Here is a 72,089-nt window from a genome sequence, read left to right as displayed (position 1 = left end):
CACTTGGAGGCATATGATTCTATTTGCAACACAATAGGGGGTTAAGGTTTCTCACCGGATGAGGTTAAGTTGGTGTTGTTTCAATTTTGGTAAGAAGATAAGGCAAAGAGATGGTTTTACACCTTGCCTTCCGCATCAATTTATACTTGGGCCGAGATGCAAAAAAGATTTTTGGAAGAGTTTTACACGGCCCAAAAGACTAATGATGCAAGACGAAGTTTGAGGAGCTTCCAACAACAATCGGGTTAGATGTTTCATGAAGATTTTGAGGGATTTAATGTGATGATCAAGAATTGTCCTCACCATGGGATTGCTCTTTGGGAGTTATTGAATGCTTTTCATGAGAGGTTGAATGCGGAATATGAGAGGGATTTAATGTCAATCACAAATGGTAAATTCGATACCAATTATGAATAAGATGATTGGGCATTCTTGGAGCAAATGTCGGTCACATCAAAGAGAAAGGCTCAAACTGCAAGAAGAGCAAGACCGGCAATTGGAAGACTGCAAGTTCATGCCGTAGAAGATGTGGGGGTACAAACTACTAATCAAAGCATTGATGTTTGTAGAAATTGCAATGAGTTGGGTCATGGGGCTGATGTGTGTATGGTAGGGCAAGTACAAGTTGAAGAGGTAAATGCAATTCAAGGGCAAGGAGGTGGTAATCGGAATTATAACATGAACTCAAACACTTATGTGACATTTGAGCCAAAACAAGGTACACCTCAGTACGTATTTACCGATTAAGCAAATAAACGCCTTTTGCGTAACAAACGAACGATTAACCGAACGGGTCGGGTTATGACCCAGATATCTCGGGGGGCCATCTATAAGTGATATACGATCTATACAAGCTAAAATATTAGAAATATGGTCTTAGTTTGATAACAAACAAGTTAAACGAAAACATGCTCGTTTAACTACCCGCTACAGATTTAAACACGAAAGATAGTTACAAACCAAGCATTGTATCATCCGTTAAGCCGAAAAAGACTTACCAAACACTTATTTGAAATGTTTTAAGCGATCAATGAAAATATTTTTGATATTTACAAACATATAGTATGCTTTTATAATTTTACACAAAACTAGCCGAAAAACACTTGTTTTCGCGCTGTTTAACGCACCCGATAAGTTTTTCGCGCCAAAAACCGAACCCGAACTAAATTTGGACCAGGATTTTCGTGTTTGGGCTTGAGAAATCAGAAACTTGGGCAAAATGGGCCCAAGGTGGGCCCATATATATCCCGATCGCAACAGCAAACCCCCCCTTTTTATTCTTTCACATTTAAACTAGATACAAGATATTTTCAACATTTTTTCTTGAAAATTCTGGACATAAACTCTGTTCCAGCCAAAAACCTTCAAACCCTAAGGTAAGGGGCTTAAATAAGTAGCTTTTATGCTTGTTTAAACTTGTTTAATACCATAAAAACATGTCTTGGTTACTAAAAATCATTCCTAACCGTGTAAAAATCCTAAAAGTGGTCCATAAACATGTTTTGATCATAAACACGGTAAGGAACCTGTTTTGATAGTTTTTTTGGCCATAAACACGGATTAAAGGGTTGAAACGACGTTTTTACGGTTCAAAAGTTCGTTTTTGTGCACTAGCCGAAACCCTAAGTTAAGGGCTGTTATGTTGATGAAATATTGCTTGGTTTGTAATATAGGACTTGTACCTAGCTTTCTTAGAAGCACAAGAACCTGAAAACTTGATTAAAAGGTCGGAAACGAGCCAAACCCGCTAAGGTAATGCCGAAACACTCTCTTACGGGCTATTTAGGTTAAAATTGTGATGTGCATATTGTTAGGACTTGAAATTTTTCAGGGACATCAGGGACTATGTCAATAAGTCCCTGTTCAGATTTGGTAATTTTTCGACCATCCGATAATATTTGGCGAATTTATTACCGAATTGGGACGTTTATTTGAGAAAAATAGCTAAAATATAGTTCAAAAATTATGAAATTTTCTGAGAACTCAGATTTGATGTATTTTGATCACATATGAATTTTGGGATCATTTAGAGAAGTTTAAAGGTGTTTTTTTTTATTTGCGTTCGTGTGAGTTTTTACAGCCGAATTTGGGCCGAAAAGAATATTGCACGAGCTTTTTACCTTTTGGAATTGATACAGGTTGTTTTGGGACATGATTTGAGTATTCAGGAATTTTTGTGGAATTTTTGGAAATTGTTTGGGGTAAACGGACGATTTTCAGGCGAAATATAGCTGATAAAATGAATTTTTATAAATTAATAAATCAGTAAATAGATTCCAGAAATATTTTTATAAAAATCTACATATTTTAATTGATAAGTGGTTAAATTTTCATAATTTAATGATTAACGGTTAATTAATTATACTAATTTGAATATTAAACAAATTCAGTTTTTATAACAACCGGCAAGTTCGCGACTAGTGAACCTGCGGGAAAATCAAAACACCAAGAGTGATCAAAAATCATATGTTTGGACTAATTAAGTGAAAATGAACTTTTCTATGAGAAACCTGGACAATCCGGGTGGATTGTGCGCGTTTCTTCTCAAATCAAACTGAATAAGCGGAATCGGGCCCTGTGGCTAATCCGGGACCCCAGTATGTGATCTTTCTTTATAACTTAATCATTTTATTAATCAATACATTTACCCAAGCTTATTTTCCCATAACTGTTTTCTGAACGCGTAAACGAACAACTTGGCCCAGCTGGGAAAACGGGAATCTGAGCCAAGTTCAATTCTAAGTATTAGACATTGAACAACATCACAACCTAAGCCTATTGCCACTTTCTGGGCGTTCCAGCTACACCCAGATTAGTTATACAGCCCAGTTTAGTATTGAGATTATAATAATATTAAAATATTAATATTATTATAATATTGATTATAGGAACTACTGATAGCGGACCGAACAAACCACGAGCTGATACAGTACTGATTATCTACTAAACCGTGAGTTTCATGACCCCACTTTTAAACTGTTTTACGAACTTTTGGGGTGAAAAGCATGTTTGCTTATATCTATGTACTTATCTGAAACATGTGATGATGTGAATTATCTAAGTGCTAACACACGAAAGTCCCCACGATAACAGTGATTAACTTCGAGCCGGTGGCTTGTGAATAGTACTATTGGTTTGACAAACCCAAACGGAGCCGGCACTGTTTGCCGAGACACCAAAACCGTTTGCACATGACCATAATTTTTACGAACCAGCTATGTAGTGTTAGACATAGCTACCGGGGCATGTTGTGGGCGGAAAGGGGCCACAGTGGTTGATTGAGCGTGGGAAATGGAGGCACGCAGCACGAACAGTCCAGGCTTCACTGTAGCTTAGCATAATTACATCACATACATCATTTACATACATACATACTTATTTCATGATTACAAGTGTTGACTTGTGAATACCCATTACTGTTTTCTTGAAACTCGTGAAACTCACCAACTCTAGTAGTTGACCCGTTTTAAACTGCTTTTCAGGTGTACCTAAATCGGAATATTGGGTGATCTTTCACTTGCCTGAAGTGTGTGGTTGATGCTATGTGAATAGAAGCAAAACGTTAGTAGTAAGAATGTATAGATAACGAACTAGTTTTGTTTGTATCACCTAGACTGTAAAACAATGATAGAACAAAGAAATGTAATATATTGTAAATTAGTTTGTAATGTTTCTTTATAAACAATGTGTTGATATCAGAGGTGTCTGTTACATTCCCGTTTTACGCTTCCGCATTGTGCTAGGCGGGGTGTGACAGAAGTTGGTATCAGAGCCATTGGTTATAAAGGATTAGGTTATCCCTTAGGGTACCTAAAATATAACCGTAGGCTCGATTAACTCTGGGAAAATAATTAAATAATAAATTAATATTATATACTGATGGATGTCGGGATGAACTTGTAGGGCAAGTGAGTTATTGTGGTCCGGAACATAATAACAGACTTGCTTGTACGAGGGAATTCTGGGAGAAATCGCGGAACGTGTGGTTAGGTAAAAGTGGCAACATATGTGTATAAAAGGTAATGGGAAAGTATATATATATATGTAACACTCATATGTGTTTAAGTGGAACAAGGTGTATGAATACGTGTACGTACGATACTGTTGATGACGGTACTTTTGACTATGAATATTATATTCATTTATATTCAGTATTGATTTAAATAATAATAATAATTAAAATTTTAATAAAACTAATATTATATTATAATATAATTAATATTAAATTTGGTTTAATTAACTAATCTCCTCGACAATAGTTAGCGATAGCAATAGATATTATTCTTATAACTAACCTTTGTGCAGAGTCATGTCAAGGAATAACGACTACGTACCGGAAGAAGAACCGGTAATCTCTGTAGAGGAGGATCCAGAGGAGGAATCCGAGGAGGACCCAGAAGAGGAACCGGAGGAGGAAGAGGAAGAGGTGGAAGAAGAAGTTATCTGTAGAGAGCTACCCAGGAATGTGCCTGATCTATCTGGTTACAGATGCGATAGTTATCCACCCAGGTCACCACATAGGGATCAAGACGAAGTTAACAGTCAGTATCGTTCACCTGCTAGAGTAGCCAGATTACCCACTCCACCTATACACCTGTCGCCGATGACTTCAGCTACTGCGCGAGTCCGACAGACTGCTCGTATTCGGGTAACCCCGATTGACCCTACCTCGATTCCATTTAGATCTACCCACGACCGGGGAGGACCTTCACGCCCTAGGTTAGATACTTCATCTTCCCGTTCATTGAGTATACCTACCCCTCGCCCTGAACTCCCAAACGCAGGAAACAACTCTTGGATGGCTGTCCTGACTGACCGTGTGATAGACCACTCGATAGCCATAGCTAACATTAACCAGGAGAGGAGGGACATGACTCAGTACTTATCGACGTTACACCAGATAGTACTGAACTTGCAGCAGTCAGATGCCTACCACCACTGTTGTTTGGATAGGGTGACAGTTCGGCTGTGGAACTGTTACTGGGTGATTACGGTGCTGTTATTTATATGTTTGTGGCTAGCCTATCGTCTGTATGGATAGATGCGGAATATTACAATTATGTGTACATGATCTTTTGATACTCCATGTATGTATATAGCAGTATGTTATGTTAAGGTGGAGCACAATTTTGTACATTATTACAAGCACTGACCCTTATAGGGTTAAGTCTAACAGTCACTTAGTGACAGATTTTGATATATACATGCAAGCACTGGCCTTTATCAGGCTAAGTCTATGTACTTTTTGATATCAATGTACAGAACAATTTGTGAAATGTTAGTATGTTATCTGGTTTACCTGTACAACATTTATTGTGATTACTATTACATAGTGCCATGGACTGGAATTAGTACTAATTGGCTTATATTTGTTTATCTTTATAGAATGGCCCCAAAGAAAGCAAACCCTATGACTGAGGCAGAAATAGCCGAGATGATTGCTCGGCAAATGCAGGCAGTAATCCCACTTATCGTAACACAAGTAACTGCCGGTGTAAACGCAAATATGAAAACAAACCAACAACAAAACAATAATGCTCCCCCAACCAACAATGAAACAGTTACAAATAACAATCCCCCATCTAATACAAATACCCCTACCAATGCAAATAATCCCCCACCGAACCCAAGCAATAACAATAACAACCCTAATCCCCCTCGAAGGGAATATTCGATCAAAAACTTTATGGCCTGTAAACCGATTGATTTCAAGGGAACTGAAGGGCCAAACGGGCTGATTAAATGGATCGAAAAGACTGAATCTGTCCTCAACGGGCTGATTAATCCGGGACCCCAGTATGTGATCTTTCTTTATAACTTAATCATTTTATTAACCAATACATTTACCCAAGCTTATTTTCCCATAACTGTTTTCTGAACGCGTAAACGAACAACTTGGCCCAGCTGGGAAAACGGGAATCTGAGCCAAGTTCAATTCTAAGTATTAGACATTGAACAACATCACAACCTAAGCCTATTGCCACTTTCTGGGCGTTCCAGCTACACCCAGATTAGTTATACAGCCCAGTTTAGTATTGAGATTATAATAATATTAAAATATTAATATTATTATAATATTGATTATAGGAACTACTGATAGCGGACCGAACAAACCACGAGCTGATACAGTATTGATTATCTACTAAACCGTGAGTTTCATGACCCCACTTTTAAACTGTTTTACGAACTTTTAGGGTGAAAAGCATGTTTGCTTATATCTATGTACTTATCTGAAACATGTGATGATGTGAATTATCTAAGTGCTAACACACGAAAGTCCCCACGATAACAGTGATTAACTTCGAGCCGGTGGCTTGTGAATAGTACTATTGGTTTGACAAACCCAAACGGAGCCGGCACTGTTTGCCGAGACACCAAAACCGTTTGCACATGACCATAATTTTTACGAACCAGCTATGTAGTGTTAGACATAGCTACCGGGGCATGTTGTGGGCGGAAAGGGGCCACAGTGGTTGATTGAGCGTGGGAAATGGAGGCACGCAGCACGAACAGTCCAGGCTTCACTGTAGCTTAGCATAATTACATCACATACATCATTTACATACATACATACTTATTTCATGATTACAAGTGTTGACTTGTGAATACCCATTACTGTTTTCTTGAAACTCGTGAAACTCACCAACTCTAGTAGTTGACCCGTTTTAAACTGCTTTTCAGGTGTACCTAAATCGGAATATTGGGTGATCTTTCACTTGCCTGAAGTGTGTGGTTGATGCTATGTGAATAGAAGCAAAACGTTAGTAGTAAGAATGTATAGATAACGAACTAGTTTTGTTTGTATCACCTAGACTGTAAAACAATGATAGAACAAAGAAATGTAATATATTGTAAATTAGTTTGTAATGTTTCTTTATAAACAATGTGTTGATATCAGAGGTGTCTGTTACATTCCCGTTTTACGCTTCCGCATTGTGCTAGGCGGGGTGTGACAACTTACCACCCCGGGTTGAGAAATCATCCAAATTTCCGTTATGGAAATCAAGTAACTCAAGTCAATCCTAATTTCCAAAGAATTTCTCAAACCCACTTTCTTCCTCGACAACAATACTTCAATCAAGGAAATGCTCAAAGTGGGAATAACCAAGGAAATCAAGGAAGTCAAAGTCACTTTCAAGGAACGGGTGGTAATCAAAGTGGGTCTTCGGGTCAAGGTTCATCAAGTGGGAATGAAGTGATGGACATGTTAAAGTTGATGCAACAAGACATGTAAAAAAGGAATCAACTTGATAAAGCCCTAATGCAAAAAGATGAAGTCCGTGACAAGGCCATCCAATCATTTACCACACAAATGGGTCAAGTTGCAACCGAGGTGGCAGAATTGAAGAAAAATAAAGGTCAATTTCCAAGTGACACCAAGGTAAATCCTTCTAATAACTCATCTCGTAATGTTCCTATTAATCATGTTAGTGTGTTGAGAAGTGGTAAAGAGTATAATGCTAATTTTTCACCGGGTTTGGTTGATGGGGAGGTGGAGGATATTACGGGTAAGAAAAGTGATGATGAAGAAGTTGAAACCAATAAACCCACTACACATGTCACTTTTGAGACACCGTTACAAGTTTCGGGCCAAGCCTCAAATTTAAATGATAAAAACAAGGAAGTGGAATCAAATGTAGTTCCATTTCCTTCGGCTTTGCTTGACCCGCAAAGAAAAATGTAATTTTAAAACGGGGTCCTCAAAAGGAGGAAATGTGGGAAGTGTTTAAAAAGGTTAAAGCGAATTTACCTTTACTTGAAGCAATAAAACAAGTACCCGCACATGCAAAATTTTTGAAAGAGTTTTGCACTCAAAAGAGGCAACAAAAAGTGCCTAAACGGGTGGATTTAACCGAGCGAGTAAGTGCGGTTTTAAAAGGAGACCTCCCTCCTAAGCTTCAAGATCTGGGAACACCCTTAATTAATATTCAAGTGGGTGATTTTCAAATGTCTAGGGCGTTATTGGATCTTGGGGTCGGAGTGAGCATTCTCCCGGGGGGTTATATGACCAATACGACTTTGGTCCTTTGAAACGTGTGGAGACCACGGTTGTATTGGCCGATTTATGTCATAAACTTCCCCTTGGAATCATACGGGATGTAATTGTTAAGGTAGATGATTTTTATTATCCAGTGTATTTTTTTGGTTTTGGATTATTCATCAGGTGACTCAAGTGAACAACAAAATGTTATCTTGGGTCGACCCTTTTTGAACACTGCTCATGCAATCATTGATTGCAGATTTGGTACTGCTGACATGGCGTTTGGCAATCGAAAAATGCGTTTAAATGTTTTTACTAACGTTGCTAATTCTTTGAGTGGTGAACAATGTTTTTTGGCAGATCTGGTGGATCATTGTAATCCTCATGAATACGATGAGGAATGTATGGAAGCATGTATTTGTGATGATTCTGAACAGGTACACGTGTGTGCTTTGCGGATGGAGGAACAAAAACAAGATGCTTTGGCTTTGCAAGAGGGTAGACCACCATGGACACATCAATGGGAAAGTTTGCCAAAGGAAATCAACTCGGATACAAAACCATCTTTGGAGTGTCCACCTGTAAGGCCCCGAACCACGGGAACCCCACATTTGGTAATCACACAAAACACTTATAAAATATTCAAACTAAAAAAAAAATCAATCGTTCCATTAAGCAACCAATTTAAGAGTAAAATTTAGCGGAAAACGTAAATAATAAAATAAGTTCCCAAAACCCGGGAATTTTGTCCAAAACCAGCTTAATTATCTTTAATAAATTTTTTTAAAAGGAAATGTTTAATAATAAAGTCTTCAAATCCCGTATGCCCTTCACCGTCAAAGTAGCTTCGTACACATCCAAGCGATAAGGCATCCTCTTCCTAACCTGAAAGTCACACTAACTTGCACACAAAGTCAGCTTAAGCTGAGTGAGTTCAAGTTTTAAATAAGTAACAAAAGTCTAATCATTCCAACGGTTTTAAAACTGTAAACGGAATTACATCAGTTAGGTCATCACATTTAATAAATAATCATCCTTACGTATGAACATCTCTATACGTACATTCTTATATATAAAAATATATATATATAACATTCAATAATAACATTCAGGGTCGAGCAAACGTACAACCCAAACACGTAACATTCAACGCATTTAAACACAAAGTAGGCATACGCAACATTCAGTAGTCGAGATGACTACAACATTTGCCAAATATTGGCCATTCTATAATATATATATATATACATACACACATTCTTTAACATTCCAAGGCCTACCAATACTAGCAAGCCTATGTAAAATCGTTTAAAACATTTCATCAAGCAAAATCGCTTAGGTGTGCATGCTAGCCCAAAAATTAAAAAGAGTTAAACGGGGCATCAAGAACACACCGGACACAAGACGCGGATTCACCACGAGCTAGAGAATCCCTAAGAAACCCCAAAACTCAAACACCTGTCGGTTTACATTCAATCAATACTAATGACATCAATATGACTTGTTTATCCTACGAGACGTTCTAATATGGTTCGAGTTACCTAAACCCTCGACCTCATCAAACTTACTCACAACAGCCCCCGAGGTCTCACATTCACCAAATCGACCCTTAGGTACTCCCGGGAATAAAGAATTCCCAAATTACCCCCAGAAGCACTAGCTGATACCGATACACGTCTTTAAGAGTCGTTTAGGCTATTAACATTCAACTCAGCCCTGTGTGGACCCAACATGATAAAATCACAACCAACAAGTCCACACGACGCTACATGAGTCAAATGGGTCGGTAACTCGCACGTACGACGCACCAACTACTCAATAAACGAAATTGCGCGTTGTACCGACCTGTTGGAGTAACCGGCAACCAATTCAGCCCCATAACTTATAAAAGAGAATTTTGAACAGCCCGTACATCAAACCGAGTGTCCCCGAGCTGAATTGGTAGTTTATCATTTCAACCCTCGCGTTAAACACGCCAAACAACAATTCTAGTCAACCGAACCTAACAATCAAACTACAACTAGTGATCAACTTAACGAACACCTTGAACACACTATTTAAGTATGATATACGGGACATACCTAGGAAGATTGGGGTGCAAAAACTCACTTCAAACAGTCCCGACAAGAACACAATTGAACATTCACCGGTTAAGCCTAAAACGAACTTATCGATCAATAACGAGTAAAACGTGTAGATTTTAGTATGCGAAGATGCATTTAATTACATAGGATAACCTTTGAAATAAATTATTAAATTTTTACCAGACTTTAATATATGTCTTAGGATTACACAAATATTTTTATTATATTTTTCTATTGGACACAAAAATTATAAAAATTACTCCAACACAGCAAGGTATGTGCAGTTATTTCAGTGCGCAACAAAATGGTTTTATTTTTATATAATTCATTACCTAACCAAATTAAACGATTCCAATTGTGTTTGATTCTTAACTCAAAATATTAAGTTCCAGAAGTGGAACCAACTAATTTGGACTTGTTAAAAAAGAGTTATGATGTCGGGAAGACAGACCAGAATCCATCATCTCGCATCAGCTTTGACACTCGATCTTATAAATTCATAAAAACCATTCAAATCTCGTCCAAAAATTACATATTATACCTTTCTGGAAACTAGAATCAAATTAGAACATCATGAAAATAATAATAGATAATAAACAATGGATTATCATCTTGTTACAGACCCTACAATAAACGTATACGAATCTGTCAGCAAACTGTTATTATCAAAACTCAACCTTAACGACCAATAAGCGCGTTAATATGATCAATTAAGGTGTAAAAGACATGGGGAATCATAAAACCGACCTTGAATTGAAGTTTTATGGCTTAAACCTGGCTGGAAAGAAGAAAAATCGAAGGGGATGAGGCTACCAATGCTCCGAATGGCTGAGTAGAGAGGCTAGGGTTTAGGTTTTATTTTTGTTTTATATAAATAAACATGTTACACTCTATCCCTTCTAATTTAAGAGATATGGCAACTTGGAAGGAAATATTAGATAACTTAACATACCGGGAAGATGATAGGGTCAACGAAATATGCCGGATAACTCCAGCGAAGTATACATACTTTACATGATTTAAATCCTTAAACCGGAAATTAACGTGCGTTACACCACCAAAGGTGGAATTGAAGGAGCTTCCAAGCCACTTGAAGTATGTTTTCTTAGGGAAGAATGAAACCCTCCCAGTTTTCATTGCTTCAAATTTGGAGGAAGCTTAAGAACGGGCGTTAGTGAAGGTGTTGGAAGCACATAAAGCGGCCATTGGCTGGACGCTTGTAGATTTAAAAGTTATTAGTCCTTCTATTGTTATGCATAAAATAATTACAGATGATGAGGCTAAACCAACAAGGGAGACTCAAAGGAGATTGAACCCGAATTTGCGGGAAGTGATGAAAAAGGAGGTGATCAAGTGGTTGGATGCAGGGATCATTTATCCCATTTCAGACAGCTCATGGGTGACCCCAGCACAGGTAGTGCCCAAGAAATCCGGTATCCATGTAATAAAAGATGATAATGGTGAACAAATCTCCACCCGACCGGTAACCGGATGGCGAGTGTGCATCGATTATAGGAAATTAAATACCGCCACCTCAAAAGACCATTTTCCATTACCATTCATTGATCAAATAATTGAAAAACTTTCGGGTCAAAAATATTATTGTTTCTTGGATAGGTATTCGGGGTATAATAAGATTGCAATCCATCCTGATGACCAACACAAAACAACTTTTACCAGTCCATATGGCACCTTTGCTTTTAGACGGATGCTATTTGGATTGTGTAATGCCCCGGCCACTTTTCAAAGATGTATGATGAGCATATTTTTAAACATGGTCGGGGAGTCACTTGAAGTTTTTATAGATGACTTTTCCATTTTTGGTTTAACTTTTGAGTCTTGTCTTAACGATTTAGAAAAAGTTTAAAAACGATATGTTGAGACAAACTTGGTGTTAAGTTGGGAGAAAAGTCATTTCATGGTACAAGAAGGTATTGTGTTAGGTCATGTGGTTTCAAGTAGGGGGATGGAAGTTGATCAAGCAAAGATTAGAGTAATTTCATCTTTGCCACCCCTGAAAAATGTCAAAGGGGTGAGATCGTTTTTGGGACATGCTTTATTCTATAGGAGATTCATTAAAGGGGTTAGTGCAATTTCAAAACCTTTATGTAATCTCTTATTGAAGGATGTCCCCTTTGAGTTTACTAATGAATGTTTGCAAGCATTTGACAGTTTGAAGGAGAAGTTAGTGCAAGCACCAATTCTACAATCACCGGATTGGTCAAAGCCGTTTGAGATTATGTGTGATGCTAGTGATAGCACGGTTGGAGCGGTTTTGGGTCAAAGAGTGGATAAGAAACCGGTGGTGATTAATTATGCAAGTAAAACTTTATCCGAAGCACAATTGAACCACACCATCACCGAAAAGGAGTTGCTTGCGGTGGTGTATGCCTTAGATAAGTTTTGTTCGTATATTTTGGGAAGTAAAGTTGTGGTGTACTCAGATCATAGTGTGGTTCAATATTTGATGGAAAAGAAAGATGCAAAACCGCGTTTGATTCGATGGGTGTTATTGTTACAAGAATTTGACCTTGAAATCCCTGACAAGAAGGGTTGTGAGAATGTAGTGGCGGATCATTTGTCTCGGATTACCCTTGATGGTGTTGATGATCCGATAGAGATAAACGAGAAATTTCTGGATGAACAGTTGATTGTTGTTTCAACCGCACCGTGGTATGCTCATTATGTCAATTATTTGGCCATGGGGGCGATTCTGGAATTTTGGTCAAACAAAAGGAGGCAACAATTCATTGCCCAAGTCAAGCAATACATTTGGGATGAACTGGACCTTTTCAAAGTTGGAGTAGATCAAGTTCTTAGAAGATGCGTACCTGAAAATGAAGTACAAGAGATTTTGAAACACGCCCATTCGTCTGCATGTGGGGGCCATTTTAGTGGTTCTAAAATGGGGTATAAGGTACTTATGTGTGGGTTTTATTGGCCAACGATTTTTAAGGATGCAAATGAATATGCTCAACATTGTTTAAATTGCCAAAGAACGGGGGGTATATCAAAAAGGAATGAAATGCCTTTACAACCCATTTTAGTTGTTGACACTTTTGATGTGTGGGGCATAGATTTTATGGGCCTGTTTCCAAACTCATGCGGGTATCTTTACATTCTTTTTGCGGTTGATTATGTGTCAAAGTGGGTCAAAGCGGTTGCAACAAGAACTAATGATCATTCCGTGGTGTGTAAGTTTGTTCAATCCAACATCTTCTCAAGATTTGGGATTCCTAGAGTTATCATAAGTGATGGTGGATCGCATTTCAAGAACTTTGCATTTGGCAAATTGTTGAAACGTTATGGTGTTAATCACCGAATTGCAACGCCTTACCATCCTCAAACAAGCGGCCAAGTTGAAGTTTCTAATCGACAAATTAAAGAAATTTTGATGAAGACGGTTCGGGTCGATAGAAAAGATTGGTCGATTAAGTTAGATGATGCATTGTGGGCTTATCGCACGGCTTACAAGACACAGGTTGGTACCACTCCTTATCGGTTGGTGTATGGGAAGGGTTGTCATTTGTCAATGGAAGTAGCTCACCGGGCTTTATGGGCAATTAAAAATGTCAATATGGATTACAATGAAGCTGGTGAGTTGAGGAAGTTGAAATTGAACGAGTTGGAAGAAATCCGGGATGAGGCGTATGAATGTGCTTCGAATTACAAAGAGAAATTAAAGAGTGTGGATGATGCTAAGATACGGAAACGAACATTTGAGGTTGAGCAAAAAGGGTGGCTTTATAATTCAAGACTCAAATTGTTTCCCGGAAAGCTTAAAAGCAAATGGATGGGCCCGTCTGTCATCACAAGAGTTGGGAGGTTTGGTGATGTGGAGATTGAAGACCCGCAAGGTCAAAGTAAACTAGTTGTGAATGGACATCGCCTTAAACCATACTTGGAAGGAAAGGATTTGAACATGCTTGACAATGACAAGGTGAGTTTCCTTCTAAGCTCACCGGATGGCTCAACTTCGTAAAGGAAAGGTCCAAGTTTGTTGTATATTGTAACATAGCTTTTGTTCAAGTTTTGTTTTTAAAATTACCTTTCCCGTTTGGAGTGTGTCTGATTCAAGTATGGGGAAATTCTTATGAATTTTTTCACCGCGTTAAGGACAACTCGGGTTTTTCATTGGGGGTAGGGTAATTTTTAATTTTTAATTTTTAGTTTTGTTTTGTAAATACTTTGTTTGGGTTCCTTTCGTTCCTTTCATCAAAAAAAAAAAAACGGTACACCGTGGACCACGGTGTTGACCATGGCCCACGGTCAACTCAACGTGGGCTACGGTATTGTGTTTTACCATGGTACGGTTTGGTCTGTTTTCCTGGTTCAAATCCACTGTGGCCCATGGTCTGGCGTGGTTGGTTCAGTTGACTCTGGTCAACCGTGGACCACGGTTCACACCGTGGCCCACGGTGCGGCTCCTTCTGCAGTAGGTCGACGGGTTTCAGGTAACAAAAGGTTTTTATTTTTTTTATTTACAACATATCTCAGCCATAAATTTCACCAACCATCTTCTCCTTCTTCATAAACTTCTTCTTTAACCCTAATTCATATCATCTCTTTCAATTAATCACCAAAACCTAAGAGTGTTAATCCTATTTTGAGTGATTTTCTGTGAAGATTAACAAAACAAACCCTAGTTTCTTTCATTCCTAAGTTTTAATCTGATTGTGAGGAAGTGGGATTCCGAAAATTTCAAGGAATTTGGGGATTCTTGCTTGTTTGTGAAAAAGAACTTGTTTATCACCATAAACGTCAATCAAGGTATGTTCTTTGTCAATTCTTTGAATACATTGTAACAATTGTTAAGGTAGAAGTGGTTTGAGTATACCCACTTGCTTGTTTAGTTATAATGGTTGTGCATTGTAGTTGTGGATAATAGATAAATGCTTGAAAAGTATGAATTCATATTAGAAATTCGAAAAATTAAGCATTTAGTGGAATTTTGAGATATTGGTTAATTGAATAATGAGTTGATTATCCACAACCATGGTAACAAGCAAGTGTGGGGAGGAACATATTGAATTGACTTGGTTTGTTTTTGGTGGTTTATGTGTGTAGATGGGAAGAACTTCAGATAAAGGAAAGGGAAAAGCTACAGCAGCTAGTGGTCGGGCTGCTCAAGCCAAGAGACAACGGTTGTGAGAGAAACAAGAACAAGTACAGGTGCAAATTTCGAAACCCGATTGGAGAGGTGGGGTATTATCGAGTTATGCTGCGGAATGGCAACCGGAGTTGTTCAGAGATAAGCTGAGCAGTTTGAGAGAAAGGATGGAAGCATTTATGCGTGAGAAGGAAGTGACTGACTCGGGTTTTGAAGAGTTTGGCGTGTTTAAAAGATTTGAAGCATTAGGGTGGGAAGCTGCCCTTCAGTGTTATGATGAAGAGAGCAACACGTTATATGATAGGGTGATCGAGGAATGGGTATCTACCTTGAGGTGCCCACCATTTAAGAAGGGTTCGGATATGAAGTTAATTGGTACCGTGGGAGGAATTCAAGTGGTGATGTCCTTTGAGACACTTAATCAAATTGCCTTGTTCGACAGCAAGCCATCCAATTCGTATGTCTATCCATCGGTCAAAGATTTGTTTGACAATCCCGACAAACATCCGCAATGGTTTAATATGTTATCATCTATTTTGAAAGGAGGTAGAGGTACGGGTTCAAATTTTAGAAAGCTCAGTTGTTGATGACAATATGTTTATCCAACGTGGTGCCCCGTCGGAGTGAAATTTCAGTGGTAAGAAACAGTGATATACCTATTTTGGCCGCATTGATGTGTGGCAAGCCGTTAATTTCCTTCCGCTACTTAGCCATGCTTAACATAAGGATAAGTCGAGAAAGCAACAAGAGGAAGTTAATACCTCACTGCCGAATAATCACGGCGATATTGAAGCTTCATGGCGCCATTCCAGCAGGCGCAGTTGGGATGAAGAAGACATTTAAGGAACATAAGTTGGATGAGTTGGGTCCGGGATGGACATATACAAAGGATGAGAGATACCACTACTTAAGGAATGAGAAGGTGAGATGGAAGGTATTGAGAGAAGATGTTATTCTTGAGGCAGTTGAGGCGTTGGAGGAAGAGATTGAGGAACCAAGTGCCACAAAGGAGATGGAGACTAGTGGTGGTGGTAGTAGTTCCCAACATGGGGGTTGGGATTACTCGACTGGATATGCTTCATATGACAACAATTGGGCCCACGTGGGATCACTTAATGATGTGGTGGAAAGGCATAGGCCTTCCACTTATGGCAATTGGTCGGAAGAGTCTCGGGGCTTTATTTGACCACCAAACTTTTATGAGTGCATACCATGAACGAGCTGAAAAGGAGAGGCATGACCGGTTAGAGATGTGGAACCGTGCCCAAGCCTATGGGCGAGAACACGAAATGAACATGTGTTATTTGGATGACAGAAATAGAAGAATGCATGATCAGTGGCATGCTGGTGAACCAGTTGTTCCAAATCCACCAAGTGTGGATTACACATCTCTCCCATCATATGACGGTTCAGTGCGTTATCCCAAGCCACCATTGCATCACTCCATTTGGGTGGACCCAATGAAGTTAATGGCGCCACCACCATCATCGTCTGGGGAAGGTAGTAGCGGAGGCAGTGGAGCATTCAATTTTGTTGAATTTTCGGACTTTATGACCTCCATTTTCGGGCCGCCACAACCACGCTACTATTGATGAGGACTTCGTCATGTCAGGTGCATGTGTTTTGTATATTGTTTATTTTGTGTTTTGGTTTTAGTATTTGGGTGGAAGGGAGGAGGATGAAACATTTGACTTAGTGTTACGGGTCGGAAAAAGGTGGTAATTTGTTTGTTTTTACTTCCTCAAAACCATACATTGGGGACAATGTATCCAAGTGTGGGGATGGGAAATTTTTCATTAAAAATTTAAAAATTTAAAAAAAAGGAAAATTGAAAGAAAAACACCGGAAAGTGGTAAGATAGCAGGGGTAAAGTTTTGGTCCCTTTTAATGGTCATAATTCCCTCAAAGTTAAGTTTGCTTAGTTGTTTTAAAAAAATGAGGTTGAGAAATATTTTAGTCAAAGTTAGCATGCTTTCGGTATAATAACCCGCATAACATATCCATATTCACTTAAGCATTGGGAAAATGGAAAGCGGTGATGGATTGGTTATTCTCCGTTAGAACTTGTGTTATTAATGCATTTCGAGACCTTAGCTTGGCATAAGTGCAAAAGTGATAGAGGCAATTAGGTTTAAGCCTTTTCTGGATGAGTGCGAGTGTGGGTTTTGGGGGTTGGGCCTCATACATTACACATATGGACTTATTCTTCTTATTTAATTAACCCTGATGTATGTTGTGAGACGATCCGGCTTGGTAGGTTTTTCTTCGTAATTGTATTTGTTTTTATATCAATCAATAGAGAGTAGTAGATTTCATATTTATGTGCAAGTTTAAGTTTGAAAAAAAAATGATGAAATATATATATATATATATATATATATATATATATATATATATATATATATATATAAGAGAGAGAAAAAGAAGAAAAAGAATGGGATTCAATATCCAAAGTAATGTGTATCGAGTTTGTGATACAAGTTGGTAGTGTATATAGTAGTTTATTTTATTGATATTTAGTTTTGATGTAACAAGCCGGATCGGATCACGTGAGTCACTTTCAATATTCCCATTCCATACCTTTACACCTGGCCCCATTACAACCTGTTTAAGACCTCTTGATTTGCATTTGTGTTAAAGCATGAATAGGTGGATATTTGACGGTGGCACAAGCGTATGCAAAGAGAATTGAGTATTATTGGAAAATATGGAATGATCACCGATAAGAGGGTTAATGAGTGACGGTGTGTTATGTCTGAATAAAAACCGAAAGCATGTTAAGGTTGACTAAAATTCTATGTTTTAAATATAATACTATGTGATACTAATGCAAACCTCTAATAATGAGGGAATAGGGTATGATTGGGGACCTTGACTGAGCCGAGCTTGTGGTTTGTTTGGTGGTTGTGTTTTGAAAGCAATTGTGGTTTCAAGTGTTGCTTGAGGGCAAACAACGTTTAAGTGTGGGAATGTGACGGGTGGATTGTAGAGCCACCCTTAAGTGTAGTAATTTTAGTTAAATCATGTGCGTTTATGTTTAATTTCAAGGATTTGGATTACTACACTATGTCGTGTGATTGTAGGTATAAGGAGGTAAGGGACAAAACAACAAGATCATAGGCGAAAACGGTGAAGAAAATGGAGCTGGAACGAGAGAGTTATGAAGAAAACAATAAATAGGAACCAGCTCCACCGTGGCCCACGGTGCAAACCGTAGACCACGGTTCAACTGACACAAACATTCCAGAACTCACCGTACCGTAGAAGAAAAAGTGAACCGTAGGGTGGACTGTGGCCCACAGTCTGGGCGTAACTGTCGTTTTGTTTTGGCTTTATTTGGCCGTTTTGGCTATTTTTTCATCTATCTTTCAATCATAAACAATTGGGGATGATTTTGGGGAGTCTAGAACATTATCTTTAGTGTTGGTAAACATTATTTGATGCTTTTGATTCGTTTGATGAAGACATTAGATGCTATAATGATCAACAAAGCCATGAGTGGCTAATTTCCTTGGTGTTTCTCTTGGATGTAAGGTTAATTACAATGCACTTATTGTAAATTGTTCTTGACATTGGATTGATTGTCTAATTGTTTATGTTAGTATAGTCATGATGTTTATGTGATTGTTTGTAAATTGTCCATATCGTTTAAACCTAATTGCAATCTATATGTTCTTGGTGTCGTTGACAATTGAGATTTAGTGGAAGGAATTAAGGTTACACATATTGATTGATTACCAAGTAACAACCTCGCGTTCTAGGAATCCGTGTACTTAGTTTTTGATTAATCACAAACAATTATATCTACACAAAACCAAGATAGTATGGTTTATCCATTGAATGTTAACATAAGTGTTGAGTGATAACCCAAACCCCGAGATAAATGCTCATTTAATCAATTGTTTATAACTTTCGTTTAGTTTATTAGTTTATAAAATTAAATCAAAACCAACTTGAGAATTACTTTTGTCATTTATTTTTATATATTAGTTAATTGTTGAGCTACTTTATTAACACATATTCCACAAACTTCTCGTGTTCGATACCCACTTACTGCTATCTAGTTAGTTGTATTTGGTTTATTTTTGGGTAAGTCTTCGACCTCACGTCAATATCCTACTACTGCTGATGCTCTTACCATTTCACTCATTTCCCTCGTTCTCTTTTCGTAAATGTGTCTTTTGGTTGATTATTCTACCTTTTTTTAGCGTATGTCAACCTATGAAAACAGAAAATACTTGGTAACTAACTCACCTACAAAAATTTGAAAAAGGTTATTGTTTTAGGTATTTCTTTCAACTTGAGCTTTAAAAAGAGAGATAAGGTGTTCGCGTATGATAGTTAATTTTTATTAACGTAAATACAAAACCCTAAATATTTGTTAACTAGGTGTAAACCTCCCGCCTTGCGGTAGTAACGCAACGCTGTAAATTCAATCAACCTATCTTCTCCATATTGAATCAACATCTGATAGATTATCTAATCCCAAAACCCGCGTGAATTCAGTCGGTAACAGTGACTTAGAAATGGCAACGACACTAAATCGAAAAATTAAATCCATGAACGTCCAACATAGCATTGATACACATACAACTTATATATTATAATCAAAGAGAGACAAACAGGATTGGTATCGGTTGAATTCGTTATGGTATTGGCACAAAACCAAAAAAATAAATTAGTAAACACTCTGAAAACTCATAAAACTAGGACGTTGCGCCCGCGACACGTTGCGAATCGAACAGTACCGGTTACATTCATTATGGTACCATAACTAAAATTCGCTAATGCCCAAACAAATTAACATTTTAAAATGGGAAACAAAAAAAAAACAAACAAATATGTAGCGAAATTCGACAATTTAAAAAATATAACAAAACAAAAACCACATGGCGCGATTATAAATCGGCGTGCATTCGGTCTGTATCAGGTTACGACATCGTAAATTATCAAATACAAATTCGTCAATGTCCAAACGCAATACGCTAGCTTATTTTAAAAAGGTAGCGAAGACAACCGTGTATAATTATCATGGCTCGACGTGAGTGCGACCGGCGTTGACTATGTTGGCACCTAATAAAAAATACACCTTTAATAAGAAATTAAAGTGTAAAAAAAAGAAATAATTATTTTCATAGAAAGTTAAATGTAAAAAAGGAAAAAAAGAAAGACCAGCTACATAAAAAAAGGAAATAATAATTATTTTCATAGAAAGTAATGTGTAAACAAAGAAACAACAAGGTACATAAACAAACAACAAAACGAAATAATTATTTCCATAGCCTAGAATCAAACTCGGGTACACACCGCATTCAATTCAAACGATAAACACACCAACAAAGCAACCGTTCAGCCACAGACAACTTTATTCTTTTTGTTTCACAATTATCTACTAAATATTAAAAACCAAAAAAAAAAAGAAAAAATCAAAAACCAATTTTGTGACACCAAGGTTCTCTTTTACTATGTATTGATGATATGTTTGTCTAAGTTAAGCTCATAAGTCATAATATGTATCTTAATTAACTATGTATTGATGATATGTTTTTCAAGTTAAGCTCATAAGTCATAATATGTATCTTAATTAATTGCCATTGATAAAGAATCAGTACATTACAAAAAAGGTTCTTTATAAAAAAATCTTGGTAGTAGATTAATTAGTACATTTGATTCGTAGAAGTAAAATTCTTTTTTGCGGTTGGCATTCTGCTAGCCCATGTGGGTGCATTCATATGCAATGCCTTAATGCCCCATATGACCTTTAAATAAACAAATTTTATCAACATATATACTACAGTACAATATTAACATTCAGATGATGAAGGACACTTAGAATATATATAGAATTAATATTAGTTTTTAAAGGATATCATACATTAATGCATGTTAGTTGATTAATATTCCCTACTAGCTGCATGTTACCATCCGCCAATTTGACATTCGACCTGTACGTACCGCTATGCATACGGACTACTTCTTATAAATTATTACCACTAATAATGCAAACCCTCATTTTGCGCTAGCATACCTGTATCTTATACTTCGTTGGTGCCTATAAGTAACCAAATCTAGAAGCCTTCATGACACCAACTAAATTAACTGTTTGTTTAATCATACGAAAGTACATAATATGTTCATTAAACTTATCACATCGGTTGTTCCAGTACTCTTCTTTTTTCTACAGTTACAATATGCATCCGCAAAGGTTGCAACATACAACGTCCTTTCTTACGGAGCAAAAGCTAATGGCCGCTTAGAATCGAAAAATGCATTCCTAAAAGCATGGAATCTGGCCTGTGCTTCCACTAATCCGGCCATCATTTACGTGCCCACTGGCAGGTATTTGATTGCGTCTGCGGTCACATTTGCCGGTATTTGAAGAAGCGTGGATCGACCTACTGGTAGACGATCAACTTTCCTCGGGTATGAATGTGCTATATCACCGATGGTTTCCCGGAGTATGAATTCTTCCACCTACAAAACGAGCAACACCATGAACTTACCCCTCAGAAAGGGACAGAGGGGTCCTCTTTGGGGTAACCCTCCGGTGTGAGAATAAGATATTGTAGAAGAAGATAATAATCTGAAAGTGAGTAAGGACTTAGAGTGTATTTTCTTGCTTACCTCCCCTTGTGGAGGTGGTGTGGTATTTATAGTGTTAGGGTTTCCAATGATTGGGCTCAGATCCAATTAGAGCCTTTTTGGCCTCCTCCTATTGCTTCACGCCACGTGTCCTTAGGACACCTGGTGCTTTTTCATTGATTATTCTCTGACCAAGGTATTTCACCTGACCCATGTGCAATCACGTGGTAGCACATGGGTTTTGCTGAGTTGTCCACCTTTCATTGGCAGCTGTCAACATCAGCATATTCTTTATTCCTTAAAGGATACCTTCTGGAAGGTTGTCTGATGAGCACAATCATGGTTGTCCTTATCATGATTTGGATAAGGACGTGGTTGATTATGTGCATGTGTGATATGCGCCTATCCTGGGGATGCGCGAGGTCTTCTCTTTATTCTCACGCGCAGATGTTTCATGCGCAGATGTGATATGCGCAAGCATATGTAATATGCGTGAGCATGTGATATGCGCCACGCGCAAATGCGCCACGCGCAGATGTGATATGCGTGAGCATATGATGTGTGAGCATATGTGATACGCGCCACACGCAGATGCGCCATGCGCAGATGTGATATGCGTGAGCATATATGATGCGTGAGCATATGTGATACGCGTGAGCATATGTGATGCGTGAACATATGTGATACGCGTGAGCATATGTGATGCGTGAACATATGTGATATGCGTGAGCATATGTGATGTGCTCCACGCGCATAGGTTTTGGCTTTGTGTCTTCATGACATCCTGATTCCAAGCCTCTTGTCTATATCTTGCGGGTTGACCCGCCCCGCTCGATGTTAAGGCGGGTGCATACCTCTTCAAGCCCCCCAGTCTAATGTGTGTCTTGTCTCGCGCGAGCGAGGTAAGACAGATATTAGACTTAGTAGTTTGCTCTTTTAATAGGGTTTGTCTTTTCTTTTTTTTTTTTTTATTTCTCCTATCTGCGTTGCGCGAAATTCTATCCTTTTGGTTGAAATGAATCGTCCATGTACTTGGTTGGTTGGTGCTGACATGCGTCAGAGATGGAGACGTCATGTGTCAGACTTTTCGTGTGCTCGAGGTGCTACAGTGGCCTTTCATGTCTCCTCACACAGTGTCAGGAACACGTGTCGCGCTCATGTTGGCCTGCACCTGCGAGTGGGGGCGCGTGAACTCTGATCAGTACCTGTTTCTTTCTCTCTCCTGGGCCTATAAAAGCAAGCCTTTTGAGTTGTTATTCTTCATCTTCATTGTTATTTCAGAGCTCTTTCTTCTTCAATTTTCATTCCGATTAAGAGCCTTTGTCTTTTGCTTCCAGATTTCCGTTCTTGAAGTAACCGCTGTTTGATTCACAGTTGTATGTCTGATAACCTAGACACCACAATTTCCCCCAGCAAACGCCGTGTAAAATCGTTAGTTATGTCCACTTTGAAGAAGACCGGCAAGGGAAAACGGGCTGCCGAGGCCTCGTCGGAGGAGGTGGGGAAGAGCAAAACAGTGAAGAGATGGGATGAGATTCTCTGCAAACTGAAACAGTCTGATTTCGACAATCTCATTGCCTCTCAGGGTTTTCTCCCTGAGTACAGCTGTCTGCTTCCGGCGGCCGGGCAAACGGCGGCAGATCCGCCCTCCGGCTATATCTCTTTATACTCCCACTTTTTCACTCACTGTAATCTTCGTCTCCCGATGACAAGGTTTATGGGTGCGCTGCTTCAGTTTTATGGGATTCACATATCCCAAGTCCATCCTTGTGGACTAGTGCGCATGACTCATTTTGAGTTCATGTGCAAAGCTCAGTGCGAGGAGCCCACCCCTCGGCGCTTTCAATATTTTTACAAGCCAAAAATCCAAGATTCTTGGTTCTCATTCATACCGCGCAGTCAGAAGGTTAAGTGCTGCACTGTTTCCTTCAAAAGCCTTCAAGACTGGTCTGAAAATTTTTTTTATATTAAGGCTGGTGTGATTCCCATCCGCATGACCATGCGCGCGATCACTTCTGCGCCCGCGGATGAGAATGTTCTTAAGAACCCAACGGGCGCATGGGTTAACAAGTTAACTGCTGAACCATCCCCCGCCAAGAATATTTGCGAGGAGGCGCTGGTGGGGGTTGGTATGAGCAAGAGGTGGACCGACAGCGCGACTGAGCCTGTCATCCAAGTTGATGGCTTAGGTGAGTTATTTAGCTCACTGCATTATTTCTGCGCGAATATAATTCGCTTTGCTGATATCATTTGTCTTGTTTTATGCAGTAAGCAAGGAATACGTCCATGCCGCCTATGACGAGCATATGGAGGGCGGCTCTGTCGCGCTGAGCGCTGGGGAAGTTGCTTTCCCGATCGCTTCGATGATATGTTCATCCCTGTAGATTTAGAATTTTGTTTTGACAGCGATGCGCCTGGTAAGCCTTTGTACTTATGCTTATGCCTTTAGAATACCAAATTTGGTTAACATTTCTGTTGCACGTATTGTAGATGCGCTCGAGAATTATGAGCTGGAGCTTGCGGAAGAGGAGGTGGAGGAAGAAGCTGAGGCGCCACAACTCAAGCGTAAAGCTAAAGGCAAAACTGGCGCAGGGGCCAGTAAAAAACAGAAGAAAAATGATGCCCCTGTTGCCCAGGATCCTCCTACCCAAGCGAAGGGACTTGAGAAAACCAAGGGGTTTACCTCCAAGTTTTCCTCGTCTTCTTTGCCTCGAGGTGTGGGCAATCCTCCTGTCCACACGAGGTATGGTGTTGCCACCTCATCTCTTCGCGCGGCGGACAAGGAAAGCGGCGCTGCGCCTGCTGTTTCATCTTCTCCAACAGGTATACTTTGTTTATATTTTGTGGTTTTATGAGCGTGATTCCGATAGAGTTATTAATGAATCTTTGCTCACTCAAATGTTTGTAGAGCCGGCGACTCTGGTGGCTCAACCTCAGGCGCAGCAAGGTACCGAGGCTGCGCCGAAGGTTGCTTTGAAGTCCCCTGTTGTACCTTCGAAGAGGGGGAAAATGGACTTCATGGCGATGCTCAATTCGCGGACGGCGGTGCGCCAAGGTATTTATTGCGCTTTGATTTTCTGATTTTTTTTCTTTAGATCAAGTCATGAATCATTTCTCCTTGTTGGTTTTTTCATAGGAATTATAGCTGGCACACAAGCTGCTGGCGGCACTGCTGGCGCCGGCGCCGGCGCCGTTAGTTCTGCTCCTGCTCCGACAAGCACTGAATCTCCTCTCATTGGGATTACTAAGGAGCAGGAGACTATTTTTCGCGCTGATCTAGCGGCGTCAAGGCCTCCCTCACCTCCTCCTGCGCGCAGCCCTCCTCGCGAGACTGTTTTTGATTTTTCCAAGTCTCAGGAGAAAAGACCTGTTACAGAGGATGATGAGGAGGTCAATTTTGAAGATTCCGATGGTAGCCGCGCGAGCCCTGTAGCGCCACGAGATTTCGTGGCGCAGCCTTCTTCTCGTGGGGCTGGCGCTGACTTTTCTGCCGGCTCTCCGCAGGTATAAGTTTGTTTTGCTCCGCTGTGCGGACTTCCAGATTAGTGTTTAGATGACTTAAACGTTGCTTTGTGTTTGCAGGAAGCCGATCACATATACTGCCCGAGATGGAATATTACTGAGGATAGCTCATTTCAATCCATGGGCGTGCGTGAAGACTTCTGGGCTCACTCTGTGCCTCCGGCTGAAAGGAGGTTTCAGGAGGACCGCGCTCGCGTGGACTTGCTCAACGACCACCTTTTTGCTGGGTCTGCGTTCTTTGCTGCCTCCCAAGAGCTTCGCAATGATTATATAAAAGTGCGTGATGCCCTTGTGGAGGCCAAGCAAGAGGCTAAGGTTTCTGCTTGGAATCTTTCTGACGCTCGAGAGAGAGCTGAGAAACTCCAAGCAGAACTTAGCGAGAACCGAGCAAGTGCCAACGCTGCCTTTGTGAAGCGCGGGCATGAGCTGCAGGCTGCGCGGGAGAAGCTGCAGGCAGCAGAGGCGGATGCGGCCAGGTACGCGCGCCGAGCGCGTGACTTGGAGTTGGAGGCAGAGGCGTGTGATCAAACTCTTGTGGAGGCTAACACTGACAAATCTTTATTAGAGAGTGAGGTTGCGCGCCTGAAGAAAGAGCTCGAAGCTGCGCGAGCAGAAAAGGATGAAGCCCTGGCGGCAGCAACGTCTAACAGAGAAGAGTTCGATGCTGCACGAGCGGAAAGGAATGAGGCCTTGGCGGCAGCAGCGTCCGACAGAGAAGAGCTAAAACAGACCAAGGAAACTGTTGAGTTGTTAAACTCTCAGATTCCTGCTCTTGAGACGTCTGTTTCTTCCCTCGCGCAGGATCGCCAATGGCTAGTTTCACAGGGTGTGACTCGTTGCGCTTACGCGATGAAATACTCAGACGAGTTTCAGACCCTTGTGATGGATTGCAATGCTGCGTTTCGCTTGGTGGGTCGAGCTGAAGGGTTTAAGGATGGCTATGAATATAGCATGCTGAAGAAGAACCCATCCGACTACCCTTATCAGCTCGACGTTGTCTGCGCTGACATGGCCGAGGTTGGGGAGAAGTACTTGAATACTCCGATTCCCATCCTTGAGCAGGTATTTTAACCTTAATGAGTTTACCTTGACTTATTTTCCTAATCTTTTGTACTCATACTTTTCCTTGTGACTTGCAGATAGTCGCGCTTGCTGACCAGCCCGATCTTGGCGCGCTAAAGAAATTACTTGACGAATGTGAAGGGACTGGTGGCAGCGATGATGGCGCGGGCAATGCTGCCTCTGCTAGCGGCTCTGGCGTGGCCAAAGGACCTACTCCTGACACTATCGTGATAGAAGACGACTCCATTCAAGACGAACAGCTTGATTATGGTAAGTTTGGAGATGACGAGGAGCGGGCTGCGCCAGATGCTGAGGGAGGGGGTAATGATGAGGGCGATGAAGAGGCTGATGTTGATATAGAGACTTGAAAAGCCCTTCATGTTTTTTTTGTTTGTAGTTTTTATCTCATCATTTTGTAAATTTGTAAACTTCTATGTTTTGGAATGAAATTTTGTTTTCCCTTATTCGCATCTTGCGCATTTCCAATTCGTCTCTTTATATTGCATGTGTTTGCTTGTTGAATATAAGATATGCTTGCACATTGAAACTTGAACAAGGTTGTAAGGAAATTATTTTACTTAATCCTTGTCATATTTCAAGTTATTTTGCAATATTCTGACTATGCTGACACGTGCCTTGGCATTTCATTATTCCTCTTTTGCGCGACGTTATCGCGCATTTAATATAGGGAGTTTTTAGCCTTTACGTGTCAGTATGTGTTACTCTAATATCCATTACAATCCCATGCGCGACCTCGACCTGAGACCTTAACAACTATGTTTTGGCATGTGCTTTGCCTTAGCTGTGCTTAGGTATTTTTATGGTCTAGCTGCGCAGCATGTAGGATGGATGTTGTGAGTAATTTGAGCTAAGGCTCATATTATTGGGCTAAGGCCCTGAGCTAAGGCTCATATTATTTGGCTAAAGCCCTGACGTTTTAGAGTTAAAACTCATTAACGCGTTTGAGCTTGAAGCTCGCGCATGTATGTTTTACTTCGTTTTATTTTTAGTTTTGATGTCAATACAATGTTGTCATATTGCTCAAAATTAATAAAGGAGTGTGAAACATGTATGCAAAAGGTAATAGAACACACATTAAGAGAAAATAGCGCGTATCATTATTCATAATGGCTTAAAAAGCCTTGATTACAAACTTGACAATTTTTACATGAAACATTTTCTAAGCTGCGCTGCGTTCCATGTGCGCGGGATCTTCTTTCCATTCAAATCTTTTAAAGCGTATGCGCCTTTTCCCAATTCCTCCGAGACTTGATAAGGTCCCTCCCAGTTGGGGGACATCTTTCCCGGGGGTATCGCGCGACTAGCTTCATTGTTCCGAAGGACAAAATCATTCTTCTTGAAGTGGCATTCTTTCACGCGCTGATTGTAATATTTTTCTAGTTTTTTCTTGTATTTGGCTTCACTGATGATAGCCGCCTCTCTGCGCCCTTCAAGTAAGTTGAGATCTAACCTCCTTTCTTGCTCGTTGTCTTTTTTACTCATCATGAGCACCCTATAGGATGGGCATCCAATCTCTGCTGGAATCATGGCCTCCGTTCCATAGGTTAGGCTGAACGGGGACTCGCCATTGCTGGTTTTTGTTGGTGCATAAATGTCAGTAGTTCATAGTCTAGTGTCTGTAATCGAGTCTGTAATGTTATTTTTGTTTTTGTTTAAGCGAAGTTGTTAACAAGTTCGCCTAGGCGAACTTGTTGAACAAGCGAAGTTATGGACAACTTCGCCTGAACATATCAGGCGAAGTTGTCGTGTATTTATATACAAGCTTACGGCTTGGTTCTAAGTTAGTCGTTTTGGTTAATCGAGTTTATTGTAACGTGAGGACGAGAGTCTGTATCAGTGATTCATATCACGTGAGTTCAGTTATTAATATATAACGTGTTTCGGTTTATTCGTGTGTGTTTGTTTGGTTTGCTTTCTACGCTCGTAACGATCTACGCAGGGATTCCGCACCTGAGTAGACCGAGATATCTCGTGTGATCCGTCCAGGGAGCCTACAATTGGTATCAGAGCATTTGCTCGATTGTGTGGTTCGGGATATTCACGCGGGTGTAGAAATCGTCCCGTTTCGACTATTCGCGGGACGTGTTTTCTGTGTTTTTGATCATTCTTACCTCCTACCATTGTGTTCAAGCCTTTACACCGTCAAAAACCTCGTTAAAATCCGATTTACAGATCTGCAAATCTTCCGTGTTCATCAGGCGAAGTTGCCTTCACTGTGCGTAGGGTTTCGGCGAAGATATAAGGTTAAGCGAAGTTATCCACAACTTCGCCTACCTTCTCAAGTTCGCCTAACTCAAGCGAAGTTCTCTACAACTTCGCCTACCTCTTAAGTTCGCTTACCTCAAGCGAAGTTAAGAATCAGCGAAGTTAATCGGCAGTGTTATCACGAAGTTCTTCAGCGAAGTTCTTCAGCGAAGTTCTCTACAACTTCGCCTACTGCAAGCGAAGTTATCCGTAACTTCGCCTACAGTACTTTAATATAAAAAAAAAAAATTTTCTTAATTTTTCAGGTTTCTTACTTTTCGGGAAAGATGTCGTCGATCAACATCTCTGAGTTAGTGAAGATGGAAGTTGAAGCAGGGTCAACTACCAAGGCCCCAAGATTGCTGAAGGGAACCGATTTCGTTGCATGGAAGGATCGGTTCATACAATACGTCAAATACCAGGATGCGAAGATGTGGGTATGCATCCATGATGGTTATATTCCACCAGTTATGGAGTATGAAGGTCGTGATCAAATTAAAAAATATAGTAAAATGGAAGAAGAAGAGAAAAAGATGTATGAGGCCGAGAGCAAGGCTCATGCTGCTATTACTATGGCTCTTCCTCAAGAGATCCTTCATACGTTCAGAAAGTATACGTCAGCAAGAGAGCTTTGGGAAGCTCTTGAGAACAGATTTGAAGGGAATGTAGGAATCCGTGCTTCAAAGATAAAATTGCTCAAAACCCAGTTCTCAGTCTTCAAGTATTTGAAGAATGAATCCTTAGATGATATTATCACTCGATATTACCATCTGATGACTGAATTGAGCAACTATTCAATTTCCTACCGAGAAGAAGAAATAGTTGAGAAGCTTCTAGATGCTCTCCCACCAAAATGGGAGATGTACACTGTGCTGATGAGGGAAGACAAGGACTTTCCCACATATGATCTTGAAACGGCAGTCAACAAGCTCAGAACCTTTGAGCTTAACATGGTCAGAAAAGAGCCACCTATGGATCAGGTTCAAGATCCAGGTATGTATGGAGCTAAAGTCAACACTAGCTCAGGATCGAAGACTGAATCTGCTGCCTACTACACAAAGGGAGAGTCGGGCCCCAACTCATCACATGAGGGGCATGTGTCAGTTAACACAAATGGGGATGTTTGCTATGTAGCAGCTGGATCGAGTGGTTCTCAACCCCAGGTAAGCAAGAGTAGTTGCTCTCCAAGTTCTCCCAGCAACAACTACTCCAAGATGCCTATGAGTGTCAAGTCTGCTGAAGAGCAGTTTGGTCTCTATGCTTCTTTCATTGCTTCCTATGAGAACTACATTCAAGGGAAGATTGTTGATCCAGCTATGTTGGATGAAGATTACGATCAGATTGATGCTGACGATATGGAAGAAATGGATTTACAATGGCAAATGGCCATGATCGTGAGAAGAGTAAAAAGGTTTATGAGAAAGACGGGAAGGAAGTTTGTCGGTGGAAAGCCGGGGTTTGACAAGGCAAAGGTGAGATGCTACAATTGTCAACAAAACGGTCACTTTGCAAAGGAATGCAGGAATGAGCGTGTAGAACGAAGTCAGGGCAGGACTACATAGCAAAGTGGAGGTTCTAAAGATTATAGTGCGATGATGTCCAGAGAAGATGGTGAATACAACTGGAACCTGCTGTCTAAAGAAACTTTTGAGCAGGCAAATTTGGCGAAGGTTGAAACTGAAGAAAGTGAGAAGGTTACCGGAGAAGAAAAAGCTTTCATGGCAGATGTTAAAGATTAGCTCTCCGAGGTATGTCCTAAACCAACTTGTTCAAAATGTGAGAACTTGTCTGAGCAACTAGCAACCATAACTGATCAGTATGTTAGTTTGGATGCTGAGTTTAAAACTTTAAAAGAAGATCATCACTTTATTAAATCAAGAGAAAATAATTATAAAATTAAAATAAAAGCTTGTGAAAAAGATGTTAAAAGTCTAAAAACAAAACTTGCTGAAAAAATTGAAGTGATTGATTTAAGCTATGAAGTTTTGGAAGAAAAGACCAAACTAATTGCTGAGAGAGAAAAACAGATTGCTGACCACCAGGTGAAAGTGGTGGAACTGAATCGAAAACTAGAGCAGTTCAGAAATTCCTCTGCTATTCTTGATCACCTTGTTAGTGATCAAGGTTCCTCTGTCAAGAGGGGAGGAATCGGTTATCATGAGGTTCCACCACCGTACAATCACAATTACACTTTTAACCCTAGTGTTCAGAAATCTGTTGACTTTGAGGTTGCTCAGACAGTGCCAATTAAAGTAACTGTTAAAGAACCAAATGTTAGTAGAGGCGAAACAAGTTCGCCTGTTTCAAGTGTTGAAATTTCTGATCAAAGTCCAGTCTCGTCAGATTCGGATAAGTCATCCGAGTCTGGTAAGGCAAAAGAGGAGGTTGTGTTACCCAAGAGTGGAGAAAAAGGTAAAACAAATAAAAGGAGTACTCCACTAAACCCGTACGTCCCACCATATGTGAGACGAACGGGCGGTAATATAGCCTCGACATCTAAAACACCTGTTGATAAAAAGGTTGAACATAGGTGTTGTTTTAGGTGTAATCAAATGGGGCACCTAGTTGCAGATTGCCCTCTGAAACAGCGATTCAGAGGTGTAAGGCCTACTAAAGCTGAGAATAAACCTAATAGTAATTATCATGCTGCTAAAAATGAAAACCACTTAAAATTCAAAAATGTGACTAATTCAGGTTTTCATAGAAACAAATCTCAGTTTTACACTGCTAATAACCAAACCACAAGTTATAATTCTTTCAATTCACAAAGGTTTGGTAGGCCTCACAATCAATCTTCAAGGAGGTTTCCTAATAGGACTTACAGGAATGTACGAGATACTAACTTTGGAAAGCCAAAGTTTGGGATGTATAGATCCAAGACCAATTGGTCTTGGGTCCCTAAATTCTAATCTTTTGCTTTATTGTGCAGGAACAGTTGAACAGGGCTGCCAACAATCTTTGGGTTGTAGATAGCGGCTGTTCCCGGCACATGACGGGTAACAAATACTTGTTACACGATTTGAAACCTGTTCAAGGAGGAAGAGTGAGCTTTGCCGGTGAAAGTGGTGGCAAGATTACTGGAATGGGAACGGTGACAAACGGAAAGATGACTTTGGAGAAGGTTAACTTTGTAGAAGAATTGAAGCACAATCTGCTGAGTGTGTCGCAGATCTGTGATAAGGAGTACACCGTTCATTTTACAAAGAATGAGGCGATTGTGTTGAAACCTGGTTTTCAGATACCAGAGGAGTGGATTGTGATGAAGGCTCCACGTGAAAGAAATACATATATTATGGATATGAGATCAACTGAAATGGCCACGGCAGAATCATGCCTTATGACAAAAGCGAGTGAATCAGAGTCCGAATTGTGGCATAGGAGAATGGGGCACATTCATCTTCGGAAGATGAACCACATTGTCAGGAATGGACTTGTGCTGGGCGTTCCCTTGAAAAATTTCAATTTTGAAGATAAATGTATAGCGTGCAAGAAGGGAAAGCAGCACAAGAAATCCCATCTCACCAAGAAAGACAATTCAATTGCCAGTACTCTGGAGTTGCTTCACATGGATCTCTTCGGTCCCGTGAATGCAAAAAGTCTAGGAGGAACTTCTTATTGCTTGGTGATCACTGATGACTACTCACGATATTCTGGGTGTATTTCCTGAAATCAAAAGACGAAACGGCTCAGATGGTGAAGAATTTGATTACCAAAGTTGAGAACGTTATGAATAAAAGGGTTAAGTTCATCAGGAGTGACAATGGAACGGAGTTCAAGAATTTTGAGATGGAGATCTTCTGCCTTCAGAGAGGGATTGAACACCAATACAGCGCTCAGTATACACCGCAACAGAATGGAGTGGCTGAAAGGAAGAATAGAACATTAATTGAAGGAGCCAGAACTATGCTGGCTGATTCGAAGCTTCCTGTGGTGTTTTGGGCTGAAGCTGTTGCTACAGCCTGTTATGTTCTGAATAGAGTCTTAACTGTTAAAAGACTTGGTAAAACGTGTTATGAGCTAATGCATGGGAGAAAGCCCAACTTGAGTGGTCTTGAACCATTCGGGTCCCCTTGTTCGATTTTGAAGACAAATTCTAAATTTGGTGAAGTAGCCGATGAAGGAATCTTAGTCGGTTATGTTGTTGGGACTCCCAACAGACGTGTCTTCAATACATCGACCAGCAAGGTTGAGGTGGTGTGTAACACCGATATCACAAGTTACCAACCGCCAAAACCAAGCAACGGACCTGCGGAGTTTTTCGACTATGTTAAACTTTTTAAGTCTTTTAACATACCGTATTTGGATATTGCTGAAGAAGAAGAGAGAGTTGCTACGAAGATGATCCTTGATGAGGAAGAAAACCTATTGCAAAGACAGCTGATCGATAAATGTCAACCTTCCTCATCAAATGCTATCGATACCCCTGCTGCCTCGACTGAAGAAGAATTTTTCAATCCATTTCACTCTCAGCATGAAACAACCATTGACGAGCTCTCTTCTAAGTTGGAAGACAATTTGCATGTCGGTTCTGTTCCGACCACGAGAATTCATAAAGATCACCCTTTGGAGAATGTGATTGGTGATGTGTCCTCCGGTGTACAAACAAGACGTAGCTTGAATGAGCACACCTGTGTTTACACAAGCATCAAGGAGACAGGCATAATCAACGAATGCTTGTACACCTGCTTTATCAGCCAGATTGAACCGAAGAATTATCAAATGGCTCTCAAGGACAGCTCGTGGGTCGAAGCTATGCAAGAAGAGTTGGCTCAATTCAAGAAAATGGAAGTTTGGACTTTGGTTGAAAAACCGAAGCATGTGCATGCGATAGGCACAAAATGGGTGTTTAAGTGCAAGAGAGATGAGAAAGGGATTATCATAAGAAACAAGGCGAGGCTAGTCGTTAAAGGTTTTAATCAACAAGAGGGGATTGATTATAATGAAGTGTTCGCTCCTGTCGCAAGGTTGGAAGCCATTAGATTGTTTTTGGCGTTCGCTGCTTATAAGAAGATGAAGGTATTTCAGTTGGATGTGAAGAGTGCGTTTCTGAATGGGAAAGTTGATGAGGTAGTGTATGTTGAGCAACCTCCGGGTTTTCCTGACCCAGACTTTCCTGATCACGTGTACAAGTTAAGCAAGGCATTGTATGGACTACATCAGGCACCTCGTGCCTGGTATTCAACTTTATCAGATTACTTGCTTGAAAATGGGTTTGAAAGAGGGAAGATTGATAGCACGTTGTTCGTTAAGAGAGAAGGAAGTGACTTCCTGCTGGTGCAAGTCTACGTGGATGACATTATCTTTGCTGCATCTAAAGTCTCCATGTGTCAGGAGTTTGAGGCCGTCATGAAGAAAAGGTTTGAAATGAGTGCTATGGGTGAACTAACTTTCTTTTTAGGATTGCAGGTTGATCAGAAGAAGGATGGGATGTTCATTCATCAGACCAAGTATGTCCATGATGTGCTCAAACGCTTCAAGATGGAGGACAGCACTCCATTCGACACTCCAATCTGCGTCAATCACAAATTGGGTGCTGAGTCAGACGGTGATGCAGATGTGGACCCAACTCAGTATCGGGCTATTATAGGTTCTTTAATGTACTTAACTGCTTCTAGGCCTGATATAATGTTTGTTGTTTGTCTTTGTGCACGCTTTCAGGCAAATCCAAAAGAATCTCATTTGAAGGGTGCAAAGAGGATACTGCGGTATCTCAAGGGCAAGCCGAAGCTGGGGTTGTGGTACCCGAGAGGAGGAGACTTGGAGCTAGTCTCTTACACAGATTCTGATATGGAGGGTGCAATCAGAGTCGGAAGTCAACAACTGGAGGATGTCAGTTTCTTGGTGGCAGATTGGTGTCGTGGCAATGCAAGAAACAGACTTCGGTCGCAATTTCAACCTGTGAAGCAGAATACATGGCAGCATCCAACTACTGCTCCCAGGTTCTTTGGATTCAACAACAGTTGCGCGACTATGGTCTGAATTTCTTACTTACTACTATTTGCATTGATAACACAGCTGCTATCTCAGTAACTAACAATCCCGTGAAGCACAGTAAAACTAAACATATTGACATACGTCATCATTTTATACGGGACTGTGCTGAGAAGAAACTGATTGTGCTTGAAAAGGTGGATACGCTTGATAATTTCGTTGATTTATATACTAAAGCGTTTGACAAAACGAGATTTCAAAACCTTATTGAGTTGAATGGGATGATCAATCCCGAGTAACCATGCTTTTCAAGTTATTTTATTTAAAAAAAAAAAAACACGTCACTATCGCTTAAAAGTATGTCGGTTACCACAGTTTGAAGGACATGTCTTAGGATATGTTTGGTCCTCAATTCTACTTGTAGAATATGAGGATAGCCATTAACCAGATGACTGAAAGTGACCGGGGCGGTTTATGATGAGTTTTCATTCTTTCGCTGAAAATTAGTCGATCGTACGTAGTTAGAAGGACACATATTAGTATGTGGTCGGTCCAGCTGATCCATTGGATCTTCGGGATAGCCGTTAACCTGACGACTTGACTTGATCGGGGCGATTGAAGTCAAAAATTTTTCTTTAAGGGAAATGAAATTATTTTTCAAGTCTGTTACTTCGTAAGAAGTTCGTTTGCTATGTTTAACAGACAATTGATCCAACCTTGGAAAATGATAGATATACTGATTCTGTGTGCTTAACTAGTGAAGTTATTAGGCTTAAAAGGCTTTAGGACAGTCATTGTATGTCATGGTAACTTTTTATGGTGCGTAAAAGTAGATGTGATACAAACTAAAACCACTTGATTTTACGTGGAAACTCCTTACGAGTTTTGCATGTCTTCATATATATCTTTCCGAATGATAGGCAGAAAAGCGATTACCCAGTCATACACGAGCCCGTAAGTGTTCTGATTCCCGTGAAGATAGCGTTACAAGAAACTGCAGTGATCCAGATTCGGGACTTGCAGTTGGTTACTACTCTGAAGTCTATGTAAATGTTTATCATAAAAAAAAAAAAAAAAAAAAAAAAAAAAAAAAAAAAAAAACACTTATGAGTTATTGAAACATTCTAGAGTTCAACATATCAAGACTTCTTAATCATGGAGTAAGAAAGAGAACGGGAAGCAGAAGAAGAGTAATTACAAACTTAATCAGACACTAAGGGTCGAAGTCAATTCGGGGTGACTTGGGGAAAGCCAAATACGCTTTGAGAATAGATAGGAGGCATCATAATCTCTGAGTTGCTGCCCACTTAAATTTTGAGGCTTAATTGAACCTAACTCGTATCACATAAACGATGAAAACCATCTTAAGTATATTACCTGCTTACACCCTGTCTCTATATGTCATAATACAGCTAAACACGGATCTATGTGACAGTCACGTAATTAGTATGATTCCTGTTCGGATCTTTTCTAAAGCGTGGTAGTCCCTATCGAGACTGAAATTTGATCCCTTGTACTTTAATTTTTTAAAAGTTTTTTCGTACTTAGGTAGTTTATGTTTTTATAACTGGTTACTTGGACTTGATCGTGTTATTTAATTCTTAAAGGGAAGTTTTAAAAGTTAATTGCAAAATGTTCAAATTATAAGGGTTGATTTTGTAAAATATAGGCGATGTTGTTAAACATGCGAACTTGTGAATAACTTCGCCTAGGCGAAGTTAACCGTAACTTCGCCTGTATAACTTCGCCCCTATATAAGGATTTTAAAAGGTCATCAGTTCATTATTTGAAATATCAGCGAACTTATCCTCGATTATCACAGCGAACTTAATCCGTTTTTCATCCGATTATCTTTTTTCCGATTTCAATCAGTATTCAAGGTGTGTTTGGGTTCTATATCTTATACTCGATGTTCGATGTTGTTAATCCTAGGTTGTTTCGACACCCGGTTAACGACCTCGGACGTTCGAAACCTATACCCGATTTCAAAACTTGTTTTACGTGTTCATGAGCAAACTGATCGTCCGGATTACTTTCCTATCATGTGTTTTAGTCTCCTTAATCGTCTAAATTGGCCGAAACACCAGATTTTCGATGTTTGAATCGATCTCACTGTCGCCGATTCAGATTCAGGCGAACTTAAGGTTTAGGCGAAGTTATCCGTAACTTCGCCTGATGCTCAACTTCGCCTGAGGCGATGTTGTAGTGAGGCGAAGTTGTCATTAACTTCGCCTGGACCTTTTAATTTTTTAATTATTAGACGAACTTAAAGATGAAGCGAAGTTGTTCCCAACTTCGCCCCAACTTTAACTTCGCCTATACAGATTTTATCACAACTTCGCTCATGGTAACAAGCGAACTTGTGGTACGCCTTAATGTTTATCTAACTTGGTTCGTTTGTTGCAGATATGGCTGCAGTAGCAGGTGCTGGAGGTGCTGGAGGCGATGACGGAGATAACCAGAGGCAATTTTTTCCGGGTCACAATATGTACATTACCTTAGACCCGGAAGCGAGCGGAGTTGAAGACTACCGTGAGATCATCACATTCCTCATTCGCTCGAGGATATTCCACGCAATCACGACGACTCTGCCGATATCCTTACCCAATATCGAGGATTTCTGGCAGACGGTGGAATACGATTGCCGCGTTGAGCCCCCGGTTATGCGAGCAACCGTCAACAATCAGGAGGTTCAGTTCTCATCTGAACAGATACGGGTGGCTTTACGATTCGGTGAAGAGACTAGGGATGACCCTACAGAGTTTGTGGCTCCGTTCCATGATGGAGCGTTTCTCCGAATGGGCTACTCTGGTCCATTAGGTGATACCCAGAGGAGGAAGGGTTTCCTTCTAGATCAGTGGCGCTTCCTCATGCACGTCATGATTGTGTGTATGTCTGGGAGGAAGACGGGTACTGACGGAATGGGTGCGACCATGCAGTCAGCAATGACTGCTCTGACTTATAACAAACGTTATAGCTTTAGTCAGATGGTCTTTTATGAGATAGACAGACAGAGGAGGGCGATGGCTCGTGAGTGGTTCATAATGTATCCAAGATTCATCCAGATGATCTTGAACCATGTGGCTCCAAATTTGCCTCAACGACGCCCAATACGATACGTGGAGAGTGTGAGCAAACGTATCTTTGCTCAATGCCGTACTTCGAGTGCGAGGAGCAAGCCTGAACTTCTTCCAAGGCATACTCCACTCTTTGGGTTCTTAATAAACCCGGGGTATGTGCCAGCTCGGGGGGATGAGTATAGAGACCCTCAACCACAACAGGCAGGAGCAACTCGAGATGTACCTGCTGTGCTTGTTGTGTCGGCTGAGGAGGATGTAGACCTTGATGCTGCATTTGGCGGCCAAGGATTCTTCGACATGGACCGTTTTGATCCACAAGAAGAGGTGCAGGTTTCTGCTGCACAGGTTCGGGAAGTGATTGTTACTAGAGCAGCTACGACGGTGGCTGACTCAGATCTTGACGATGTTATGGATGAGGCGAGAAGGATGTTGGTGACACGAGAGAGAACGTTAGGGAAGAGAAAGAGGACGGTGGATGATAGTGAGTCAGAAGAAGAAGAAGAAGATATCCACAAGCTGATTAGACGATCAAGACGTGAAAGGACAGGTGCAGGTATGGGAGCTGGAGAGACTTCAAGAGTTGTACGGTTCACTCCATCCGCACTGTCAGGTATGTCGATTGTTCCTACTTCTGTACAGGTTACAAGTGCCGCGGATGTTCTCGTGGTGGCTACATCAGCTGTCGGCATCCCATCCATCACACTACAGACGACGACTCCGGAGATTGTGTCGTTACCACCTCCAACGCCTACTCCTTCAGAGGTGGTGGCACAATTTGTAGAGTCTACCGTCGTTGCAACTGCAGGGTTGTCGGTCACGATACCACCTGCGGTTACGTCCACAACTGCTTCTGATATCCCGGTTACATTCGAGATCCCAGCTGAGTATACTCAAGATACATCTAACATGAGGTTTGATTTCGATGCAACCCTCTCAGACTCGGAGAGAATAGCTGCACTTGAACGGGTCGTGGCTGAACAATCAAGGGTGAATCTTGTCCAGACCCAGGCTATTCAACGCCTTGTAGCAGAGAATCAACTACAGTCGTCCCTCCTGGTTGAACATGGGCGAATTATAGATGCTATGAAGAAGTTCTTGGCATCTCAGGGGGAGACAGGCTGTAGAGGCGACGAGTTAAGGACGAATAAGCGTTTTGATAGAGACGATGATCCCAATGCACCGAAAGGTGCAGGTGGTGAGTTGCCAAGAACTACTCAAGCTCTTGGGACTTCCACAGCTCAGGGGGAGTCTGCAGGTGCAGTTGGTGGTGATGAGGTGGTGATGGTTGATGATGATGATGATGTGATCGATGCGTTGAAAGAATTGGATGATGATATGCTAGAGGATGATGTGATGTTTGATGATGATGTGCTGCCTATTGCGGAGATTGAGAGGATTGGAGCACAGATTGTGATTGAAGATGAGATTGAAGAAGGTGAAATAATTGAAGAAAATGTTGAACACGAGATCCCAGATGTTGAGAAAGCCGATATGGGTACTGAGATGGAAAATGATGAGACTGAGTGGGAGGAGCAGCCTAGGTGGAAGGAAGGCTGTGCTCATTGGTTTATTAAAACTAAGAAGCCTGTTGTTCCAACCATGTTCAAGAAGAGTTATAATATCAAAGGCTATGCTGAGTCGAAGAAAGGAATTATTTGTTGGCTATATGATGAACAGATAAAGTTGTTTGTGGTGAAACGTTTTGATGGGATTCAGTATTTTAAGAGAACGTTGAGATCTCTCAATACATTGCCTGAATGTGAGGTGAAGGATTTGGCTAGATTGGGGCTGATCAATAGAAGCGACGACAACATGGCAAGGGTTATTGGGAAGATCGTGTGGAAAGAAAGCATAAAAGAGAAGAAGTTTGAGTTATTAAAGCCACAGAAGGGAAAGCTAGTGGAAGATAAAGAAAGGGGAATGAGAGCAGATGGCAAGCCATGGATGGTAATGAAGTACAAACCGATTCGATGCATTAAGGAGGTTCCAATGAAGATTATGCCTCAAGATGTGTTGAAGAATCTTAAATGGTGGTATGTTGATTGCCAGACTGCTGAAGCCGTGATGGAAGACGAAGACGAACAAGAAGTGCTGAGGGTGTATGATCCGATGCATCTTGTTAACTTATCGAAAGCTGATCTGCAAGTGTTGAATGAAAAGAAGATATTCTATATTCCTGCTTGGAAAGACGAAGCGAGGAAGTATCAGCGAGTAGTCACGGTATGTGTTAGAGAAGGAGTGCATGCGTGAAGATTACAAGACAAGTGCTTAAAGATCAAGATATGAAGCTACTGCCAAGGGGGAGTCTGTTGGTGCATAAATGTCAGTAGTTCATAGTCTAGTGTCTGTAATCGAGTCTGTAATGTTATTTATGTTTTTGTTTAAGCGAAGTTGTTAACAAGTTCGCCTAGGTGAACTTGTTGAACAAGCGAAGTTATGGACAACTTCGCCTGAACATATCAGGCGAAGTTGTCGTGTATTTATATACAAGCTTACGGCTTGGTTCTAAGTTAGTCGTTTTGGTTAATCGAGTTTATTGTAACGTGAGGACGAGAGTCTGTATCAGTGATTCATATCACGTGAGTTCAGTTATTAATATATAACGTGTTTCGGTTTATTCGTGTGTGTTTGTTTGGTTTGCTTTCTACGCTCGTAACGATCTACGCAGGGATTCCGCACCTGAGTAGACCGAGATATCTCGTGTGATCCGTCCAGGGAGCCTACAGTTTTGCTTAATGTCCTGTGCGCCCACAGGACATTAGGTAACTCCTCGACCCATGCATGGGATTCTCCCTCCAACCTTTTCTTCAGTCCATTCAGCAAGCTTTGGTTCGCGCGTTCCACTTGGCCATTCCCTTGAGGGTGGTATACTGAAGTGAAGACTTGGTTGATGCGCAATTCCTTGAGTCAACTGGATATCTTCCTGTCAGTGAATTGTTTGCCATTGTCGCTCACAATTTCCATTGGCAGGCCAAAACGGCATATGATGTGGCTCCAAATGAATTGCTTCATTGCCTCGGCTGTGATTTTTGCTAGTGGCTTGGCTTCAACCCATTTTGTGAAATAGTCTACTGCCACTACCAAAAACTTTACTCGCCCTTGCGCTTGTGGTAAGGGACCCACAATATCGATTGCCCATTTGTGGAAAGGCCATGCGGAGGTCACCGGAATCAAGTTGTTCTTTGGCCGCATGGTGTTTGGCGCATAGCTCTGACACGCTTTGCATTTTTGGATCTCTTTTAACGCGTCCAAGTACATGCCTGGCCAATAGTAACCTACGTTCATTGCCTTGGCAACCACCATGCGCGGGCCAGCATGTATTCCACAGATTCCTTCGTGTATCTCTCTGATCACATAGCTTGCTTCCTCAGCATCCAGGCATTTCATGAGCGGTCCTAGATAAGAGCGTCGATATAACGTACCATCAAGCAGTTCGTAGTTCTGCGACTTGTGTCTTATCTTCCTCGCCTGTGCGCGATCGTCCGGTACCTTTCCCTCATTCAAGAATTCCATTAATGGAGTTATCCATGATGAAGGTGTTGTATGAATTACAAGGACAGACTTCGCTCCCACCGACGGGTTGCTCATTACTTCCACCCTGACATCTTTGCCAAAGTGATCGAAGCTGGTTGATGCCATCTTGCTCAGCGCGTCGGCAGACTTGTTTTCACTGCGCGGAATATGTATGATTCTAAAGAAGTCAAAATGCTCGGTGAGTTTCTTCGCCTGCTCTAAATACAGAGGCATAGTGTTCTCCTTGGCATCATAAAGGCCATTGACTTGTGCTGCTACCAAGTATGAATCGACATGAGCCTCTAGCTTTTTAACTCCGAACTTGTGCGCGATGCGCAGACCAGCCAGCAGGGCTTCATACTCAGCTTCATTGTTGGTGCTCTTGAAATCCAACCTGATTGCTTAAGTATACTCATGACTTTCTGGATCCACCAGTTTAAGGCCTGCGCCGGACCCTTCGTTGTTTGAAGCTCCATCAGTGAATAATCTCCAAACAATTTCTTCATTATTGGCTTGCAGAGGGTCTACTTCACGCTGAGCCTCTTCGACTTTTCCTTCAGGGATTTCTACAATGAAATAAGCTAAGACTTGTCCCTTGATTGCTGGACGAGGTTTGTAGGTGATCGTGTGCTCCCCTAATTCCAGAGGCCATTTTGTCAGCCTTCCTGAGAGCGCGGGACGTTGCAAGACTTGCTGGATGTTGTAATCAGTCAGGACTTCAATGGGATGACCATTGAAATATCTATGAAGCTTGGGCGACGCATGTGTTAGTGATAAAACTAACTTTTCTATGATGGTGTAGCGCGTCTCAGGATCTGTCAGCACCCGACTTACATAATAGATTGGTGTTTGGATTCCCTTGCGATCCACCAACAACACTGCGCCAATGGCGCGCTCTCCTGCCGACAGGTACAACGTTAGAGTTTCACCAGGTAGTGGAGCTGTGAGCGCAGACAGATTTATCAGACATTCTTTTATCTCACTGAGAGCTTGCTCGGCCTCAGGCGTCCACTTGAATTGGCTTTTCTTTAAGCAATTTCTCAATGTGTTAACGAATGGGGTAGATTTGCTTGCATGGTTCGCTAGGAACCTGTTAATTGATACCAATCTACCATTCAACTTTTAAACTTCCTTCATGGTGGATGGTGAGGGCATGTCAAGGATAGCCTCCACCTTCTCTGGGTTCACCTTGAAACCATCCTTGGTGACCATTACACCGAGAAATTTCCCTTCTTCTACGCCGAATGTGCATTTGCTCGGGTTGAGCTTCATGTTTACTTCCTTTAGGCGCCAAAGGGTTTCTTCGATGTCTTTGAGCATTTGTTTTTCCTCCCTGCTTTTAATCACAAATCATCCACGTAGACTTCTAAGTTTCTTCCAATTTGCTCGTTGAAAACAGCATCCATGAGTCTTTGGTAAGTGGCTCCTGTATTCTTCAAACCAAAGGGCATTTTTGTGTAACAGAAAACACCCTTGTCAGTTCTGAAGGCAGTCTTGTCCTCATCTTGTGGTGCCATTTGAATTTGGTGATAGCCTTTATAGGCATCCAGGAAACATTTGAGCTTAAATGGCGCCACAGAGTCCACCTTCGCGTCAATGTTTGGGAGGGGGTAACAATCTTTTGGACACGCTTTGTTGAGGTCCTTGAAATCAATGCACATTCTCCATGACCCATTGCTCTTCTTTACCATCACAGGATTGGCTACCCATGTTTGGTATCGTATTGGGCGGATGATATTTGCGCGCAGTAGATCTTCTACTTGCTCATTCATGGCCTTTGTCTTCTCATCCCCCATGACTCTTTTCTTTTGAGCAATTGGCTCTACAGACTTGAATGTGTTGAGTGAATGCTGCGCCAGGTCTCGCGGAACCCCAGTCATATCAGAATGTTGCCACGCGAAGACCGACATATACGTTGTGAGCAATCTTTTCATTCTCACCCTTGTGTCATCTGATATCGTAGCTCCAATGGTGATTGTTTGTTCTGGGAATTTTGGGTTGAGAATCCATTCCTCTGGCGCGTTGTTTGCCATTGGAAGCTTCATTCTCCCTTCACGCGGTATACTTGTTACTACGCACAAATGATCTCGGTATACAAATGTTACACATGTTGGTGTTGGGAACCCCAACGCGCCGTGCGCTGGTAACGGTATGGCGTTGAATTGGGCAATCGTTCCTCTACCCAAGATCATATTGTGGCATGAAGTGGTGGGCAAGACCAAGAAGTTGACAATTTCAGCTCGCTTGTGTTTCTCATCCCCCATAGTTAGTTCGAATTGTATCTGATCTAGGGGGTGAATAATTTCGTTTGAGACACCCGAGATTGGTGCACACACAATTTCAAGCCTTGCTTGGTCTGCTGGATCCAACTTCCTGAAACATTGCTCATACATGATGTCTGATTCACTGCCGGTGTCCACCAGGACTTTTGACACCTCATAATGAGCGATGTGTGCAGTGATGACTAGAGGACTGCTGATAGACGGGCCTCCTCTGATTCTTGGGAAGATTACTTGTTGCTCGCGCCAATCCCCTTGGACTTGCGCGCTTCTCTTCCTCGAACTTTGCCCCTGCCTTCCTCCTTCAGCTACACATATTCTTTTGAATTTTTTACTGGCTGAGGCTCCATCTGGTTGTTCATTCTCTGGTCTTGGGTTTTTCACCAGGTGAGCCAACTTGCCTGATTTCACATCTCTTTCAATCGCATCCTTCAAATGGTGACATGCATCGGTGTTGTGCCCTGTAGACTTGTGAAATTCACAATACTTGCCACTGTTTGGTGGTCCCTTATGGAGTAATGGCTTGGGGCTTTTAAACTGGACATTCTCTGTGCTTAACACTTGCGAAGGCGTTTTGGTGAGGGGAGTCCATATTCTTGGCAGAGGTCTGTTAGGCTATCTGCCGCCTTCCCTCTTGTCACCTTCTCCGCGATTACGAATGTCTTTTTGGGGCTGGGGTGAACTTGGTTGCGCTTGCTTTTCTGCGGGAGAATAACTGGTTTGTTGCAACCTGGACCATACGGAGTTTTGTTTGCCCTTCCTTTCATTGTTGCGTGGTGCTTCTGTTTGATGCCCTCTATCTCTTGCTCTGTCCTGGGCAATTTGTTTTTCATTTCGCTCGAAGACTCGCGATGCTTCCATAAGCTTAGCCCAAGTGGTTGGCATGCCATCTCTGCTCACGAGAGCTCTGCGGAATTGATCACTGCGCGCACCTTGTATAAAGGCCACGCGCAAGAGTTGTTCAGTGATACCTCCAATTGCAAGAGATTCCTGATTGAAACGAGTTATGTAGTCTTCAATGGTTTCATCATTCCTGCGCATGCAGTGCATGATGTCATCGGGGTCGCGCGTGTGTCTGCGCTGCTGTACAAAGTGAGCCTGGAACTTCTCCAATAGCTCTTCGAACCCATCGATTTGTCCAGTCGGCAAGCTTTCGAACCAGACACGCGCTGCGCCCGTGAGGCAGCGAGCAAACATGTGACACCATTTTGGCATCGTCCAGCTTTCTAGGTTTCCAGTGTTGTAAAAACCTTGTAAGAAATCATCTGGATCTGTTGTACCATCGTACTTGCCTAGACCACTTGGCATCTTGGTTTTGTGTTGAATGGGAGCCTTCGCGATGCGCTCGGTGAATTTTGAATGCTTCACCAAGATGGCTGGCCTATATGGTGTGGTTACGTCCACTTGCCCTCTCGCTTGTGGGTTGTACGGTGTGTATAGATCTAGATCGGCTTTGGTTCCAGGCGCTATGTTCATGTGCGCGCGGAGCTGTGAACCTCCTGCATGAGTATCTCGCGTCTTCCTCATGCTGTGAACCTCTTCCTCATCACTAACATCAGCGTGTTCGGTGTGAACAGAGTGACCATCTTCCGGCGCGCGCGCCCTTTTTGTTGTTCCCTGAATGGTTTGTTTATCAAATGCGAGCCTTTGTGTTAAGTCGGCTAACTTTTTGTGTTTGACCAGCTCATTGTATTTGTCCATTAAACGCCGTTGTTCGTTTATGAGCCATTCTTTAGGGTCAATGGTTTCAACTTCCGGACCCATTGGTCCTTTTTGTTTTGCACCAGTCAGATTTTGGAACGTGAGATCGTCTGGAGGAGTTTCAGTCTGGCTATGAGGTGTTGTGATGAAGGGATGGTTACTGGTGGTGCGCGCAGTATCACGCGGCGCCCTCAGAAACTACTGTCCCTCATTAACATCCTCAAGCTCATTATCCTCCAGAACTTGATCGATGTTTCGAACACCGGAAACCATGGTGAAGATTTTCAGAGAGAACTGATGAGATAGTGATTTTGTTGCCGTTGTAACAGGTGATGGCGCCAATGAAGAAGCGTGGATCGACCTACTGGTAGACGATCAACTTTCCTCGGGTATGAATGTGCTATATCACCGATGGTTTCCCGGAGTATGAATTCTTCCACCTACAAAACGAGCAACACCGTGAACTTACCCCTCAGAAAGGGACAGAGGGGTCCTCTTTGGGGTAACCCTCCGGTGTGAGAATAAGATATTGTAGGAGAAGATAATAATAATCTGAAAGTGAGTAAGGACTTAGAGTGTATTTTCTTGCTTACCTCCCCTTGTGGAGGTGGTGTGGTATTTATAGTGTTAGGGTTTCCAATGATTGGGCTCAGATCCAATTAGGGCCTTTTTGGCCTCCTCCTATTGCTTCGCGCCACATGTCCTTAGGACACCTGGTGCTTTTTCATTGATTATTCTCTGACCAAGGTATTTCACCTGACCCATGTGCAATCACGTGGTAGCACATGGGTTTTGCTGAGTTGTCCACCTTTCATTGGCAGCTGTCAACATCAGCATATTCTTTATTCCTTAAAGGATACCTTCTGGAAGGTTGTCTGATGAGCACAATCATGGTTGTCCTTATCCTGATTTGGATAAGGACGTGGTTGATTATGTGCATGTGTGATATGCGCCTATCCTGGGGATGCGCGAGGTCTTCTCTTTATTCTCACGCGCAGATGTGATATGCGCAAGCATATGTAATATGCGTGAGCATGTGATATGCGTCACGCGCAGATGCGCCACGTGCAGATGTGATATGCATGAGCATATGATGTGTGAGCATATGTGATACGCGCCACACGCAGATGCGCCACGCGCAGATGTGATATGCGTGAGCATATATGATGCGTGAGCATATGTGATACGCGTGAGCATATGTGATGTGTGAGCATATGTGATACGCGTGAGCATATGTGATGCGTGAACATATGTGATATGCGTGAGCATATGTGATGTGCGCCACGCGCATAGGTTTTGGCTTTGTGTCTTCATGACATCCTGATTCCAAGCCTCTTGTCTATATCTTGTGGGTTGACCAGCCCCGCTCGATGTTAAGGCGGGTGCATACCTCTTCAATACGTGTAAAAGCAAAGCCATCACAATCAACATAGATGGTACCTTGGTGGCTCCTTCTAGTTATAATGCTATCGGTAATGCAGAAGTGTGGATTAAATTCCACAGGGTTAACCGTGTTACCATCTCTGGTGGAACACTTGATGCTCAAGGTGCTCCTCTATGGGCTTGCAAATCCTCTGTAAAGACATGTCCTAAAGGAGCTACGGTATGATTGTGATATCTTAATTATAATGTCATTTTTTTCTGGATTACCATCTCTTCTGGTACTATATATATATATATATATATATATATATATATATATATATATAGATGCTCAAGGTGCTCCTCTATGGGCTTGCAAATCCTCTGTAAAGACATGTCCTAAAGGAGCTACGGTATTATTGTGATATCTTAATTATAATGTCATTTTTTTCTGGATTACCATCTCTTCTGGTACTATATATATATATATATATATATATATATATATTGATCATGCCTATATATGTTGCAGACACTTGGCATCTACCATTCCCAGAACATAGTGATCAATAGGTTGAGGTCATTAAACAGCCAAATGTTTCACATTCTGCTCTATGCATGCAACAATGCTAAACTACAAGGAGTGAGCATTGTGGCACCTGGGCTCAGTCCAAACACGGACGGGATCCATTTAATATCATCAACAGGTGTGACCGTCTTGAATTCCAAAATCGCGACAGGAGATGATTGCATCTCAATTGGGCCAGGAAATTCTAATCTCTGGATAGAGAAGGTGGTATGTGGCCCTGGTCATGGTATAAGGTACCCACCCTTCCAAGACTTGCAATTGTATAATTGTTTATTCTTTTCCGGTTTATAATGTATGATTGGATCGATCTATCTAGTTATCTAGCTATTGATCATGCACTCAATTCTTGCGTGCAGCATTGGGAGTCTAGGGTGGGATTTGCAAGAACCCGGCGTCCAGAATGTAACCGTAAAAAGCACAACGTTTATAGGTACACAGAATGGTGTGAGGATAAAAACATGGGCAAGGCGTAGCAATGGGTTTGTGAAGAATGTTGTTTTCCAGCATTCAACAATGGTGAACGTGCAAAACCCTATAATAATAGATGCAAATTACTGCCCAAACAATGCGAATTGCCCCAACCATGTTTCCAGAGTGAAGATCAGCAACGTGGTGTATGAGGATGTACACGGAACATCAGCAACACGAGTGGCAGTGAAATTTGATTGTACCAAAGGGAAGCCATGCAGTGGAATCCGGCTAAAGGATGTTAACCTCAAATACGGGAGTCAACCAGCGGCGTCTTCTTGTTCATATGTTGCCGGTGTTGCTTCTGGATTGCGTGGATTTACTAGTTGTCTCTGATAATTATAGTGGAGGATGTATACTACACCTTACAACTGCTGCTACATGAATTCTCTCAGTTTTTACTAACGGTTTGGCTTTGGAATTGGATGGAAGTGGCCTCAAATTATTTTTTCTTTTGAAGGCCTACTTTTCAGCATGTAGTATACCTATCATGCATTAGGATAAATGTAATCTTTGTATTATTATATTTATATATTCGGTTGAATCGTTATCATAGTTTGAGAAGAGTTAATATTGTAATACCTATATCTCATGCTTGCAACCTCTCTCTCTCTCTCTCTCTATATATATATATATATATAAAGAGATCCTAATGGGTTATAAAAGAACTTACCATTATTGTTTAAACTCTTTCTTTTAATTATATATATTGGCATCATAGCCTTAAAAGTTCACCGTGCCTCTGTGTGAGTTTATTGACTAAAAGAAAATTAAGATATAACTGATCGAGTAAAATCCATCGGAGGCTGTTTTTGACAACTTTCTAATAGATCTCCTACGGAATCCATCACAAAACCCTTTAAATATTTTTCTATATTAATAAAATCCATATCCATTACTAATCAGTCACAAAATAATCAACAACCAAGAATTGTTAATGGCTTCTTTAAAAGGTTAATAGCAAGGGAAAAAAAAGGAAACTAACAAGTACCAAGAATCGAACTTGTGTGATTCACATAGCAACTCAAACCAAATCACAATGAGTCGTAACAACAAGTAGCAAGCCCGGGCCTTCATGATTCGTTGAGAACAACAAGTAGCATGAAACTCCAAACCTTTGTGATGTTAGAAATCCAAAGTAAATAAAATAATACATAATGATAAGCCTTTACCTTATTTTCTTACTTAGAGATTGCACAAGTCAATGCCAGCAAAGAAGAAGACCGTTGCAACCAAAATCAAGGGATCCATAATCTTTTTTATTGTATTTTCATGGTTAAGCCAATAGAGCTACCTATTAATTATGTATCTTCTTTATTTTGTAATTCATACCGACAAGAAAAAAATACACAGATCCTATTACAATTCAGTGTTCTTTGATTTCCACTGAAAACATGTGACTTGTGAGAACAGAAGAGTTAATTAAGTAAAGACTTTTGTTGACCTTTATTATTTGTGTAAAAGAGACTAAGGCTTGCGTGGATTTAAGAGGTGAACAAAATCGGTTTTAGAGAGAGGTATCCAAAAAACTGTGAGTTTAGTTGAATGAGTGAAAACTATGTTATGAAAGAAGAACACTTTAAGATCTTTAACAGGTTACTAGTTTTGGTAATTTGATCTTGTTCTTCTAGTGTTTCGAATTTCTTATTCATACAAGCATTATCACAATGAAAGGGTACTAGTGAATATGTTGTTCTTGACACTATTTGGGCAAAACTAGCATCTTGGATAGAAACTTGCTTGATTTGGATTTTGTCGGAGGAGTTTTATGATGGAAGCTTTGTTCATACTTACCTGTTAAGGTTACATATAAACTTTTCTATGGTTATTTTTGTAATTTCAAGAAACATACATTTGGATCCTTTTGGCATAACTTTTAAAAGTTTTAAACCGAGCGTGCTATTGTTGGTAAATCAGAAGCAACACATGAAATTGGGATGTATGCAACAAATATGTGCAATAAGAAAAACAAACAAATTTATATGAAAGAGAGATATTAACGACGGAATTGATAAATGTTTACATGAGAATTGCCCTATTTATACAAAAGCATCGCTTCTAAATGACGCTAACATTCTAAACGGTTTTATTCAGTAACCGTCATAAACCCTAAATATCTTAACGGGCCTAATTCTATGTTTACAGTTATTGCCCTTCTACTTAATACACAATAATAATAATTACATAACTAAATAATTAACATACTTTACGATTAAATTCCAATACTCCCCCTTAATCATAAAGTGTTCTTCAAGCCTCAAATCTTCTCTTCTTTCTTTCAAGCATGATTGCTTCGGACCAGCCTCTTCGTTGTTGGCATTAACTTAAATCTTTCTTCCAAGCATTGTTCCATGGTACCATTCTAATGTCTCTAAATAGAGCTTGTAAACTGTTCTTACTTCAATGTGCATATTTTCTTCAAAGCCAAGTTTCATTGCTATTGATTTCCATACATTCTGTATAATGGTTTCTTCATATCCACCATAGAGTTGCACCAACATAAACAAATTGAAGAGATCGATTTCTTCCACGCTACTTAAGTAAGGTGGTATAGGTCGGCGGAAATACGATTCTATATACACATGGAACTAGTTAAGTAAACCATAAAATGCTTCTCTAAACTTATAACCAAATCTTTTAATTAAGACATGAGTCTTCAACATGTCTAAAAATGTCATACAATTATCAAATGATGTCAAAATTGGGAGATAAAAATCTTTTTACTTATCATCTCTTTCAGCCATGATATCCTTTGTTTCAAAATAATTTAACAAATCTTCATCAGCATATATTATCCCATTTGGTATTTCTTTTATAAAACACATACCACCATCTACTTTTATATCAAAGCCAATTTTCTTCAATCGTTTTAAACTTAACAGATTTTTTTTCTAGGCTTGGAATATAAACCACATTTAGAACACTTATCTCCATTCCATTCAAATTTAGGGATACTACACATGCGCCTTTAACAAATAAAAATTTTGTTTCTAACCGGGTTTCAGTTCTGTAACTCGGTTCAAAAGTTTTAAACACTACCATGTTTCCTGTTATATGATTATGACAGGAAGTGTTTAAATACCAAATTCTATCATATGTTTCAAATTAGGTTCCATGAACCAGAAGCTCATTTTCTTCAAATAAATTGAAATCTTTTAGGGGACATTCAAATGCAAAATGATCCGTACCTTTACTTTTATGGCATTCAACGGGTGATTTTCATGTTTGTTTTAATGGTTCTGCCATGTTCACTTCTTCCGGTACTTCGATTTTCTTAACCGTACATGGCCCGTTTCAAAATGAATTTATTTTTGGTTCTTGTATCTTCTTTGCTTTTGCCATCATTCTTCTTCGCAGATTCTTTGCTTGGGTTTTCGTCAATCTACGCCCATCTTTAAACTTTAATCTATCATCTTCCAATTTTAGACCTCTCTATTCCCTTTGTATTTCATCAATGTGACTTTTTGGTATTAACAAACCAAACTTCGCAGCGGTGTTAGCTTTGCCACACATGATCCCATCTTGATTTTTCTAAGGCACAAATTCTGCATGAAACTCCTGGCCAACATCGACCCTTTCATGACTAGCACCCGGGACGCTCCTTTTTCCAATCTTCTTGAGATTATTCATGATCTCGACTTCAATTGCAACTCTCTGATCGGGATTCATTCTTATAGACTTGTAACACCCGAAAATTTTCATTAATTGGCTTAAGCGTCTATAGGACTTTGTTTTCTGTGTTGCCGCTGTGGGGGCAGGTGCAGCCTGTGACACCCGAAAATTTATGGTTAACACCTTTGATACAATCTCCGTTATCTCAAACACTCATTCATGCATTTCACTTAATTGGGTAAATTAAGTGTGTCGGTTATTGCACAAATATTCACATTGCGGTATTCAGAGAATTACCGAATCACAGGAGAGTCTGACCTGAACGTTGGTGAAAATGTGAAAATAATATCTCGAGCATATGTTTATTATGTCATATATGTGAAATTATATGCTAAATGATTATGTATTTAGTTCGTAACTCGTTTCATGAAATTGCATTCGATTGCGCTTAAGTTGTATCTTTTCGCCTTTTACAAAGTAATATTTATGAAAGAACAACAAGACTTTAGTTTTATAAACTTGGGTTAGAATTTATTCGTAATTATTCGTTTAGGTGTTATAAGTTCGTTTAAAGCCAAAACTGATTCTAAAAGGGCCATTCTTGTAAATATGATTATTATAATATTTAATAAAATAATCAAACCCTAATCCCCCCCCCCCCAAATACACCGTTCAACCAGCCCCTACAACCTCTCCCATGTTTGAAACAACATCAACCCTAATTCACCTTGAATTCAACATAGATTCCTACAATTGGTGGTGTTTTTGAGTGATTTTCATCATTCCTAACATTAATTGGTAAGTCTTATGCATCAACTTCATGTTTTGATAAGTTATTATGAAACCCTAGATGTTAAATCTCTATAATATTAATGATTATGATGATTAATTGATGAATTAGAAACTTAGAGATGTCATAAACATGTTAGGGTTTAAGTTTTGGTGACAACAGTTTGCTGATAGATTAGTACTCGTTTATTGTTTGGTCTGTACCTCGATGACAATTGATTGTTTTTTTATCAATTCTTGTTTCCATGATGTTATACTTTGAGTCTAGTTTCCATAAAGGTATAATTTGTAATTTTTGGACGAGATTTAATTGGCTTTTATGATTTTACAAAAACATAGGTCAAAGTTGATTCCGGGAATTATATTATGGTCTGTCTTTCCGACACCATTATTCCCTAATGACAAAGCCAAATGGGTTGGTTCCTGAGAAAACGTTATTACGAGCCAAGATCTAGTCGCAATACCAAAACGATTAGTTCGTGTTCATACATTAATGGAGATCAATATATTAAGCCTGGAGAGAATCCGGAAGCATAACGTTACATGGAATAAATATGGCACAGATATCTATGCAAGTCTACAATGGAAGGCCTATTTATAGGATGGTCTCATTCGTTAGAACTGTAGTAACGAATGAGACCTCTCATTCGTTAACAAGGTTAACGAATAAGGTCTTTCCATAGCCCATTCGCTAAACATGATTAGCGAATGGGTATACTTTAACGAATGAGCTACCATTCGTTAGACTGTAGTAACGAATGGGCTCTTACATTAATGAATAGGCTAGTCTTAACAAATGAGGCCTCAGTTTGCTTTTATGAGAGGATTTATGTTGTTTACCTTTGAGGCAAGATGTGCATTTTTTTTTCAAGCTTAAATTCTCTTGTTAGAAGGCCAACAACATGTTCACCTTTCACTAGCTTGTTCATATTCTTCAAGTTGACATGACACATCTTCCTATGCCACAACTTAGTCTCATTTTCAGTGGCCTTTGAAACAAAGCATGAACCACCTCTAGAGTTGGCAGTATTCATTCTAAGCTCATAGAGGTTGTCATTCCTTGGAGCCATCATTATGATTATATCAGTTGGAATCACAAATTCAGGCTTTAGGATTACACAGTGTTGATTATTGAAAGCCACTTTGTACCCTTTGTCACAGACTTGAGATATGCTGAGTAGTGTTAATACATGTTTTGTACGTCTCGATATTTATCAGGGTTATTAATGTAATAGATTAAAGTATAGGGGTTGTAATGTAAATATGGTTAAAAGGCCATTCGCTCTATTGTAAGTTACATTCGTTACGGACGTAACGAATGTAACACATTCGTCTAATTGTAAGCTCATTCGTTAACCCTATTTAACGAATGAGATAACGAATGAGGGCCATTCGCTATCACTTAATATATTAACCAGCAAGCTTGTTTATTCGTTAAGGTATTTGTAACGAATGACCTATTCATTAAGTTAAGTTTAACGAATAGGATCATCTTCCTATATATACCCCTGTAATCTATTTTATCTATAACAATTCTGATTATTCCTTGAATCCTCTCGTTACTCTGTCCATTTGTTCGCTCAAAACACACAGTACACACACTAAAGTAATACTAGCCTAATCGTATGGATAATCAACGAGATCATCGTCGTAATCGTAAGGTCTAGATCCGTCATATGCTCTCTCAAGTGGTATCAAAGCTAGTGATCTGATCTTCGATGATTCTCTTGATGTTAATCGTATAATTCATTGTGTATTGAATTCAATTCTTGATGAATTGATCTGAATTGAAGTTTAATTGAGATTAAATTGAAACAGAGTTTGGAATTGAATAGAATTGAACTATTCTAATTGTATCGCATCATTGATTAAGGTATAAGTGATTGAGGAATGAAGGTTTGCGGATAAACTGAGTTTGAATTGAACGATTGATAGTATGAATTGAGGTTGAGATGGTTTGGTGAATTCAGAGAGTTTAGTTGAATGGTTTGATGATTGTTTGTGAGTTCGGACTAGTTCAGTGAGGTTCAGATTTGGTTTGGGAACAGTTTGATAACGGTTTAGGGTGATTTAAGCTTGATTTGGACGGATTTGTGTTTGAATTGATTTTCAGACTGGATGAAGATTTGAACATTCATTCGTTATAATGAAGACTGATTCGTTAAGATCTAACTGCCCATTCGTTCATACCTAACTGCCCATTTGTTCATACCTAATTGCCCATTCGTTCATACCTAACTGCTCATTTGTTAAACTATTCGCTTTCGTTTCAACCAGATTTGCTAAAACACATTCGTTATACCTCATTCGCTAAAACTCATTTGCTAAACGAATATTGAGCCATTCATTCGTGAAAATCTTTAACGAATATCAGCCATTCATTAAAGTAATTCTCATTTAACGACTATCACTCATTCGTTAAAGTAATTCTCTTATTCGTTACTATACCCATTTGTGTGAACAGTAAACAATATACTTTAAAGAATTGACAAAATTGACCCTTGAAGTTTAACCAATTGTTTCATCATGGCTTCGCAAAACATGTCTTACTATGCATTAGCCTCTCAGAATGTATTACTGCATCAGATGCTAACCATGGATAATAAAATTTGAAGTGACAACAAATGTCCCAAATTTTTGAAATTGTCAGACTTTGCTCGCTGGGAACCGAGGTTCCGTGCACACTTGGATCCGTGCATCCAAGTAGTGTGCATTTTCTAGACGACGTGTATGCGGCACCTTTGGTAGGCAGTGACAACATGGGATGGACACCAAAGGAATTCAAAGAGTATGAAACTCAAGAGTTGAAAGATTTTGAGAGTGAAACTAAAGCCTACTCAACTTTTACTATGGCATTACCGGAACAAATTTTTCATCAATACAGTACAATTAAGATTTGTGTTTCTTTGTTCACAACTTTGTAAACAAGAAGTTTGGGGAACACACTTGAGAGTAAGAAGACGCTCGTAAAATTTCAATTTAGAAATTTTATTTTGATGAAAAACGAGACAGTTGAAGAGATGATTAACCGATTTAGTCATTTGATTGTGGAGATGTCAAGTGTCAATCTTGAGCCAACTGAAACAGATAAGATTGATACACTGAAGAATGCTTTACCTCCTTCATATTTAACTTTTCTGTTTGTATTGAAAGAAAACGGTTTCTTTCGAGACACCGAGCTCACAGCTATGCAATTCATCAACAAGATTGAAGAAAGGGAATTTGATATTAAATGTCAAAACTCGTTGAAAGAAAATCAAAATCAGCAATCTTCAACTTAAAATCCTTCACTCTATGGGGGTGCATTGCCAGCCAATCATTCTTCAAGTTCTGTATCAATCAATGCTTTCTTTGCTCAATCTCAAGAAGAAATTCCTAATGTAAACTGTTCTCCTAATGTATGCTTTATGGAAAAAGGAGCTAATGCAAACTCAAGTGCTCCATCATCAAGCTTGCCTAAAGTAAATCTGCAAGAGGCTGAACACCGGTTTGCATTCTTGTGTGCTTTCATAACTTCATATGAACAACTTGTTGGAAGCAAGATTGCCACAAGTGAATTAACAGATAAAGATTATGATCAAATTGACCCGGATGATCTTGAATTAATGGATCTCAAGTGGAACATGGCTATGATTGTTAGAAAAGTAAAGAGATTCATGCAGCGTACTGGGAAAGATCTTCCTGCTTTGAATAAAAGGGTCGGATTTGATAAACTGAAGGTGAAATGTTACAATTGCGCGGACTTTGGCCATTTTGCCAAAGAATGTGATAAGCCAAGAAAAGAATATTCTGGGCCACGCAATTCAGAAAGATCTTCAGGGAAGAATTCATCTGGTGGGGATAAGAGTAACACGACTGTATCTGGTGGTGAACAAGATAAGTCTCCTTCTACTCAAGCTCTGGTAGTTAATAAAGTTGTTGATTGGTCTCAACGTTTGTTGGGAAATCAAGCAAATGTTGCAATTGTTGAACCATGAGAGAAATTCGAAGATGCTAGCAGTGATAACGTATTTGAGGGAACTGATTCATCTGATTCTGAGACAGATACTGATCAAAGCCTGTCTTCTCAAACTGAATTAATTCCTGATCAAGTTGAATCTTATGCATGCATGGCTAAGATTGATGAGGTATGTGTTCAACCTCAAACTAATGTATCTGAATCTTTAACTGACGTGATTGATTGTGCTGAATGTGCTGTATTTAAAGCCAAACTTGAAACAACCTTAAATCAGAACAATACTCTCACAAAAGACCACTTTATGATCAATGAATGCTACAAAAAGAAAACAAAATTGCTAGAGCAATCAACTTTTAAAATTCAAAAACTGTCTGAAAGCAATCATGATCTTAAAGCTAAGGTTCAGTGTAAGATCATCGAAGTTGATCAACATTTTAAGGAGATTCTTCGACTCCGAACTTGTATTTCCAATCTCGAAAATGAAGTAATGGAACTTAAAAATAAGCTTGAAAAATTCAGAGATTCTTCATTTTTTTAAATGAAATAATCGAAGTTAACCATTCACATAAGAAAAATAGAAAAGAAGGTTTGGGATTTGTCGAAATTCCACCTCCTTTTAAGCATGATTACAGTAGCATTCCCGATATGGAAAAATGTTCAGATATGCCTACTGTTAAATTTGAGAATGTTGATACAACTGAATCTACTCGTGAACCAATTCATGTCAAAAGTAAAAATGTTTTCACCAAAAATGAATTGGATGGTTCAATCGAGGAGTTGACTGAACCAAATGAGATTGTCAAAAACAAAGATATACCTGTTGATAATCACATTCTGTGTGAACCCGAAGATTTTGAACAAGAAGTGTATGGTTCAAAGCCTTCGGGTGTTTCATCAAACACTTCAGAAATTTCAAAGGTAATTTCTAAGGTAACATCTAATGTATCTCAGTCAGACAAGCCTTCGGTGTCTGATGAGGAGTTGATGAGATTTATTAATCCTAAACCAAAATCTTCAAGTGGAAAGATTTTTAAATTAAAGGGATTATCAAAAGTGTTCTCAGACAAGGAAGTTCCTTTGAACCTTCTTAAACCTGAAATGATTGAAAGTGTATATCAAGTTGATACTTCAAAAGTTACCAAACTTGAACAAAAATTCTTTCAATCAAAATCTGCTAATGTTCAAGTGAAATCTCAAAGTAATGTTTTCAAACACATTAAATTTGTCAGATCTTCAGGATTGGAAAATTCTTTGAATTCTACAAATCTTGAATTTTATAAAAACAAAAAGGGTTTAAAACATGAAGTTTCAAAGTCGGTAACATTTGAGAAACCCAAAGATGATATTATTCAATCTTTGCTATCAAAGACTACCTGTGCTTCACCATCAAAATCTTTGGACTCTCGATTATGTTTCAAGTGTGGTGAACCGGGCCATGTCTCAAAAAAGTGTAAAACAAAGATAGATGATATCAAAAGCCCATTAACTCGAAAGACTGATTTGTTTCCAAACATAAAAGAAGAACAAGTTGATGAAAGTTTCATAATGTATTCTGAAGTCAATCCTAGGAAAATTGTTAGGATTGAATCATTTAATGTATCAGACAAATGTGTTGACCGTGCTCAACCTATTTGTTCAAACACTGATTCGGGTAGAATATGTGATGGATACTTAAAGAAGAAAAATAAGAAACTTGTCACTTATTCTCAAGTACCGAATACAAGTGTTAAGTTATCGTATTCTCCGAAAGTATCAAAGGAAGAGCACAAGACTGAGGCTTGGGCTAACCTTTTGAACTAATCATTTTACTTGTTCGTGCAGGGTACATCTAGATCCGTGTCTAATTACAAATGGATATTGGATAGTGGATGTTCTCGGCATATCAGCGGCAACCTAGATCTTCTGAATAATGTCAAAGATATTCAAGGGGGTTATGTTGCGTTTGCTGGTAACCATGGTGGAATGATTACGAAGGAGGGAGAAGTTTCAAACAAGAAAGTGACGTTTGAAAAAGTTAATTATTGTGAAAAGGTAGATCATAATTTGTTGAGCGTGTCACAGATTTGTGATAAGAAATTCACCACTATTTTCACTGACAAGGAATGTGTCATCCTTCAACCGGGATACACGATTCCTGAAGACATGGTTGTCATGAGATCACCTCGATAAAATGATATTTATATACTTGACATAAGTTATGATGTACCAGTTCACCCTCAGCTACTTGCTTCGTATCAAAAGCTACTGAAAAAGATTCTATTCTTTGGCATCGACATATGGGACACATTCACTTACGAAAGATGAACTTTCTTATGTCAAACGATTTAGTGGATGGTGTGTCCTTCAATAATTTCAAATTCAATGATCACTGCGTCGCGTGCAAGAAGGGGAAACAAAAGAAGAAATCACATCCAAGCAAGTCACTAAATACGATTGCTACTCCTCTGGAACGACTTCATATGGATCTCTTCGGTCCGGTGAACCGTGCCAGTATTGCTGGAGATTTTTACTATTTAGTAGTAACGGTTGATTTCTCACGTTACTCATGGGTGTTATTTATGGTATCGAAGGATCAGACACCTGTCTTAATTCAGAATCTTATCACAAAGATCGAATCACTTTACAAACTGAAAGTGAGACGAACTTGTAGTGACAACGGAACTGAATTCAGGAATAATGTGTTGGATTTCTTTTGCATTCATAAAGGAATTCATCAGGAATTCAATGCACCTTATGTTCCTCAACAGAATGGTGTATCTGAAAGAAAGAATCGTATGTTGATTGAAGCTGCAAGAACGATGCTCGCTGATTCAAAGCTACCTGTTCAATTCTGGAACGAAGCTGTGAATACCGCATGCTACACACTAAATCACGTACTAACTGTAAAGAAGCTCAAGAAGACAAGTTACGAGCTTCTAAATAATTGTAAGCCGAACTTAAAGTATTTTGAGCCATTCGGGTGTCCGTGTACTATTTTGAAAAGAGATGCTGGAAAGTTCGATGAGAAAGCTTTTGAGGGTTATTTCTTGGGATACAACTCTCCGAAGAAGCGGATATTCAATATTTCTTCAGGTTGTGTGGAAGAATGGTATCACGATTAATTGTCAAAGTTATACCACTCCGCCAACTGGTATTGGTCCCGACTGGATGTTTGATTACGATGGATTATTTAATTCGTTTACTTTAGTGGTCGAAAAAGTCCCTGAAGATCTCATTAGATCTTATTTAGAGGAACAATGTCTTCCGAATCCAAAGGGTTCTTCAGTTAATGTAAATGACTCTCCTAATGTATCAGAAACGTCGAACGAAGTTTCTGAATCTTCCGATGATGCTGAGTTTGTGGATTCATCGTCTGTTATGTTAGATGAAGCTCCAGAGACAACTGAGCCAATTCTAGTCAGTGATGATTCACCGACTATATCTTTAGATTCAGCAGAGGAAAATATTACCAATTTGGGTAATAACGTATTTGTCCCTGCCAATCCTTCCTTAAGGACTCATTCGAGTCATCCGCAGGAACAGATAATTGGTGATGTGAACGATGGGGTTCGCACAAGACACCAATTAGCTAATGTATGTGATGATCAAGTTGATTGTAATGTATCTCCTATGAAGGATTCGATAGTTTGTGCTTATGCAGATTTGCACTCTTCGGGTATCCTCAGTATCGCACAATACACCTACTTCCTATCACAGATAGAACCGACAAGTGTCGCAATGGCACTCAAGGAACCATCTTGGGTTGAAGCTATGCAGGAGAAGCTGCAATAGTTCATATGACTGGGTGTATGGGACTTAATATATAAACCCGATCGCGTAAAGAAGACGATTCCAACTAAATGGGTCTTTAAGTGCAAAAAGGACGACCGCGGGGTAGTCGTGAGAAACAAGGCACGATTGGTCGTACTTGGATATAATCAACAAGAAGGCATAGATTACACTGAAGTATATGCTCTGGAAGCACGATTGGAAGCTATACGTATCTTTCTTGCCTATGCAGCCTATAAGAATTTTAAGGTTTATCAAATGGATGTGAAATCGGCGTTCTTAAATGGAGCTATTCATGCAGAAGTATACGTGAAGCAGCCTCTTGGTTTCGAGGATCCAGACTTTCCCAAACGTGTTTATCGATTAAACAAGGCTCTTTATGGTTTACATCAGGCCCCGAGAGCCTGGTACAACACGTTGGCTGACCATCTGATTGAAAGTGGATTCACAAGGGGGACTGTGGATTGTACGTTATTATATAAGAATGTGGGTGATGATTTGCTCCTCGTCCAAATCTACGTGGACGATATTATTTTCGGTTCGACAAACGACAGCTTGTGTAAAGATTATGAAAAGACGATGCAAACCAAATTTGAGATGAGCTCGATGGGAGAGATGACCGTTTTCTTAGGATTGCAAGTTCACCAGTCTGATTCCGGGATTTTTATCCATCAGACAAAATATGTGAACGATGTCTTGAGCCGATTCAAGATATCTGACGGCAAAATTCCTTCGACACCTCTTCCCGTGGGTCACAATTTATCACCGGATGAATTGGAGGATATCGTTGATCCAACCCTATATCATGCTATGATTGGTTCTCTCATGTATTTGACCGCATTGCGACCTGATATTATGTTTGCTGTTTGTTTGTGTGCTAGGTACCAATCGAGTCCCCAAGTGATTCACCTGGTGGCAGTAAAGCGCATCTTACATTATCTGAGGGGAAATCCAGACATCGGGTTATGGTACCCCAAAGATGATAAGTTCGATCTCACCCCGTTTACTGATTCGGACTACGAAGGATGCAAAATCAACTTCAAGTCTACATCAGCGGGATGTCAATTCTTAGGAAACCGGCTTGTTTCCTGGCAGTGTAAGAAGCAGACAACAGTCTCAACTTCAACAGTCGAAGCAGAGTATGTGGCGGCCTCGAGTTGCTGCTCACAGGTTCTCTGGATCTAGCAACACTTGCGGGATTACGGTTTGAAGTTTCTTACTACTCTCATTTATATTGATAATTTTGCTGCAATTTCAATCACCAAAAATCCGGTTCACCATTCGAAAACCAAACATATTGAAATCCGTTATCACTTCATACATGATTGTTTTGAAAAGAAATTAATATCAATTGATAAAATTCACACGGATTTTCAAAAGGCTGATCTTTATACCAAAGCATTTGAGAAAACACGTTTTCAATATCTGCTGGGTATAAATGGTTTAAAAACTTTACAAGATATTCAAAAGCTTGGTTAAATCATTTTATTTCTTGTTTTAATTCGATTTTTGTTGTTTTTAGGGGGAGAAAAATATAAAATCCAAAAATATTGTGTTTTCAGTTTGTACAAAGAAATTTAAAAACTCCAAAAACATTCAAATATTGAAAAATTTCAAAAACAATGAAAAATGCTCCTCAAAATGAGTTTTGAAGCAAAAAGGGAAAATGATAGTACATTGACGGGATGATCTAGTACATGGATAAACTAGATTAAAAATTACTGTAAGGCCAGCAATATGATATGCGAAGATAGGCTTGACAGACTATATAGGAACTAATAAGATATAAAGATAATGAATGCCGAACCTAGTGGAATTACATCTTGAAAGATTGATACTATATCTGGGTTAAGAAAAGTCAAAAATCAAAAGGATGACTGTGTGTGCATGCTTTCATTTTTGAAGAAAATTCTGCTTTATTTTTTTCAACTTTATTTTTTTCTTTATTTTTATTCAAATATTTGATCCTCTCCTATGCGGTAAGATTATCCGACCTGAGGGTTAATATTTGAGTATTCTGCTTTATTTTTTTGGTGTTTCGTATAAAATCTTGGACTTTCTCCGCACGATAATACGAGATTATCCGAATTGAGAGTTAAGATTTTATGCAACTTCAAATTATTTTTATCTTTTTATTTTGTTGAAATGGAACCTTATCTGCATGTAGTAATACCGATCTTAAGGGAAAATTTTGACATTCTGCTTTATTTTCTTTTTATTATTTTTGCATGAGTCACATTTAATCAAAATTTGGAAAATCAAAGAAAAACGTACATGTGAAATTCACTGTATAAGAGATAGAAATATTATATCTGATTGATGGGGTCCACATATGGTTTTGTGCCTAATTGAACCAAATTAAAGCATATTGTAAAGTTTCCGAAAAGTCTGTGAAAAGTTTAAGAGGACAATTATATCTGCAATCATCGTTGGGTTACATGTATAATAATCATCGAAATTGAAGTGTTACTTAGTGATATTTTCGTTAATATGATTCCCTGCTCAACTCATAAAAATATGTACTGCTTTAATAGTTTAGTCATTTACTGTTTTTTCGTTTTTTGTTAGTTGAATATGTTTTTGAAAATCCAAAAAGATTTTTCTTTCTTTTTCAATTCTGCTTTAGTTTCGATTTACCAAGCTAGTGAATAATTCATAAAGAAAAGGAAAAGAATTGATCCCCAAAAAGTTTTTTAAGGTAATCGTGCTTTACGTAACTTACAACTGGTATCAGTTGTGTTTTTAAAGTAAAAATCCACTTAAATTAAGAATAACCGATCAATGGTGATCGGGTATTTTTAATGTATGCAATTAAAACCTAAATTGGATTTAATTGAATATTTAAATTTTTGTTTAAAAACCCTAAATTGGTTTTAAATATTATTTAATTCCTTAAGAGATTTGTATCTCATTCGTTAAGGGAAACATGGTGATTCGTTAATTAGGTTAACGAATGTAAAGTCTTTCGTTATTTAAAGATTGACGAATGAGATTTCTCATTCGTTATAATGACATTCGCTTCCGTTGTGCATAACGAATGGAAGACATTCGTGTAATCCTTAACGAATGGAATGTACTTAATGTACCATTCGTTAAAATTTTAACGAATGACAATCTCATACGAATAACGTATATTCGTTAAAGTTTAACGAATGATCACTATTCGTCTAAAAGGATTGACGAATAAGATTAATAAGTTAACAAATGAGGCCATTCGTTAGTTCAAATTTTGAACGAATGACCTCGGGTTGTGTGAAATTATTGGGTTTATAATCCCAATGATAGACAAATGACCTTCCATTCGCCATTTCCTGTTCACCATCAACCTAACCAAACTCTTGCAAATTTTTCCGAAAATTCATACTTGCTTGTTTGCATAATTTACTGATATCTTCTCATTCTACAAGTATTAACGATCAAAATGATACAAAATTCATGAGATTTCATTGGTGATTTGAGGGTTAACTGGTTAATTGAAACTGGAATATTAATCGAATAGTTAACAATTCATTAAACCAATATTTTGATTGAGATTAGTATTATTGATCATAGATTAATGTATGAAACTGATATTTGATCATTGTTATTAAGATTAATTGTGTAAATTGCTAAAGAATCAAAGGGTTCGACGATGATGTTTGTCGTCTTTGACTTCATTAAGTCAAAATAATGTATAAGGTTTGACTTATGATAGTCAAAGTGATATTAGAATAGATTCGTTAAGTGTTAACGAATGATATGCATATTCGTTAAATTTGTTGACGAAAGATATGCAGATTCGTTAAATTTATTAACGAATGATTATTTAAGTTGGTAACGAATGAGGTATAATGAATCAGGTTGATTCGTTAGATAGTTAAAGCTCATTCGTATAACATTTGTTAACGAATATGTCTCATTCTTTAAAGGTAACGAGTGGAAACAATTAATATTAACGAATATGTTTCATTCGTTAAAGGTAACGAGTGGAAACAATTAATATTAACGAATATGTTTCATTTGTTAAAAAGCAATGAATGGAAATAATTAATGTTAACGAATATATTTCATTCGTTAAAGGCAACGAATGAAAATTATAATGTATAACGAATGTCTCATTCGTCTAAATATTTTAACGAATGAGATAACCCTTTGTTAATCAGTATTGAAATTATTCAAATATTTTTTTTAACGAATGTCTCATTCAAATTATTTTTTTAACAGAAATGGCCGAGGAAAACGTTCAAAATCCTGCTCCAGAGCAAAACCCGATGGTTAACCCTGCTGAAGCTGAACCTGCACATGCACCAGTACTCTTGTCTTGGAGTGAAAGTCATAACGTCTATGCATATCTCGAGCCACAATTTGAAGATACACCGATTTTTGGCGGGATGATCAGTTTCTTGACCCGATCAAGAATTTACAAGGCCATATCCACTCGCACTGTGGTCTATCAGAAGATTATACGTGCGTTCTAGGATACAGCTCGATTTAATGAAGCAGAGAATCAGATCGAGGCTGTTATTCAAGACAAGCAAGTGGTGATCGATGTTAATGTTATTCAAGACTCTTTGGGCTTTATTGATTCAATTGATGATCCATATGAGTTCGATAAAGATTTGATTAGAGGGTTATTCAGCCATGTAAAGTATAATGGTGATCTGGGGAGGTCCATGTACAACAAGGCTAATTTATGTGTACAATACAAGTACTTGTTACATATATTGATCCATTGTCTCGGTGGACGAAGAGGTGGATTTGATGTGTAAGTCCCGAATCTGGATCACTACAATTATGATATCAACAATCTAGGTGTTGGCGCGGAACTCCAACACTAGATGATCCAAGAACACAAACAAAGCACAAACACGTCAAACACACAAATGGCTTCAAAACACACGTTAATATTAACGTCGGGTGCTTAAGCACTAGCAATACAATACTCGTCTAAGAAAACCTTTAGACGGCTAATAACAACGTGAACGAACGACCCAACTGATGACCCACTCACGAACCAACTGGGAACCCTAAGAGTGACCATACATCCTATATATAGACTACCAACCTAGGCCCAAAACAAAGTAAAGCCCACCAAAATCAATAGATTTTGGTTTACACATAAATGCCCAACTAAGCCCAATCTAAGTTTAACAATACTAAGCATAAACCACAAAATATAGCCCAACAATCTCCCCCTTGGTTTATTGCTTCAATAGTGACAGGCTCAGCAACAGTTGGTTGAGTAGTTGGTATCACATCACTAGCCAACACGCCCGGTCTCGGATCTTTCTTTCGTCGTTTGGGTAGAATAAGATCGGTGGCTGGCTCTTCGTCAAGATCATCTTCAACATGTGTCGCAATGACTGATTGAGGAGGTTTCAATGCAGTCAACTAGAGCTTTTTCTTGAATGCTTTGAACTCTTTAACTTGTTCAGCAGTAGGTACTGACTGTTGTACCTTTGAGCAGGAACCACATATTCCTCAGCTACAGCTGCACCAACAGCATCAACATCTGCTTCGATCTCAGCAAATCTTCTAAACATGACCAACGGATGAAGAACCTTAATAAACCACTGACTCCCTTCCAAACTTAATCAAATATGCAAACAAAACCTTTTGAACTTCTGAGATACCCATCTAGGCCGAGAACCAGGATGGGCTGAGAACACCATTAACACAGACAACTTGAACCAAAGATGACTCAAACAATAACACAAATATTATGGACACATTCAGCCCAACTGAATGGCCCACGACATTGTTTGCAACCGTCAAATTTCATGATCTAAAAAACAATCCTGATTCATTTGAAAACGATTTCTTAAGACATTTGTTTCGACACGAGTAAACATGAGGTAAAAACTAAAAATAAAATAAAATTAGAATAAAAAATAAAATAAAACAAAATTTATCTATCCAGTCTTTAGAAGATCAACATATATTGGGATCAAATTTCAGCTATTTAAAAAAAACGAACCCCTTTTATGAAAAGATCCGAACATGAAATTATATTGATTAAGGTACTTTCACAATGATTCATTTTCAGAATTGTGACATAGTGAAAAGGTTGATAGCGGGTAATTTTCATGATTTTCATTGCGATAGTGATAAGATTAGATTCGATTAGATATAAGACTTACATGGACATCACTTATGAACCTCTGATGCCCCTTATCTATTCTCAAGGCGTATTTGGCTTTCCCCAAATCACCCCAATTTGACTCCAACCCCCTAGTACTTGATCAAAATATTTTTCTCTATACAAAATGATTATTAAGCTTTAAGGTTGAACGTTGGACTTACATGTCATCCGGACTTACAAGCCTTACATTCAGGGTGTTTAGGACTTATTTGGATGCCGCACCCCTGTAGTTCCCTGAGACCCCTTTAAGCTTTTTAGAAAACCATTTAATGATAAATTAAAGAATAGTTTTTTTTAATGAAATATAACCCTTTTGGTAATCAAGATACTAACGGGCTCGTGTATGATTGGGTAATTGCGTTTCTGCCTATCATTCGGAGAGATGTGTCTAGGGACATGCATAAATTTTCAAAATGACTCTCCACACTAAGTTTAGCAGATTTAGTTTGTATCACTTCAACTTTTACGTATCATGAAAAGCTTCCACACTCATCAATAACTAATCAAAAGCCTTTTTAGCCTAATAACTTCACACGTTAGGCACTCAAAATCAATTTATCTATCATTTCTCAAAGGTTGGATCAATTTTCATTTGAAAAACTTTAAGCTATCTGAAAATCTTTTAGCTGAATAAAGATATCACTTCCCAGATGATATTCCGAAGACGATTTAAATCCAATCACCCCAGTTGCCTTCAGTTTTCAGGTGAATTGCTATCCTATGTGTCTACAGGTAGACAATAGGACCACACACATAATAAAATGTGTCCTTCAAACTTTAGGCGGCCGACATAATTTTCAGTGAAAGAGCTTAAACCGATAGTGAAACAAAAACAATTTTTTATGTATGTTCAGTTGCCCCGGTCACTTTCAGTCCTAAGGTTAATCGCTATCCCGTGAGTCAAAAATTGATGACAGGACCAAACATATGAAATATGTCCGTTGAACTTGAGTAACCGGCATGATTTTAAGCAAGAGAACAAAATTTTTTTTTTTAATTAAGCACACACACACACACACTCTTTTTGTATTTTTCTATTTCTCCCCTAAATTTGTACAGAAATTATGACAAGAAAAAAAAGTTAATGTACACAATTTAAACCTAAAAAATACTCGGTCTTCAAAACGTAGCATCTTGAGAAACCCTACAAGCACATTGAATCTGGCTGTTCCGACCGGCTTCGTAAATAGGTCCGCCACATTATTATCAGTGTGGACCTGTTCAAGATGAATTAGCTTCCAGTCGTAACAGTCACGGATAAAATGAATTTTAATGTCAATGTGCTTGGTTTTAGAATGCTAAACGGGATTCTTAACAATTGCAATGGCAGCATCATTATCACAAAATATGGGAGTAAAGAAATTTCAAACCATGATCTAGCAATTTATGTTGCATCCAGATGACATGTGAACAGCAAGCAGAAGCAACATCATTCGCCTCAGCAGTCGAAGTGGACACCGTTTGTTGTTTCTTGCACTGCCATGAAATGAGTCGATCACCCAATCAAAGTACCCTTCTCTCCTCCCGCTAAGGAAACATACCCTCCATTAAAAATTTGAATGTCGTGTAGTTGAGAGATGTCTCTTGTCATGTGCCTGGAACAACCACTATCAACATACCATGGTCTGATGATATTCCTCCATAGCTGTTCCTGCACGATGTGCGAGATTAGTTAGTCTTAGGTACCCAGTCCATAGTCGTTCTGGGTAAACCTGACTTGTTCAAACGTGTCATAGGTTGCCATGACATATCAAAAATCGAACAGGAAGACTTTGATGACTTGTTCACCAGAGATTTAGGCAACCATCTGTATTTGGGTTTTAAAACTTTATTGTTTGTACAGACAGTTGGCTTTGTCTCCAATTTACGGGCGGAATGCAAATTTGACATTGACTTTGACTTTCTAACTGATTTCGATTCTGAGGCCCACTTTGGTCTCGGAGCCGAAACAGAGTTTCCGTTCCGCTTTTGAACTGTAATAGGCTTGGTCTGATGATAATTTGACCTGTAAGCCTTGTCTCTCCTTCAATCACTATCGGAGGGCTTTGCCTTAAAACACCTCGTTTTATGTGAGTTAAAGTTTCTGTAGGTATTTTGAGGCATAGTCCTCTGATAGCGTCGTTAATATGGAACATACGGGAGACGTGAACAATTTTTAGCAATGTGACCGGGAATGCCACAGTTGAAGCAGGTTTGCCTTTTAACGAAAAAATCGTTGTGGCCGATTCCCGATCTTGCTCTGTTGTGTGAGCTTGTTTGTCTCCCTTTGGATTTAGCACTGGATTTCTCACAATTGTGAGAGCATGAACTTCCTTCTTTAACAAACTTGGGTGATAGATATTTATGCAAATTCTCATTTTTATCAAGTTTATTTGAAAGTAGATTACTGCTTTTAGAAGTTTTAGAAATATCAGCCACACAATTGTCTTTGCTTTTTAAAACAGAGCCTGCATACGTTTTAGTAGCAATAGTATTCAAAACAGACAAATTCAAAGAATCATGAGAATTAATAGGTGAGTCATCATCCTCATCAGTCCAATCCTCAACAACTACTTTCTCTGCACATCAAGTAAACACATTAGAATCGTTCACTCCTGAAGTGAATGCATTCACATAATCATATTTGTCATTCTTATCATGTTTACCGTACTTCATGTCCTGTACCTTTTCTTCCTGTTCTTTGGTGACAGGAAAAATTGTGTCCTGTATCAAGGAAAAGTTGGCATTTTCCTTGATAAATTTGCTGGCTGTGTACCATTCACCAGACAATGAAGATAACAGTTTCTTGTTTAGGTCAATTTCAGAAATTTGCAAGTCAGTCATTCTAATTTCATTTACAATGACTATGAATCTTTGCAGTACAGACTTCAATCTTTCGCCTTCCTTGAACTTGAATCTATCCAACTGTTGCTTCAGTCTATCCTTTTTAATGTCTCTTAGTTCAGTATTGCCCTCGAACATGTCAATAACTGCATCATACATCTCCTTTGCAGTTTTGTGATGATTGACAGTTGTCAGTATTTCCCAAGATAAACCTAGCTTCAGCATAGATAGTGCCTTGTCATCCCTTTTCTTCATTTTTAGTTCTATAGTGGCACTATTGTTTGTAGCAGTGGAAGGAACGTATTGTCCTTCTGTGATAGAAGTCCAGAGTTCAGGGTCATGGTAGTTCACAGCAGCTTCAAATAGCACCTTCTATTTTATGAAGTTTTCTTGACCTAAAAGTCTTGGAATCTTGTTAGTTGAAACTTCTTGATCATCCATCTTGTACAGATCTGGGATTTTACAGCCGAAAATCTTGTAAAGCTTCAAGCTTTAACACAACCTTTAGTCTCGTGGCCTTTAGCGAGCTACTCAAGCTCTGATACCACTTGTCAGGACCGTTAATCTGGTGCAAACCTAGGATAGGTTGACAAGAGCATACAGATTCAATACCCAAAGGCCTATTGAATATCCCAGCGGAATCAGGATATTCAACGGGTGGTAATGAAGGTGTGATATAATGACAAACAAAACACAAGAATAATATTTGGTTAAGAACAAATACAAAGACAAATATTCACCGAATTAAATGCATCATTCAATGAAACAGTAAATGGAATGTCTAGGGTTTCGTGACGGCGGCCGCAGTACAAGGAAACAAAAGAAAATATTCTTTTTGGAATGTTTTCTCGGAATCCGTGTTTTGCGTCGTCCGTACCCTCAATGGAAACCTAGGATCCTATTTATAGACCCTGACATTCCTTCTAGAATCCCTAATTATTACATAATGAATGACAAAAACAAATACAAGTGTAAGAGTCTTCGAGCATGATAAGTATCTTGCTCGAGCAGACTCACTATACTAGGTTTGCTCGATGAGTGTCTTCAAGCATACTTTACTTAGAATATCTTCAGTGAAGATATTCTCCTCCAGCAAGCTTCATTCCACTTGACTAATCCTTGATTTGCTCGAACTAGTCCATCGAGCAAGCCCATTCTTCTTGATGCCTTCAATCCTGTCTTGGAAGACTTATTCAGCAATATTTAGCATGCTCGGAAGTAAATCTTGCTCGGGGGACTGAACCATGCTCGAAGTCCTTGCTTTGAACATATGACATCTTCTTATTACATCCATGCTGGTCACCATGTGCTTGAACATCCTATGCTCGGAATCACTTAGTTATAACTTGAATGATCAATTTTTTTGCTCGATTGGCAATCCATACTTGATAGAAGAACACTCTTGCTCGTTGAAGTGTAGCTTGCTCGAAGCTTTAACACTTAGAAGAATCAACCACAAATGGTTCTGAAGACCTTGCTCGAAGTAGTAAAACCATGCTCGACAGTCTAAGCTTGCTCGAAGTCCATACTTAGCCGTTTCCTGAGGAGGTTGAGAAGATTCCAATCTTCCTTATCAAAAATCCGACTCAACAAAGTGAAACTGGTAATTCGAATCCTCGTACACTAACAGCTATCGTAATATTATACAAGCGGGTATATAATACATTATATGAGCAAGAATATCACTCGCCACCTTATTCAATTGAAAATTGTCGACCCTCAAAATACAAAAATCCGAATCGATTTCTGAAACCATAGATAAGACTTGTAATATTACAAACAAACTGACAGCCTCCTGAGGCTAACGAAAAGACTATACTGATATATGTGAGAAGATGACGATTCTTGAAGGGTGTTAGTTGAGTTAATGAAACCGACAAGTTAACTTGAAAATACATGGAACTATACAAAAATTGCCTCGAAGGTTAACCCCGTAACGTATTAAACAAAATTATCTTATTCCCGATATTTTGTATATATCGAATCAGAATGACTGCCTTACTGACAGGACGAAATTAGTACCACCTGATAACTTGTTTACAATTTAACTCTATAAAGGAACCCGTGAAAATATGGAATGGGGAAAAATCAAACAGTTACGACTCAATAAAATTTCATTGAATAAGTTCGGTGGAACCCACAATGGGGATCAATCATGTCGGAGACAGAAGAACGAAATCCGAAACAAATATATACTTTTCCCTAAAGGGGCGTAATTGGCATAATGAATTTCAGGGACGAAATTTCTTAACTGGGAGAGAATGTGACATTCACGACAAAATCGAATATGCCTTAGTATTCGTTTATGGAATAAGCGATTAACCACTTATTGTGCATCAAACATACGATTAACCTAACGGGTTTGGTTATGACCCGGATATCCCGGGGGGCCATCTATAAGTGATATAAGTTTAATATAAGCCCATATATTAATATTATGGCCTTAGTACGATAACAAATCAGTTAAACGAAAACACGCTCGTTTAACTACCCGATATGGATTTAAACGCGAGAGATAGTTCCGAAACAAGCATTGTATCATCCGTTAAGCCGAAAAAGATCTACCGAACACTTGTTTGCAAATAAATACTATGTTTTTCTAAATTTACATAAAAATAGCCAAAAAAAACACTCGTTTTCGCGCTGCTTGTCGTACCCGATAAATTTTTCGCGCCAAAAACCAAACCCAAAATAAATTTGGACTTGGCTTTTCACTTCCGGGCACGCAAAACGAGGCATTTGTAACAAAAGAGGCCATGGGCCCCTTTTTTTATTTGCGGCCGCAAAGGGTAACCCCCCCCCCTAAGTTTCTTTATTTTATATATTACACATTAGATATTTTTACAAGTTCTTATTCAAGATTCTGGACATAAACCAGCTGCTCCTTCATTTACCCATACGAAAACATTGGTAAGTTAATCATTTTATCAAAATTTTGCTTAATTAATCATGTTTAATTCCATATAAATATAGTTTGATTACCAAAAATCATTACTGACTATGCAAAAACCTTAAAAATGGTCTAAAAACATGTTTTGATCATACATATGGTTAGGAACCAGAACTATACTCTTTGTTTGTCCATAAACACATATTAGAGGGTTTAAACGACGTTTTTACGGTTCAAAAGTTCAGTTTAAAGCCCTAACCGAAACCCTAGCCTCCAAAGCTGTTATGTTGATGATACATGCTTGGTCTTTGAAATAGGACCTGAACTCGAAAGTTGGATTAAGAGAGCGAATACGGGCGAAAACCGCTAAGGTAATGCCGAAACATTCGATTGCGGGCTGTTTATGTTAAGGTTGTGATGTGCATATTTTTAGGTCTTGAAATTTTTTAGGCACACCAGGGACCATATCATTGAGTCACTGTTCAAATTTGGTAATTTTTTGACCATCCGAGAATATTTTGTGAATTTATTACCGAATGGGGACGTTTAATTGGGAAAAATAGTTAAAATGCTTAAACAATTATGAAATTTTGTGGGGA

General features: G+C 39.4%; 1 protein-coding gene across 1 annotated transcript; it reads left to right on the top strand.

The window, feature by feature from the left end:
- The first annotated feature begins 21,305 nt into the window (after positions 1–21,305).
- On the top strand, positions 21,306–47,876 carry LOC143619405 (polygalacturonase-like). Its single transcript, XM_077091345.1, has 4 exons — positions 21,306–21,542; positions 46,489–46,713; positions 47,005–47,294; positions 47,418–47,876. Exons 1-4 carry the CDS (start codon positions 21,306–21,308, stop codon positions 47,863–47,865), a joined length of 1,200 nt encoding a protein of 399 aa, XP_076947460.1. The 3' UTR covers positions 47,866–47,876.
- Positions 47,877–72,089: the final 24,213 nt, after the last annotated feature.

The sequence above is a fragment of the Bidens hawaiensis genome, unplaced genomic scaffold (genome assembly GCF_021521415.1).
Source record: "Bidens hawaiensis isolate Kalapana, Puna unplaced genomic scaffold, B.hawaiensis_p1.1 tig00002438_1, whole genome shotgun sequence".
NCBI classification, from domain to species: Eukaryota; Viridiplantae; Streptophyta; class Magnoliopsida; order Asterales; family Asteraceae; genus Bidens; species Bidens hawaiensis.
The sequence above is the reverse complement of the archived record's forward strand: the minus strand, read 5'-3'. Positions and strand labels throughout refer to the sequence as shown.

Coding starts and splice junctions, on each gene's coding strand:
- LOC143619405 (XM_077091345.1), top strand. CDS start 21,306: ATGTTCATTAAACTTATCACATCGGTTGTTCCAGTACTCTTCTTTTTT. Junction 21,543..46,488: donor TTGCGTCTGCGGTCACATTT/GCCGGTATTTGA, acceptor CTCGATGTTAAG/GCGGGTGCATACCTCTTCAA. Junction 46,714..47,004: donor CATGTCCTAAAGGAGCTACG/GTATGATTGTGA, acceptor TATATGTTGCAG/ACACTTGGCATCTACCATTC.